This window comes from Sturnira hondurensis, unplaced genomic scaffold (genome assembly GCF_014824575.4).
Source record: "Sturnira hondurensis isolate 20B ecotype Veracruz unplaced genomic scaffold, ASM1482457v3 Scaffold0002039, whole genome shotgun sequence".
NCBI classification, from domain to species: Eukaryota; Metazoa; Chordata; class Mammalia; order Chiroptera; family Phyllostomidae; genus Sturnira; species Sturnira hondurensis.
Genome location: NW_028074670.1, coordinates 3436675 through 3508763, shown reverse-complemented (window position 1 = coordinate 3508763; position 72089 = coordinate 3436675). Strand labels below are relative to the sequence as shown.

The following is a 72089-nucleotide window of genomic DNA, read 5'->3' as shown; positions in this document are numbered from 1 at the left end:
ATTTCTTCCTGAGGTCCTATGGTGGACACACCTTAAGGTGACCCCCAGTGACTAGTATAATCCCCTCCCCTTGAGTGTGGGCAGGGCCTGTGACTTACTTCTAACCAACAGAATGGGACAAAGATGACATCATGTCTGTGATTGGGTTATATTAGATAAAACTCTGGCTTAGCAGACTAGAGAGAAACCTTCTCTGCTGGCCTTGAAGAGGCAGCCAGCCATGCTGTGCAGCGCCTGTGGGAGACCACGTGGAGGGGGACTGCAGGGCAGCCTCCCATCCCCGAGTGCAGCCTCAGCACCATAACCAGGGAGAAGCCGGGCCCTCATTCATACTTCAGGGAAATGAATTCTGCCAACAACCTGAGTGAGCTGGGAAGTGGGGGTTTTCTCAGATGAGTCTCCAGATGAGAATGCAGCCAAATAAATATCTTGACTGTAGTCTGAGCAGGGGACCATCAAGCAGGGCCGATTCCAAACCCACAACACTGTGAGATAATAAATGGGTATTGTTCTAGCAATTAAGCTTGTGTTGACTTGTTAGACAGCAGTAGGAAACACAGTCTTCCTCCGGCTCCTCCACCTCCCCTTTTGTTTTCTATCATCGTGTCTACAAACTCATTCATTAAACTAGTGTGTGTGTGTGTATATATATATACACACATATATATTGTCTATCCAGAAAGCATCCAGGTATGTACTATGAAAAATAGAAACATTTATAGAAGAAAATACAAGACATAAGAAACATTGTACATAGAACAATGATGTCTCAGCAGTCTCCTTCAAAGTTATGACCTTCTTGAGGAAATATGGTTCATTGGTAGTGGTTTGAATCAAGTCATTAGCAACTGCAACATTATGTTCCTTTTGCTCTGGTAGCAGAAGCCACAGAATGAATTTTTCCACAGCACATTTCATGCCAAGATCCTGCATCAAAGTCTCAGACACAGTAGTTTGGGGGATCCCCAGATTAGCTTCTAGTTCTCACATTGTCAGTCACTGATCTTGGTGGATTATAGCCTACACACATTCAACATTCTCATGTGTTCTGCTGTTGCAGGCCTTCCAGAACGTGGATCACTTTCAACAGATCCTCAATCATCTTTGAACTTTTTGTGCCTCACATTTATTTGTGCTGTCTTCATTGTATCATCCCTGAAAGCCTTCTGAATTACCCAAATAGTTTCCGTGGAGAAATGTTCAAGCTTAACACAAAATTTGGTGCATGTGCATGAGTAGAGTTCTCTACTCACTCAGTCATTTTGAATGCAGTGACCACACAGTACCCATGTTCACTCAATGGCATCTACTGCCCCCACTGACTAGTACAGTGAAGTCGTCATTGTTCACACATGGACATTCCAGTCCACTCTCCTTGGCTGCCAGGTTACAGGACATCTGCAAACCATTCTCATTACATTAACAATTGGCTGGACTTTTTCCAGACAGACTATACATATGTATACATATATATTTTTCAAATCTACTCTGTTTAATGCCCCGGATCAGGCTTCAAGGATACAGGAAGGATCTCTTGCCCTCTTGGGGTTTACACTCTGATGAAGGAAGACAGGTAATAAGCATACAAACCACTATTTGTTGATAGTGATAGTTGTAGCTCAAAAAATAAAAATAACAGTAAAACACTATTCAATCCTCTCTTATTTTAGATTCATTTTTAATTTTTATTCTTCCCTTTTCTGTCTTTTTACAACTACATTTTGGGTAAAATAATAATATTCATGCTATCAAGTGGATGATTCAGGGATCATTAATTCACTAACAGAAAGCTGAGCTAATAGATGAGAGATAAATTACTACAAAAATAAAATATTCCAGTGAGGCTGACAAAACAAACATGAGCTGGCACCAGGACTCAATAAAGAGGGAGTTTTTTAATCACATATACTTCATCCAGCCCCCTTTTAGCTTTTTTTCTATGTAAAAACTTATACCTGCACCTTCTGACACATTTAGACACCTTTCACAGTCCCCAGTGAAGCTCCCTAAACCCTCCTCTCTTTCCCTCCTCTCTCTCTCTCTCTCTCTCTCTCTCTCTCCCTCTCTCATGCTTACAGAGAGAGTGTTAGGGAATCTGGGAACCATGCTATAGAGGGAACAGGTAGAAGATTTTGAATTTTTAGCTTAGAACCTTTCTTTTCCAAGTAACTAACAAGAAACCAAGCCAATGCAGTAACAGGAACAAAAATCAATGGACTCTTGCAAATAGATTCCAGAGAAGTATGAAAACAGTTCTGTTGATAATTGGAGTTTGTTCAAAATGGATTGAGCTGCCTAAGAAACTTGTCCCTGGAGGGATTCCAGCAGAGCCCGTATGCCTTCCCCTTATGTCTGGTATGGGCCATTTCCACAGCGGCTGGAAAAGCTGACGATGAATTATGACATCTCTCTGTATCTGGGTTCAGTTGAAGGGACAGAATTCACTCTAGCTACTTTAAGCAGAAAGGACTGTGTTATGCAGTATTCGGTGACTGGCAGAAACACAGGAGAGCAGGATCACGGCGGAGATTCCATGAGCTGCTTGAAGAACCACAGGGCAATACAAACCCTCGGAGGGAGCCTCCGCCACGTCAGAAAGAAAGCTGAGGAATCGGGAAGCCGCCATCAGCTCCGCCGGCTCCGGGGCCCTCTGCCTCCGCAGGGCTCAGCTCTGCTGGAACGGGCGCCTGCCCTCTTCTGTCCATTCTGCCTCCGCAGTGGCACAGGGCTGTGTCTGCTTGGTGAAAGCTAGGACATTCGCAGAGCCATGTAGAAGGAAGGCTGGGAAATGCAGACTTCGGGTGCAAGGGAAGCTCAGTAGTACTAGGAGTTAGGGATTCTCTAAATTGTAAAAACCCTCCCACAGTGGTCATTCCCAATTTTACATTTCCGCTCCTTCCCACAAGTGCGCCAGCATTTGCGTGAGACCTGGTGAGGCTGTGAGCTCCAGCTGTGTCATAACTGAGCAAGCCCCCCCATCGGACTCTGCAGCTGACTTCCAGTATATCAACTCTGAAACAAGAGGAGATAAGAGACTCTTCTAGGGCAGAAGAAACTTACCAGTCATTCCTCTGTCTGTGATTTGAAGTGAAATGTTAAAAATCCAAGCTTTTTCTTTTCAGTTTGCCAATGCTATTACAAGAAGCCAGCACATCTCCATGTCCTTGTATTGCCACCCCAATGCACAGCCACTCAGTCTGAGACCTGTGATTCCGACAGACACTTTACTCCCGTGACCCAGGAGTGTATGGAACCTAAGCCACAGAACTGCCGTGGTCCATCAGCAGCGCCCCCTTACCGGCTCCTCAAGGCCTTCAAAGCCAGCCAAGCCTTGGGACCCATCCACGTTCCCGTCGCTAAATGTCTGCTACTTGCAGTCACTGGGACTCTTTAGGGTTGCCCCTTCCATCGTTTTGCAAGAATAAACTGGTTTCTAGCCTGGGAGCAAAGCGCCTCTGCTCGTTTGTCACAGAAACTTACGCAAGTTCCCAGGGGTCGTCGTCACTGCAGCAAAGACTGTGACCCGCGCCGCGTCCGGGTCTCCGCACAGCGGCTCTTACCCGGTTGCTCCTGAGAAGCGCCTGCGAGCTTTTCTTTCCCCCACTCCAGCTTTATGGAGGTATAATGGACAATCGAAATTGCATATATTTAAGGTATATAATGTGATGATTTAATATACATATATGCTGTAAAACACCTCAATCAAGTTGGTGCATACACCCATCCTGTGCATAGCTACTTTTGGGAGGTGGTGGGGCGGTGAGACCACAAGATTTAATCTCAGCAAACTTCAAGCACACAATACAGGATTATTATCTACAGTCACCATGCTGTACATTAGACCCCCAGAATGTATTCATCTTATAACTGAATAAGCCCATCCCCACAGCCCACCCCAGCCCCTGGCAACCATTCTCTCTGTTTCTACGAGTTCAGCTTTGGCTTATATTCCACATAGAAGTGATACCATGCAATATTTGTCTTTCTCTCTCACCCGGGAGATCTGAAACCTCCCAGTGATGGCTGCCACCTCAGAGAGCCTGCTGTGATCATCCCTCCGTAGGAGGCAGGCGTCCTTCTCCGTCAAAGCCTCCTGGGCAGTCTCCCAGGGCCCCCTGGAGGGTCACTGCCCCAGGGTTTCAGATGCTCTTTAGGGCTGTCAGCAAAGGGAACCTGAGTCCTTGCCTCCTACCTTCAACCCCCATCACCAACAAGGGCCAGGAGGCAGAAAGGAGCACAGAGGCTCGGAGATTCTCCACGGCTCAGCCTCCCCAGCAGAGAACGCCCTACTCACACCCACGGTGGTTCCAGGGGCCCTAGAGCGCACCGAGTGGCTGTGGGTAGGCTGCATGGATCAGAGGGCGGATGAGGATGTGCTAATTGTTGCTGTGTGTTAAGCACTTATCCACATGCCTGACACAAATGATAAAAACACATGGTCTCTATCCTCTAAGGGCAGGAACGTGCACTGGATGAAGTGATGTAAAAACCAGTGAACAGAACCTGCAGGTAAACACGAAGCCAGGAGGCGATGCGATTGTCACGCAGTGTTGCGGGAGCACCTGTTCTTGATTCATTAAACACCCAGTGAGCTCACACTGTGTGCCAGGCACTGAGTCTAAAAGGGTAAGCGTGGGGGAACAAAACAAGTTTCTCTGCTCTCTTCAACCCTACACATATTGTGGGACTGGACGTTACACAGGTGAGCATGCAAATGCTGTGGGATAATTTCAAGGATAGAAACAAGCAGCCTGCTACTCTGACATGGAGTGAACAAGGGCAGGGAGGGGTCAAAATATAGCTTGAAAGACCTGAGAAGATAGACCTAAAGAATGACCAGGAAGGCTAACAGCGTGCATGTGGGCTAGAGAAGGGCGTGGCAGACAGAATAAGATGTGAGGGGTCCCAGAGGGGGCAAGGGGTTGGCACGTTACAAACAGCAAAGAGAGGTGAGTACGAGAGCTGTGAGTGAGGTGGGGTGCAGGTGGGAGAGTGGGGGAAGCCAGAGGGGTCTGGGAAATAGTCACACAAGTGGGGTCCGGGAAATAGTCACACAAGTGGGGTCCTTGGAAACGAGGCTTGACACACATTGATCAAAACAGATCTCACGGACCCTCACTCACTGCCGGTGGGAAAGTAAACTGATGTGGCCACTTGGGGAACAGTGTGGAGGCTCCTCGAACATTAGGGACAGAGTTACCATATGGCTCAGCAATCCCTCTTCTACACCCGAAAATTTTGGAAACACTTATTTGTAAAGGTACATACACCCCTACGTTCACTGCAGCATTATTCGCAATGGCCAAGACATGGAAACAACTGAGGGGTCCTGCGACAGACGACTGGATGAAGAAGATGTGTGCATGCCTACAATGGAGCACTTATGACTCAGCCACAAGAAAAGATGAAATACCACCATTGGTAACCTCGTGGATGAATCCTGAGAATATCATGCTCAGCAAAATAAGTAAGACAGAAAAAGACAAGAACAATATGATTTCACCCATATGTGGGGTATAAACCTGAAAGCAACAATGAACAAACAAGATAACAAACACGGGAGAGAGGGATAGGAGGATGGGGAGGCAGAAAGGGTACAGGGGGCCAAAAAATAAATAAATATAAAATTTAAAAATTAAAAATGAACAGCCTTCCTGGAAATCTAAGAGGGATTGTAATGAGAACCTCCCAGGACAGGTCTGAGTTTCGTGGGGCCAGAAGTTTCTGAAGCTGTAAGGAAAAGAATGCAAGATGGGGGAACACAAAACTGCCGGGGCCACTTTACAGAGCCTCGGAAGGGCAGGGGCGAGTAAGAGGCTGTGTGCCTAAGCTGGGTTGGCTTCATGGTAAGTCCCTTCCAAACCTCTGCCTAGAGTCGGGCAGGAGCCTCTTATGGAACTGCCCAAGTGGAACCCACGCCGCCTTCTAACCACACATTCCCCTTCAGGCCAGCCTCCCAAAGAAAGCAATGATGTGGGCAGTCAAGACCCATTTCATCCTTTAACAAATACACTTGTACTTGTTAGGGAAAGTCTAAAATGTATCATCTTTATTGAAAATAGCTCTTAATAGGCTATGAGCATGACCCAAGGAGACGTGTATTTCACCTCTACTAGGTACCACGTGCTCTACCAGGCTTCAGCGATACAGCTGTGAATTAGGTACACTCGTCGGCCTCATGGATGGAGCATCTTGCATTCGCCTTAGCAATTTTCAAAGAAGAGAAAGTTTCAGGTCTCGTGGGGAAGGCTCGGCCAGTGACCTTGTCACCACAGTGAATGGCACCTGAGCATATAAAGCCCTTAAAAAGCAGGACCACCTCAAAGACTCTCCTAGGAAGACCGCCAAGGAGAGAAATGGGTGAGAGTGATTTGCTGCTTGCTCATCTTTTCAGACTTTATGTCTACATGACAGCCCCTCTGTGTGAGACATGTTGGTACTTACCGACTAATCAGTTTGATTTCGTAGGCAGAGACAGCGCCAGGCGAGGAAGAAAGGTGCGGGATTCGGCGGTGCCTTGAAGGCTGCATTCCCACGGTGTAACCATGAGCAACCAACTGTCCTGAAGTAGCTCAGGTAATAACGACTCTGAAAGAAGAGGAAAAACGTTGTATCAGCCTTCATTTTTAAAAAATGCTTTTAGAGGGTGACACATCCTCAACTATTATCATTATCTACTGTGCAAAAGTAGCAGGTAGGCTGGTTTGAGTTCAGGTGGAAGCTTCAACAGATTGACTTCAAACTTCCCTACAGTGGAGATGGGGTGGAGAGTTTATAAGTTTACATGCCTTCAACACAGAATTTGGGACATTCAAAATCTTCTGCTGTCTTCTTCCTTTCCTCCCTTCCCAGAGTACAGCAGCATCTCAAACCGCGCCTGGATCAGAAGGATGTGCTGTAGTTTCACCAACAGGAGGCCTAACCACCATCGCCCAACTGGCTGCCTTACGTTCAATACGCACAGAATTCCTGTTGCTTCTTCCTTCCAGTGTGAATGAGCTTCATGGTGCATCATTATCTGGTATAAGGTGAAAGCCTTTACTGAAATGTCTGGTGTGTTCTGTTTCTGAGATTACTGGGACAGGTTTGGGTATATGACTCTAGGTGACCAGGGGGCCCTCTACCCTTACATGTCACCTCCTATCTATGAGATACAACAGAAATATAAGGTAATTTGGAGTATATTAAGGGCATAAAGTATATAGGAAACAACACCTTAGAGACATCATCAAAATGAAGAATGCAAAAGGAAGCAATTTTGCTGGGGTTTGCCTTTTTATTTCTGAACTTTGTGCGTAAAACAATTCCTTGGAGCCCCGCAAAACAGAGTCTAAAAGGCACCATTTTTTTCTTGAATATTTATTGAACGCCAACTAGGTGTAGGGTACGACTCCAGGAGTCACACAGACACACAAAATGCAAGCTCTGCCCTTCACAAACATACAGGCAGCTTGGGAGGCATGAGACAGACGTAGAAACAACCAACAACGGGCCATGAGGAGCACAGTCGGTTTGGCGACAGGAAGTCAAACGTCCGACATGGTCCCTCAGACCTTTGGGACAGGTGTTGGATGAAGGAATGTGGATGGGAAAAGAGGGGGCTTCCCCCTCTTTTAGGTTTAAGTTTTGGACAGATTTAGACCTGTAAGAAGGTGAATTTTTGGCAGGCAGGGGGTCAGAATGAAACAAGAAACATACACAGTTTATTTCAGGGTTCAACTATGGCACACAGGCCAAACCCGTTTTTGTAAGTCCTGCCAGCTAACTATGGGCTTTACATTTTTTAATGGTTGAAAAACAATCAAAGAAATATTTTGTGACAGCATAAGAAATTCACATTTCAGAGCTGACCAAGTTCTGCAGGAACATGGCCACTGCCTGTTGATTCAGTACTGTCGCGGCTGCTTTCTCAGAGCAGCAGAGTCAAGTGGTCACCTAAGTGGTCACCACTGTCTGGGTCTCTGTGGGGCGGGGGTGGGGCTGCGGGGGCCGTGTCTACCCCCTGGAGCAGTTGCTTGGATCAAAGAGCAGGGATCCAGGTCACAGTGGGTCAGACTGGCCTATGGAGTTCCAACTTGACTTTCTTAACAAGAGTTTATTAAAGGTTTTTGGAGCCAGAACAGAGTATAAGGAGAGTGGGAAGACAAAGACAGAGGAGAAAGTTGAGGCGGAAAACAATTACGAGTATTTCGTCCAAGCATATGGTTCACTGTCCTCCTGAGAACTATTTCACGGGTTCTCCTTTCTCTTCAACCCTCCAACAACTTTCCTCCCCTTTCCCTCTCAGCTGATGACCTTGTCTGCATTTCACTTAGAAATTTCTAAAAAGAAGAAGGAAGATACTAATAGCAGCTCCTCATCTTCTCACATGAAATCTCCCTCCCACTGTACTGAAGGGCATGCCTGAGCCTATCTCTACAGTGCCCCCTGGAGGCTGTCAGTGTAAAGGACAAGCTCAGACCTCGGGCCCTGCCTTCACTATTCTGAGGTTCCACCGCGCTGAACAAACAGGACTCACGATGCAATCGCAGAGCAACTTTAGGGGGTGTCAGGGGTTGAATGGAACCCCAACCCCCCCAAAAGAGGTCTGCATCCTAATTCTATGAATCTGTGAATGCTACCTTATTTACAAAAGGGGTCTTAACAGACATAATTAAGGTAAGGCTCTTAAAGAAATGATTGTGGATTATCCTGCGGGAGCAGGAGGAGAGGGGTCTACATCTAACAGTAGGTGTCTGCCTAGGGGAGACCTGGGGAGAGGAGACAAGAAGAAGGTGCGGTGAAGACAGAGGCAGACATTAGAGCGACGCAGCTGCAAACCAAGGACCACCAAGGAAGACCAGCAGCCAGCCACCAGAAGCTGGTGACTGTCCCCCTGGAACCTCTGGAGGATGGGCAAACCTGCTGACACCTTGATTTAGGATGCTGCCCCCACAACTGCGAAAGAATAAACTCCTCTTGTTTACTGCCCAGCTTGTGATGGTTCATTGTGTCAGTCCTCGGAAACTAATGGGGCTCTGTGCTCCTGCCTGGTGACATTTTGATTCCCACTTAAAAGGTTCAGGACCCTGATACTAATGTAAATCACAAAATCACTTTGGGATTTAGTATGTCCAATTCCAAGTCATAATAAGTTCCATTCAGAGCTAAGGCTTCTCACCACTTTCACCTTTACCATCCCTACCCAGGGCCTGCCAAAGGCAGGAAGTCAAGGGGAGGCAGAGGTGGGCGCAGAGGCAGCTTCTTTGCCCCCCCACCCCCCACCTCATTCCTTGCCTGCCAGCTGCTGTTTCTCATCCTTCTGGGACTGGAGCAGGAGAGCAGGAAAGTTCTAACTTGACCAACACCACCATAAACTGACTCTGCTGTGTCCAGTCTTGAGTTGTGTTCGAGGATGACTTTCCCCCCACACTTTCCCCAGCACTTTCTTGTGTTCAGCCTCCTCATCTTCACTCCATCACTGGAAACCGATCACCTGCAGGTACCTCGTTGAAGGTGACGTGCTCCTCTCTGGATCACTGCTTCCTCCTTTTCCAGCTGCCGGGCATCACCAGAGACCAACCAGGTCACATTGCAGAGGCCTCCCCACCCCCAGTGTGAAAATTAAAGTTCGTGCACACTGAAACATCGTTAATTCAGCAGTTCAGAGGATGCTTTCCTTTCCATATCAGAATACTAATGAGCTGAAAAGCTATTAAAAGATAGAACTCCTCTATTTGAGTCAAAGCCATGAGTGCTGACCTTCACATCGTCCGCTCAATTTTCCCTTGCACTACAGCAGAACGACCCAGGCCTTTGATCTTGAGCATTCGAATCTTGATTCCAGATCTGACAGCACGGACACCAGACCCCCAGCCTAGAGAACTTGGGTGGAACTTTTGATACAGGGGAGGTGATAGAGAATCATAGTTCCTTTGGCCGAGACCACCTTGGTTCGTCCGTCTCAGTTGTCTGCGGTCAGCCCATTAGTGAGAAGAGTGGAGCTCTGGGCGCTGAAGCCAAACACAAGGCCCTGACCTCTGCCCGGTGCTCCAGCTTCGCTCCATCTCACGGCCACAGACCGTGCTCCACCCCTGTTCCACTCCTAGGACGTGTCAGATGCAAAGAGGACAGCCACGGTCATAATTCGCGCTGCCTGAATGACTGTTTCCAGTGCCTTTAACCTCACTGAAAATGTCTGTCCTAAATCACCTGCCCTAAACTGCTTAGCAGGGAGCTGATCATTTGCCCTCCTCACACCCCTAAGGTGAGGCACCGGTCTGGGGTCCAGGAAAGGTGACCCAGGTTCAATTTTCAGATTTGCTGCCAACCTGGTTGTAATTTTAGGCTTTACCTCTGTGAATCAGCTCTCCCACTTGAAAAATGAGTGTAGGTCAATCTTTCTCAGATCTTCTCCATGACAGCCCCTCTGTGTCACCCAGGAAATGAGTAACAAAGACAAATTGCCTGGAAACCACATAGAGAGAATTGGCTGGTGCTACCTGCCTGTGATCCTCAGGTACAAGTCCTGTCTGGCCTACTGTGCTCTGGGCAAATGCTTGGTGCCCAGAGGCTTCTGGAGAACCACTCTGAAAAGCCAGCTAGAGAGCAGCCTGAGACCCAGGAACCCACACGGCACTGTTGCCACCAGAGCTAGGGCGCACGAGTGCCAGATTCTCCGTGGATGTTGCATTGGCCCAGCCTGCGCCCTTCTTTACCTCCCGGGCCCTGGTCTGCAGCGGCCACCTTCCCCCCCTTGAACGTCCTAAAGCTGTCTTCGCTTGTCTCATGGGACACTCAAGAAACCTAACACATGGCACAGTTGCCTACCCACAAACACCCTTTTATTTTTCATCACCTTAGAGAGCACATTGACCTATTTTCTTTCCCCTGAGGAAAACTGCTTAATACAGAGTATAATGCAAAACTCTATCTACTAAGGATTTTCCTGGAGACATTAACTTTTGTCCATGCTTACCTAACACAGTGCCCAACAGCTAGTTTCTCCCCAACTCCCCCCAAAAAGATCTGCTGCTGCTGCCCAGGCCAGGATATTGTCCAAGTATGAGAGGGAGGGGAGGTGAAGCTGTGGCTCTCCCTCTGGATCCACTCCCACCCTTCTCTGCCCTGTGCCACCCTGCTCTGGGCCCCCTCCAGGCTTCCCCATACACAGAACCAGCTGGGCTTGCCCACCTCCTCTGCCGTCCAGCTGAGTTTGGCCAGCCCCCCCACAGAGGGCATTTATTCCCCTCTCCGCCCCCCATCAGGTCTCAGTCTGGGGAGCGGTTGTGTCCTCTGCACGAGGGGCAGCTCCTGCCAGGGCCCTCTCACACAGCTACTGGTCTCAGCTCGCCCGCACTTACCAACAAGCCTGAAGGTGGTAATGGCTTCTCACTGACCCTGTTCCCAGAGGGCTCCGCCTCTGAGTGTGCCATCTGTCAGACACCTACCAGGGACACCCCAGGTTGCTGGACACCAAAGGGACGTCCAAGCCAAAGGCAAATGAGGAGAACCAAAGTTCAAACACATGAGAGAACGAGTCCTAAAGCCCAGTCGAGGGGGCAAACCTGGAATCGAGGTGGGAGATGCAGAGCCAAAGGGGCAGAGAGAACCAAATGAACCAACCAGATCAGGAACAGGCAGAAGTGTCCCCCAGGGCCGCTCCCCTTTCTGGCCAGTAGGGACAGTTGTTTGAACAGGGTGGGCTGGCTTCAAGATGAGGGACACGATGACTCTTCTCATTCCCAGGGAAGGTTTTAGTCTCTCCTTCTTCAACGGCTTGATGTTAAAATTCAAATGCCTCAGGGAAGAGTTTAAGTCAAAGGCTCTAACCCTGGTGTCGAGGGTATGAGGAGGGATTGTGGGGGAAGAAGAAATTTCCCTCCACCCTTCCAGGTTTTTCTGGGTGGTCTAATAATTAAATCTACACGTGACAGATTAGCTAAAAAAATAACCAAAGTTACTTACATACAAACACATGGGGACCCCACATACATTAGCAGCCCGGAGACAGAAAGGTAAAACAGGATACACAGGACATCCTGGGCTAAGAACTGGGTAAAGCCCCTGGGGCTTCAGAGAGGAGGTGCACAGTGTGTAGGACAATAAGAGCCGATGTTCAGGCAGTTTGCCCTGCTCTGTGAATAATAGGTCATGAAAGGTTATTTCTGGTAATATCTCTTATTATGGGCAAGTCTGAATTTAAATTCTGTACAGAAGAAGCAAAATTTTCTCATGAGCCTTCAGGGTTTCAATTGCCTTGAGCTCAAGAGGATCCACATACAAAAGCGGCCCATCTGGGGAGGCCTCTTCCAACCCACTCAGAACGTACCTGGGCAGAGGCCACAGCATTCATCAGATTTGAAACGGGATCTGGGATCTTAAATGCTTATCATTTCCCGTTAACCTTACAGTCCATTTACCTCTCAGCCATCTCTTTTCTCAGGGAAAAAAATCCTACTCCTTTCCGTTTCAGCAGTACTGGTTACACATGCCCTCCACCGTTTCCCACAAGGCCCTTCCCACCTCCCCACTCCCAGACCTTCTCATTCCAATAGATGTTATTTGAGACCAGTGTCACTTTGACTCCTGGTAACTATTTATAGTTCTGCTTTGGGATACAGAAAACAGTTTGGGTTCCTCTCAACAGCAGTTCAGGACGATAACATCCTCTTTAATGCGTCCTTATGTGTCATACGTGGTATTTGCCATCCATGGGTTGCAAAAGAAAACTGGGCACCAAACTCTCAGTGTTAAACGAGGGAGTGAGTGCACATGCTGGATGGCTACTGCCTTCCTCCCCGTGGGGTGTTCTAGGAGCCAAAGTCCACTTTACCGCCCCAGTGAAGGTTGTGAGTGGTGTGTCACTGTTTTTTCCTCTTGTTTGAAACATTTTTATTGAGGTGTTACTGAGATATATTTTGGGAATTTAAGGTGTACCATATGTTGATTTGATACACTTATCTATTGAAAAATATGTAAGGTCATAAGGTAGTTCTATTTTTAATTTTTCAAGGAACCTCCATACTGTTTTCCATAGTGGTTGCCCCAGTTTTCAATCCCACCAACAGCACAGGGGGTCCCCCTTCTCCACATCCCCGCCAGCACCTTATGTTTGTTGATTTATTGATGATGGCCATTCTGACTGGTGTAGGGTGATATCTCATTGTGATTTTAATCTGCTTTCCTCTGATGATTCATGACCTTAAGCATCTTTTCATCTATGCCTTAAAATAAGGCTCAACATCTGAAAGAACCTTGGGCTGAATGCAAGTGGGTGACTCAGTCTCAGCGAGTCACCAGGGCGGGTGAGTGGTATTCCCCAGGTTAACACGGATTCAGATTTGGTCCTAGTGATCATCCCGAGCCCGATCACAGCAAAAGTCTTAGGCTCCACCAAGGCCAGCTCTCACCAGCCTGGGGCCTGTGCACCTTTGCAGTGGGGCAGGGTCTCAAGGAGTCGTCAGGGTGGAGCTCGTGGAGTTCTTCAGGCTCTGGCAGATTCAGACTTAGCAGTGTGATGGGGAGGTGGGCTCAACACAGAAAAGATAGCACCTCTGTGTTGGCCATTTGGGAGGGCAGCTTAACGCTCAAGAACAGCGGCAGCTGTCCCTCCAGCCCTTGCCCAGAAGTCACACAACTGTTTCTCTGTTTCTCCTTGTACGTGTCTGCCACCCACCAAGCCACTGTCCCTGCACAGGAGCCCAAGGTTAGTGCTTACAAACAAGAGTTCACATGCTGACCCTTTAAGAGGATGTCTGGGTTCCCAAACGCCTTGGGTTTCCAGTCAGAAGTTTGGTGGACTCCGCTTCCTAACACTGGTGCTCTGAGCTGGGGGACCTGCCTTGGGACTAAGACCTCTTGCTCCTAATGAGGGAGCTCTACAGCTGAGATACCTCTCTGGATTCTCCACCCCCACAGAGGTGTGGGTTTCACATCCTAGCCCTCTTTGTTGTGGCTTCTTCTTTGTAGCCTTAGTTTAGGACTTCTATCCAGCTAGTCTTCAGGTGGTTATCCAGGTTTATTGTTCCTTAATTCAGTTATAACCTTGATGTGGCCCTGAAGTAGGTGAGTGCAGTGTCCATGTTCGCCCCCGTTATGACCAGAACCCTCTTTGTGTTTTAATTAGCATTTCCCCAAAGAATAATGATGCTGAGCACTTTTTAATGTTTATTAGTTTTTGGTATTTCTTCCTTTAGGAAGTATCTTTTCAAGTCTTTATTTTTTATTTGGCTTTTTATTGCTTAGTTCTAACACTTCTTTATACATTTAGATATATTTTGAATACTTTCTCATATGTTATGCCTTGCCTACTCATCTTCTTGCTGGGGTCTTTTGGTAAAATTTTAACTTTGATAAAGAGTAATATCCATTTTCTTGTTTGTTTTTTGTTCACTGCTCTCTAAGACATGTTTGTCAACTCCAGCTTCATGGTTTTCCTATTTTCTTGTAAAATCTTTATTAGCTTATACATTTAGTTCTCATATCAACCTTGAATTAGTTTATGAGGGCGGTAGACTGAATTCATTTCCTTATGAATATGTAAGTAGGTCTAGCAATGTTTGTTGAAAATTCCCCTTTTGCCCATTATATTACTTTTGTGTCTATGTATTGATTGGCCATATTGGTACAGGTCTATTTCTAGACTGTTTTCTACTAGGTCTTTTGTAATTTCATACAAATTTTGGAACAAGTTTGCTAATTTCTACAGTATTATGATTAGGATTGAGTTGAAATCAATACAATATTTTGAAAAGAACTGGTTAACAATATTGGTTCTTCCATATTACAATTTTTGTTGCAAAAATATATTGATCTTGCACCTTAAAACCTTGCTAAATGAATTTATTAAATCTAATGGTCTTAAAAATAGACTTCCTAGCATTTTTAATGTAAAAATGTTAAATACGATTCTGGTTTTTTTGACCCTGTCTTTTTCTTCCTTGCTGTACTGCACTTGCTCTACCAGGGCTGAGCAGGCGAGAGCAGATGTCCTTGCCTAGTTTTCAGTCGTGGGGAGATTTCTCCACGTTGCACCATTAGGTATTTTTCAAGGACGTTCATAGATGTCCTTTCTCACATGGGGAAAACTCCCATCTATTCCAAGTCAGCTGAATGATTCTCTTTTGTTCTTTTGTTTTTTAATCATGACTTTTGTAATGAATTCTATCAATTTTTCTGAATCTGTTAGTGACTTTATTATTTTTTCCTCTTCATTTGCTCAAATTAATTGCTTAATTTTAAACGTTGACTTGGGTTCCTAACTAATGAATACCACTTGGTCATAACCTTACCTTGTTATATGCTGCTGGATCAGTTGGCTAATACTTTGTTAAAAAATTTTATGAATATGATGGGGGATACTTCATTTTTAAAAATGAAATGCAGTCAACATTTTAAAAAATCTTCTTGTGATATCTTTGCAAGTTTGGTATCAAATTGGCTTTAACCAGTAATTTAGGATGAGTTCTTTTCCCCTCTATTTTCTTAAGGGGTTAGTGTAAGACTGGTATTATTTCTTAAATTTATTAAAATTCTCCAGAAAAACCATCAGAACTTAAAATTTACTTTATGGCAGATTTTGATTATAAATTCAATTTCTTTGATATGTCTTTCAGATTTTCTGTATGACCTTGTGCCATTCTTGGTTAAGTTTTAGAATTTACTGCATACTGGAGAGGGCCCTCAGGCAAAAAGCTGCACACTCAGAAGATTCACCTCTCACAGATAGTCAGTCCCCTCTGTCATGTCTGATTTTGGTCACTTTCCAGTGCTTTCAAATAGTTTATAAATTAATTATCCAGATTTAATGATTGTTATCCGTGCGAACGAAGGTCAGTCTGTTCGAGGTAGTCCATTATTAGTGGAAGCTAAATTCCTCCCCTGTGTCCTCTCACAGAAATGAAAGGAATCTTTGCACCAGAAGTCCACCTCCAGACATCTCTCTGTGCCCTCAGCAGCCTGAGCACGGTCGTGGGAACTGCCAAACCACCGGTTTCCCCAGTCACCCCAAAACCTCCCCTAGCCCCTCCCAGAGCTAACTGCCCCAAGCACTAGGTGTTGCTTTACTTCTGGAAAGTGAGCTCTGCCCCACCCCTTTGCCTGGCTGCACACCCTTTCTGCATGGTGGGTGCTTGCTCACCCTCAGGTCCCAGCTCGGTTCCCCTACTCACGCAGGCCTTCCCAAACAGCCTTTCTTCGGGGACTTCTCCGTCATATTATTTTTGAAGCTCTTGTTTGTTTCTGTCAGAGAAATGACACCGTTTAAAAACATTCTGGCTCTTCAACTTCAAAATGTATGTGCCTGACAATGGAAGCCCTCTCTGTCCTAGTTAGTAACAATTATCTACAGCACAGGTGGCAAACACAAGGCCCACGGGCCAAATCCAGCCCTCCACCTTGTTTCTACCCAGTGACAGTGCCGAGCTCCTTGCCCTAGTTAAGGACTAGTTATATCTACACAATCCTAAAGTTATTTCAGCCCGCTGAAGGCAGCCACGAGGCTGATGTGGCCCCCAGTGAAAACGAGTTTGACACCCCTGATCTACAGGAATTGCTTCTTGTTAACAAGCTCCCTTAAAAAAAAAAACAGTAGATGGCTAACTGCTTTCCTGCTTTCTTGCAGTGAAATGTCTTAAACCGCAAGCAAAGAAATGTAGGCCCTGGATGGGGAAGGGAAGAGCGCTCTGCAGAACTGCAGAAAGACACAGCATTATTGAAGGCCCTCCACCTCCCAGACAGACGAAAGCTGAAACGCAGACCAGCTTCTGCATCTAATCTGGTGGTGACGAGGACGGTGGTGGTGGTCCCTTACTGCATGCCAGGGACTCTCTGTATTTACTCTAACACTAAACTACTCTGCAAGACGAAGACTATTACGCACACACGAGAAAACTACAGCTCAAAAGAGACCTGAGGCCTCTCTTTTTCTAAGATAATTATACAAATGCCACACTAAAATTTTTAGTCTCGGTCTTTCGAGATTTAGTTAGATGTCCTCCACAGAGCCCATTAACACACACACACTTGCACACCACACACAGGCACACTCACACGCACACATACGCCTTAATTTCTCCTCCTCCCCACTTTCACCCACACAGGCACAATAAAAAGTCCCCCACACCACGTTGAAATAAAGGTAGATTTATTGGCCATCTCTGCCGTCCAGTGAGATGGACACACCCCAGTACAGAACTTTCTAAACCTGCCTGGCCTCCCACTGTGCGGAAGCAGGACGGGCACACAGGCGGACGACCGAGGCTGCAGACGTGCGCCGCTGCCGGGCCACCTCCCCACAGTGGTTCACTCCACAGGCGCAGGGAGGGCTTCTCGTTTTCTTTCACAGCATCTTCCTCTTTTCAAACTCCTTCGAAAACAGAGGATAGGGAGAAGATAAAAGATCCAAACTACACCCATGTGCAATTACAGCAGTAAAATGTGCCGGGATGAGGGACCTCAAACACAAAGCCTTTGAATCAGTCTGTGTCAGCCTGCACTTCACTCAGCTTCAATTTTACATTTCCTAAAAATGGGAGCCAAGAGGCTGAGAATTATATTTATTTTTCCACTGCAGTGTTATTAGTAGGAGTTAACAAACCTGATTGTGCTTATTCAAATCTTTAGTGCAATACATGAACCATAATGGTCTTTTTAATAAGCAATGGAAACAGGTTTGCTTAGTTTCTCAAGGAAAGGAACTAAAGACACAATTAACTAAAATTTGAACAAACTGTCAAGAACCTCAGAAATATATATAAAGGAAACAGTACTTAAAATCACATTTCTCTAGGTTATAGCAATTAGAATACAATGAATGTGTATGTAGATGTCTGCTGCCACTTACTGGAGTTAAATGGTAATGCAGGCCTCCAGTGTGAATCTTTTAAGCACGGCTTTTTTCCTTCTTTACCTCTTTTAAATAAAATCTGTCTTCACATGTTCTCTAACAAACCAGATTTCTTTCAAACACTATGGCACACTGTCATATTCCAAAAGACAGGACCATGCAAAGATTCAATAAAACACAGAGTTTATTTTAGAATCCCCAAAACAGGGGCAAAGATTGTACCATTCCCTCCTGGGAATACAATCTAGGCCTGTTTTCAGGGCACTTTCAAAAGTTTTGGTGTTTGTTTGCTTCTTTTGTGAAGGCTATAATCATCATAAAAATAAAGAGTAAGTCTTAAATGATCACTCAAAGAAACAGGATGAAAATCATTGCAAAGACATTACTGAAGTACCAAATCCTAGAATATTTTAAACCACAATGTCCTATTACAAAGGGAAAAGAACAGCAAATCCCTAAGCAGTCCGCTCTCCACCTGTAACAACTGTGGCATCCCAACCCAGCCAGGGCCAGGAATGGAGGCTGGATCGATCGCCCACCCTCTTCCATAAACCTCCCTCCATCCCGCCTCCTCCCCACCCTGCTGCCACGTCTCATTCCTCAGCGCCTAGAAACAGCGCCTGGGATCGGAGTAGCTGTACCCCAAAGGCCCTCCATGGCATCAAAGGGGGGGACTCCATGAGGAAATTTTCTGCACCACTCCTAAAATGGAATTCATGGCATTTATGGACTCCAAAATGCTTTCTTGTATTTCTTACACCTTGCCCCTTACAAAGGAGCAGATTCCAATTGTTTTTTAAAAAGTTTTTAAATCAGAACCTTATTCCTGGTCACGCCCAACTAGGACAGCAGGACATAAACAGAGTCGCTAGGAACTGTTAAGCTGCACACCAGAAGGAAGGGACAGATCAGACCCAGAAGAGATGGACTTGGTGGCCCCAATTACAGGCCCAGAAACCAGAGCAGTGTTGACAGCTCACCTTGTAGATGGTGGTTCCCAGCTGCGCGGGAGACATGCTGACCACCACTCCTGCACTCTGCAGGGCCGAGATCTTCTCTTTAGCTCCCCCCTTTCCTCCAGCAATGATTGCCCCTGCATGGCCCATTCTCCTGCCGGGAGGAGCCGTCAGACCAGCAATGAAGGACACCACGGGCTTGGCTTTGGGACCCTGAAAAGTGGTATTTTACACACTCAAATGAAGGAGTTGATCAAAACTGAACACGAATTTCACAACTCTGTCAGTAAACAGCTTGAACAGAGTCCCTCACTTATCCTCACTAAGAAAACCAACACAGAGGTTAAGCTGTGTGTGAACCACTGTACTCCCCTCTTTGAGATAACTCCATTTGTCATCCAGACTCAGGAAAACAATCGTAACAACTTTTTTGTCTGCTTAGATATTATACTTCAACTCCACTGGAACAAACTGTTATATAAATACACACAAAAAAGCACACATGAAAATATACGTTATATGATTTTGTGGTAATAATGAATTAAAATACACAGGTTGTTTTATTTCAACCTGATTTTAAGTCTTAATTCATTACTAGTCTGTCTGCTAAATTAAAAAAAGGTGAGGCAGGAAGGTACACTGGGAAGAACTAGGAGTCACCACACTCCACCTCCAGTTGACTAAAGCTGCATGAAGGCGGACGAGGCACGTCACAGGCCTCTGCTTCCTCCCTATGAAATGCAATCAATTGGCCAGACTGAGGGCCAAGGGCCCTTTCCCCTCTGAAACTCTATCATGTCTAAGAAGGAAAATCAGGACTAATTAATTTTATTCAACAAAGATGGATTCTAATGTGCCACCTCTATATGCATAGACATCACTGCATTACATTTTGAGGTAAAAATAAAAACCCTCACACAGAAAATATAAGAATTCCTGTGCTCTAGGCTTAGAGTGTAGTTGAAGAAATAATATAAACCATGTACGTATATACACCGATCAGTTAAGAGATGCCTCACAGCAATACAAAAACATGTGGTTAGATTCCACAGTGAACGAAAAGACCAGGCTCATAACGGGGGTCCAGAGACGACAAGGGACTGGGTGGAACAGAGAGGCGGGCGGAGGGCAGAACGTGAGTGAGCAACGGCAGAACCTAAGTGCCTTCCTTCGGGCACTAACACCTTCCCCTGGACCAGCAGTTCTCAAGTCGTTGGGTCTGGGGCCCCCTTATATCTATAAAAATCACTGAGGATCCCAAAGAACTTCCATCTATGTAGATTACATCTAGTATTTATTGCACTGGAAATTAAAACTAAAAACTTTTATAAATACTTATTAATCATTTAAAAATAACTTTAAAACTATTTTTAAAAAAACACTGAGAAGGGTGGCATTATTTTATACATTTGCAACTCCTGAACATCTAATAAAATGCAAACAAATTTTAACATCTGCTTTTACACTCAATCTATTACAATATGTCTCAAGTGCAAGAGGAAAGTCCAGCCTCACACACATAGGTGGTTGGAAAAGAGAAGCATTTTAACAGTCTGTCAAATAACTGTGGATACTCTCATACTACACGAACTTCTTCAAGCGGTAGTTTCTTAAAGATTAGGTGCAATGGTGGAATCTGACACCACAGCAATGTGCTTTTCGTCCTTTGTTACCTCAAACTCTATTGGTCTGTCTTGCACTTTGAAGGGATCTCTGACCTACCATGATTTTGTAACATGCTTTGTCCAGATGGAAAATACGGGTCGCTGAGTTGTGTAAACTTTCCCAATGCTGACACATTTTGTCATTCAGAATCAACAAATCACACTCATCAGTATTACCACCGATCTCATTAGAAAAGTCTTTAGTGGAGAGAAACTGCAAGTTCACGGCGGCAGACGTAAGTTGTCCAAAATAAACTGTATCACTGGCAACAAATATGAGCTGTTTTCCTTGACATGGCAGGCTGCTTGCCTCATTTTTGAGAAAACGTTTGCTGAATACCTAGGCATTGATCACCAGTTTGCCTGCCAGCCATTCTTCTGGGCCACACCGGTGCCCACAAAACAAGCAGCCAGTCCGGCTCTGCTGGGGACGCACTTTACTTCCTGTTTCATCACACACTGACTCAAGGGTTCAGGTTTGATTAAACTCATGATTTGTGCTGCCTCATCTGGGCATTCTTAAGTAAAACTGGCTTTTTGTCTCTTCTTTTTTTTTTTTTAATTAACTGGAGCACACGGCCATGAATGATGACTGGCGCAGGTTGCCTCCGCCGCCCTGATTCATGCTGAGGGGCCGCGTACCACGTTCTGTGGGCTCCGATGCTCGCTGTTCACTGTCACCTCCCACCCACCGTTCTGCCAGGCTCTCCACCTCCTGGTAACTCCACTGCCCCGCCTCTGCCTCTGCTGAGGGCCTTTCCCATCCTCCTTGGACTCCTGGCAAATTCCTACTTAATATTTAAGACCTCTCAAGATTCCACTTCCTCCCTAAGCCTTTCTGACTCTTCCTTCCACACTCTCCACAAATGTCCTTACAATTGACTGTCTTCTGTCCAGTGGCCCTGCTGTGCCTTTCACACACTTGTACCACTACACTTGGTACACCAGCTGGAACTTATTTCCCAGGTGGCCCCCTCCTAGCTATGGATTCCCTGAACACACAGACTGTGTCCTCACTTAAAAAGAAAAAAAGCCACAAGACATTTATCCAATCACTGGTGGGCTCTGCAGAGGCTGTGAGCATCTCATATTGAGTGGCACTAGCTCCACTTACCCTCTATGTACCTATATTCAAATAGTGGGTGGGAACAGTACACTAGGAAAGGAACAAGATTATGATGAGTCTAAAATACCAAACAAGTTTACACTCCATCCCGTTAACAAAGAAGAGTTACTCGAGATTTTTAAGCAGAGAAAAATACAATTAAAAGACTTCGGAGAGAAATGTAGTCTGAAAATAGGATACAGAAATGACGACAAGAGTGAGAGTTCGAAACCAGAACAACCAGTTAGGAAGCTGTCAGGACAGTCTGAGCACAGACGACTACTGACTCTTGTCCTGACTCCCTGAACTCTGACGCCGAGCCCCCGCGCTGTGATGAGGAGGTCAGGCTGCCCTGGGTACGGATCCCGCTGCCAGGTCACCCGCCACAGGCAAGTCACTAGCCTCCCTGGGCCAGTTCCCTCACTTGTAAGAGGACAAAGGGTCAAGACACAACACTACTTTTGCAAATGATTACCATCATCATAACAATGAGAAAAACAATAGTTGTAGCAGCAGAAAACACCACTGGGGGTCACGCTGTGCCAGGTACTGTGCCGAGTGCTGTACGTGTCAACTCAGCTGTCCACCCACAGTCTTGTACCTAGCAGGTTCTCAATAAAAGTTCACTCCATAAGAACTAACCAGGAATAGAGAGAAACACCTGCCGAATGAAACAAAATGTGTAAGTTTAGTTTTCCCCATCAAACTCTAAACTATTCAAGGGATTCAGAGTTGGGCCTAAATATGTCTTAAACTTAACTTTTACAAGACTTCCGGCCAAGATGGAGGTGTAGGTGGAAACACTGTGCCTCCTTGCACAACCAAGTTTAAAAACAACAAAGTTTTAGTAACAAAAACGCAACCAAACACAGAAAATTAAACTGTACAGAAGTCCGACAACAACGAACCGTTCAGCCAGATTGATAAACCAGGTAAAGGAGTGAGCAGTGAGACACACCAGGCAGCAGCAGAGGGGACCACCATTGCCCGTCTCTGACCCCGCCCCCACATACAGCATCACAACCCAGTGACAGGGTTGCCTGGCCCTGGTGAACACCTAGGGCTCCGCCCCTCATACATAACAGGCGCAAACAGACCAAAATACTATGGCTCAAGAAGAACTCAAAGCCCCAGAGTCTATAACTCTCAGCGACCAAGAAATAGCGAACCTCTCAGATGCACAGTTCAAAATACTGGTGATCAGGATGCTCACTGAACTGGTCAATTTTAGTCACAAATTAGAGGGACAAATGAAGGCTAAACTAATTGAAATGAAGGGAAATGCACAGGAAACCAGTAGTGATGGAAAGGAAACTGGGACTCAAATCAATGGAATGGACCAGAAGGAAGAACAAAACATCCAACCAGAAAAGAATAAAGAAACAAGAATTCAAAAAACCGAGGAGAGGCTTAGGAACCTCCAGGACATCTTGAAACGTTCCAACATCCGAATTATAGGGGTACCAGAAGGGGAAGAGGAAGAGCGACAAGTAGAAAACTTATTTGAACAAATAATAAAGGAGAACTCCCCCAGTCTGGCAAAGGAAATAGACTTCCAGGAAGTCCAGGAAGCTCAGAGAGTTCCAAAGAAGTTGGACCCAAGAAGGAACACACCAAGGCACATCATAATTACATTAGCCAAAATTAAAATGAAGGAGAGAATCCTAGAAGCAGCAAGAGATAAGGGGACAGTCCACCTACCAAGGAGTTCCCATCAAACTGTCAGCGGATTTCTCAAAAGAGACCTTACAGGCAAGAAGGGGCTGGAAAGAAGTATTCCAAGTCATGAAATCCAAAGACCTACATCCAAGATTGCTCTATCCAGCAAAGCTTTCATTTAGAATGGAAGGGCAGATAAAGTGCTTCTCAGATAAGGTCAAGTTCAAGGAGTTCATCATCACCAAGCCCTTATTATATGAAATGTTAAAGGAACTTATCTAAGAAAAAGAAGATGAAAAATATGAACAGTGAAAGGACAGCAAACTCACAGTTATTAACAACCATACCTAAAACAAAAGCAAACTAAGACGACAGCTAGATCAGGAGTGGAACCACAGAAATGAAGAACACATGGAGGGTTAGAAACAGGGGGTGGGAGGGGGAGAAGGGGGAAGGTACAGAAAATAAGTAGCATAGACGGTAGGCAGAAAATAGATAGGAGGGGGGAGGGCAAGAATAGCATGGGAAATATAGAATCTAAAGAACTTGAGACACGTGGACATAAACTAAAGAGGGGAATGGTGGGGAAGGGTGTGCATGGTGGAGGGGAATAAAGGGGGGAGAATAGGACAACTGTAATGGCATAGTCAATAAAATGTATATTTTTAAAAAGCAATAAAACAAAGAAAAAAGAGAAAAGCATGTTAAAAAATTAACTTTTACAAAGCGTAATGTCCTATTAACCTAAATGTTTTTTTCTAAAAAGAAGTCAATTTCTATCTAAATTTCAAACTTTACACTTTTCTAAATTCAAGAGACTCTAATAACATCTTACTCCACTCTCCTAACAACCAATTTATTCTTTTGCTTACACTTACTGGTGACTACTGCACCAAGGACTGAGCTGGGCACCAAGGGCACCAGTTCCCTGCTGCCCATACAGTCCAGAGTGACAGTCAGGTATCATGCACGGCTCGCTGAAGGTATAAGCCAAGGCAAGTGTGAATAACAAAACAACTGGCATGTCAAACAGGGCAGGGTTCCCAAAAGAGGTTAGAGCGCAGTGTGAGGGACTGGATACCAGACTCGGTCTGACCTTTGTCCCACACGTAATGAGAAACTGTGATGGTTTAAAGCCAGGAGGGAGAAGGCTCCGACATCTGTGTTTCAGAAGGGCAGATAATTTGGGTGACCATAAGCATGATGGTCACCCATATTATCTCTGGGTGGTGGGAGGGAAAAAAGAGACACATCAGGGGTAAGTTATCAACATGGCCCAGGTCAGATAAGACGAGGGACTGAATCAGATCAGGACTAACTGTAGATGATGCTCTGAATCTCAACATACTACTGAGATCTCAGAGACAGATGTCAGTAACTGAGTGGAAATGAGAGATGAGGGAGAGATATAAAATGGTTCTGAGGTTTCTGCCTTGAAAATTACACAAAGGATGATGTTGGTGGTGTGCAATAACCATTCACACTTAAGGAACAGGCATAGCAAGTAATCCAGGGAACAGAAAGAAGAGAAGAACCTGGAGGAAAACCAAGAGGATGGAGAGGATGAAGAATGAATTGAAGCCACTAGTGACCTCTGCCAAAACGTCAGGAGAGTAAAATTCAGCAGCAGCAGCAGCAGCAGCAACTCAACGAGGGCGCTTACTACGTGCCTGGTGACTCTGTATGTACAGGTAAGACATTTAAACTCCACACTCCTTACCACAATACTAGGGGTAGGCACTACTGTAACCCTAGTTTGCAAAGAGAAAACTAGGCACAGTGAAGTTAAGTAACATGCCCAAGGTCACAGATTCTAAGTAGCAGACAAATGCCAGAATGCTCAGGATCAGGTAGTAAATAAAAAGGAAACAGATCCAGAAAGTGAGGGGAAAGTTGAGTTACTTCTTATACAGAGATCAGAGTTAAAATCACCACAGGAGAGAATCAAGTATACTCAAAACAGCCCTTGAATATTCCTTAAATCACAAATAAATGTGCATTGCTTTGTGCATACTAGCCCATAGGTGATACCATTGGGTCTTTTAACTCTCCGGTACTCATTATTTTTCTGTGGCATTTAATCCATTCACTTCTCATTTCTTTCCCAAACACAGAAAATTATCTCCTCCCGCTTGCCTGTCCTCCTGAAGGTGCTTCCTCATTTACCAGTGTCAGGGAAATCCTGGCAACCGCTTGCTAGTATCCCCCAGGCCTTTGCACAGTGGCCAGAACACACATTCACTGAGTGGGGGGCCGGCCGGCACCAAGCTGCTTCAGTCGCAACTGCGCCTTCTCTTCACCCCAGAAATAGAGCTTAATCTTAACCCTTAGGCTAAAAAAATTATGATACAATTCCACATGACTTTTTACATTCAATTCTGAGGGGGAGGCAACAAGGAAAGCCTTGACAGAGCACAGATAATAAAGCTTTTCCGCTTGACCTCTGAAGAGTACTACCCTGCAAAGAAAGACTAAAGCTAGGGGGAGGTGAGATCCTGGAAAGGGTATAAAAGACAGAATCTTTGACAGGTCCGCCTTTAAAAAGAGACAGAACACACATTCCCTAAGATCAAGAGAAACAAAAAGTGCATCGGCAGGCCAAGTGAGGGCTTCCAGGCCCACGACCTGTGAGGCCAGGTCAGCATCGACCTGCTGCCTCCCCGCCACAAAGGTGGGAAGTGGTGCCTGGGAGGAGGATTCGGAGGAGGATTCGGAGGAGGATTCGGAGGAGGATTCGGAAGAGGATTCGGAGGAGGGAACAGGCATCGTGGGAAAGGAGACTCAACCCAGAAGGAGTTTTCTAAGTGGCCAGCTCAGAAAGGTTTGATTTTTTCATGTTAAGTATTCTTACTGCAATAAATAAAGTTGTAACTAAAATGATTTTTTAAAGGAAATGTTTGATTCTGTCTTTCACATCTTCCTGAAAAAGTAATCATTAAGAAAATAAAAATAACTTCCAAAACAAGCCAGTGGTATTGTTCAAGGGCAAAGAGGAGTATCTTCCCAAAATCAAACTTACAGAATTATGTTTCTTCAAAAATTCTGCAGCACTTTCTTCTGCATTACCACCGATTTCACCGATCAAGATGATGCCTTCTGTGGCTGGATCGTTCAGAAAGACCTCTAGGCAGTCAATAAAATCGGTCCCATTAAAAGGATCGCCTCCAATGCCTGAAAAAGTCAAAGAATATCAACAGCATGAAATTAGGCCAAGAAAGTTGTTTCAACTGGTTTCTTATTTTCCTACTATTCTCACCAATACTTTAAAATATATCATTAGCACTAAACATTTTTAAATCACACAAAATGGTAGTTATTTATTTGTAATATTACATGAATCCTAAATGATGGTTGGAGTCTCATACTAACAAAGAAAAACCTTTTCATTTTAGCTCCTTTATCAACCCTCCCACAAAATTATTCCTAGATGACTGTTTAAAACTGAGCATTTTAGCCTGCGAACCACATGATCGCAGTTTTGTTATAACAATTCCCAGTCAGGGCACATGCCTGGGTTGCAGGCCAGTTCCCAGCAGGGGACTCATGAGAGGCAACCATACATTGATATTTCTCTCCTTCCCTTCCTCTCTAAAGATAAATAAATAACATCTTAAAAAATAAAACTGATCATTTTAAGACCTGGCCATTGTGGCTCAGTTGAATGAGCACAGACCAGACTGTGAAGCAAAGCGTCGCTGGTTTAATTCCCAGTCAGTGCACCTGCCTGGGTTGTGGGCCGGGTCCCCAGTAGGGGGTGCTTGAGAGGCAACCACACACGGATGTTTCTCTCCCTTTCTTTTTCCCTCCCTTCCCCTCTCTCTAAAAATAAATAAATAATATCTGTTAAAAAATGAGCATTTTAAGAAAATGTGTATGTTTGTGTTGCAAGCAAGAATGTCTTCTCCAATTAAACAGTTAACAACTTTCTTTGCACAAAGTAAATATCAGATGAGGCACATTTCAGAGGAACAGCTCACAGTGTGAAGACAGAAGTCCCAGTGAGGGGCAGGGTGGAGGCTGCCCCAGCCCCTCCTCCCCTTAGACCCCGCAGGTGACGGCGGAGACTGCACACAGGGGCTCCGCTCCAAGTATGTGACATTTAAGAACAAGCACTTGGATAGAATTACAGTAAATGTACCCAGCAGACTGGATGCCACTTTTTATTTAAGTCATAAACTTACCAGAGGCAGGACTGATCCCCTATTTAATACCCCTCTGAAGAATGAAGCTCGGGAAGGAAAGCAGCGTGTGCTGAGGGACAACCGTGTGTCAGTGCTGTGCCTTAGCCTGTGTTCGACCCGCCATCTCCTAATTCTCCCAACCCCTCTGTGAGCCAGGCATTATTAGTCTCGATTCATATATTAAAAACAGAAGCTGGAGAAGATGAAATTGGCAACTCCTTTTAAAAATCTTTCTGATACTCCATCACACAAAGTTCCCTAGAGTCTAAGATCGTGCTTTACACACAGAAAAGTCTGACTTTATGGATTTGAGCCTTAATAAAAATAGTCCCTGCTATGTTTTGCAAGCTTTTGTTATAACAAGCTGTATTTGAAGGCTTTTTAAAAGATATTCTAAAAATCTGAAGAAATATTTATGTTCATCAATGAGACATTTGCCTGACTTTTGGCCACAAATACCACAATTATTTTAAAAGGTGAAAGCCATTTTACCTTTAAAAGTAGGAGGCAGTATGATACAGCAAAAAAGAGTAATTCTGGGAGCTCAACCTTCCTTGACCTAGATTTTCGCACTAACTTTTCAGCTCACGGACACCTCAGAGGGTTACCTTAAGGTTCAGATAACAAATGGCAAAGAATTCGGTTAACTGTGAAGCACTGAATTATACAGCTCGTAATGATAGCAAATGATAATCACAGAAACAGAAGTCCTAATATGAAGGATGCTTGTTCACAACAAACAAAACGAGTGACATTTTCAGGCACCGAGGCTCCCTAAAGCCACGTGTCTAAGGGTGTTTATTCAACACGGAATCTTGGACTACGAACCTTGAAAAATACAGGAGAGCTTCATACTTACTCAAATTAAATTCAAGATCCTAACATCTTTTTAATAAAATGGTATCAAAACCTCTTGCAAATAATCAAAACAACCACTACTGTACTCATTCAATGAAAATACTGCATCCCAATAAGATTTCTTCAGCAAAACGCCCTCACCAATGCACAGAGACTGCCCCAACCCAACTCGTGTTGTTTGGTGAACCGCTTCGTAAGTCAGGGTGCCAGACCTGGACACAATACCTTAAAGAAAGAGAATTCAGAAAGGTTAGATTATGTTCCTATGATAAGACTATCACAGGATAAACTAAATTACAAATATGAATACACATAAAATCCATTCCATGATCTGTCATCCAAATCAACAGTATCATCAAATGATGAAGTAAGAAAAAAAGGCTCACCCGTATTTTGTCATGTACAATGCGCACCCACGTTTTCATGCACGTTGTACACGGATTACACCCACTGTTGGGCCCACAGTATGTAATCATCATAACCGTGTATAATGTGCATCCTTATTTCTCCCTCAAAAATCTGGGCAAAAAAACTGTGCATTATACACAGCAAAATATAGTAAATTAAAGCAGGGAGCTTTTAAAACTTAGATATAAAAGAAAGTACATTATTAGTTAGGGTTATTTTATGACCTATAAAAGCAGTGTAAGAAAGACCTAAATCACCTCTACTAAGAACCTGTAGGGAAGGGACAATAATATCCACATGAACTTGGTAGGTACAATCCTGCTTAGGGAGGCAGAACACACAGATCAGATTTATACATACCCAAACTATGAAACCACCCAAACCTTCAGCCTGTAAAACCATTATTAGTCACATTTAATGAAGCTATCTATCTTTCCCACACCTGTTTTTCGAGTAATTTTTAAACAGTATATATAGGCTTTAAAGAAAACTAGGAAACAAGGCCATGAGGCCCCTGGGTTCAAGTTTACCACCTGATTTCCTCTACATATGGGCCTATGTGAAAGGACATAATTTTACATCTGGACAAGGTGTGTTTGTGTAGGGGTGGGGCGGGGCAGAAAGGTAATTTATTTCATGCCACAATCTACACACAGTGAGTGGATCCCTAGTTTTAATAGGTTAGAATATATAAATGAGTAACTTCAGTTGTAAAAACATATTACATAACAATACATTTTTAAGAGATTTTATTTATTTTTAGAGATATAAGAAGAGAGGGAAAAGGGGGGGGAACAGTGATGTGCGCAAGAAATACCAATCAGCTGCCTTTCACACGCCCCCAAGTGGGGACCTGGTCTGCAACCCAGGTATGTGCCCTGACCAGGAATCCAACAGGTGACCTTTCAGTTCACAGGCAGGTTTTCAATCCCTTGAGCCACAACAGCAAAGATGTTCCATAACAATACTTTAAAAAAAGAAAACCTTTATATGAACTAAATCAGTGCATGAATTCTGAGGTGGTGAATAATTCCAGTGTGTCCATGGTTTGCTTTCATTAAACTTCTGCCTTGGTGTACTTTTTAAGAACTTAGAAAATTCTCTTCTAACAATAATGATACCCTATCAGGGCAAGTACAATAGAATGCTTGTCAGACTAAGACAAAAACCATAACCATAAGCTACCTTGATTTTGCTATAGCATATTTACCTTCTTCAGGTTTTATGTTACTGTTGATGCATACTCATGGGCTGTGTATAAATACCCATCTTCTCACAATAAATCTCAGTGCACGTAACTTCAGATTCTCAGCACCAATCAGTCAAACTGAAAGGCATGAGCATACACATCTTCCTCAGTGCTCGATGGTGCCTTACAGACCACTGTCGGGTTACTTTTCTGGTTGCTTTTATTGGTTCCACCACACGGCAAGAACTAGGTCACCCCCTGACAGCTACTCACTTCATATGGAACTCTGTACCAACTCCCCAGCCTAACACCAACCTTCCTCTCCAGATTTGTTTCCCATTCTCCCTTACTCGAATGAAACCGATTTATTCCTCAATTATTCACATTTGCTCTTTGAAGTCATTCCTGTTCTCCTACTACCTAGTTCAGTAAGAGGTCACCCATGATGCTCGAGATTCTGTGGTTGACTGGCTTTCTTGCTAGAATGTCACCTTCAGGGGATCAGTAAACTAAATTACAAATACAAGTGCACATAAAATCCATTCCAGCCCTGGCTGGTGTGGCTCTGTGGCTTGAGCCCCAGCCTGAGAACCAAAGGTCCTTGGTTCAATTCCCAGTCAGGGCACCTGCCTGTGTCACAGGGCAGCCCATCAACGTTTCTTTCGCACACTGATGTTGGTGGTTCTCCCCCTCTCTTCCTCTCTTCCTCCCTTCCCATCTCTAAAAATAAATAAATCTTTTTAAAAAAACAGATGATCTTAATAGATATTTCCAGAACTTTCCACCCCAAAACAAGTCTCAATAAATTTAACAAGACAAAAAATAAAATAAAATATCCATTCCGTGATTTGTCATCCACTATTTTCCCACTCCTGTGTTCTCTGCATCAGGCATAGTTCGAGCACAGGAACTATTTACTGAATGGGTCAAAACTAAAACCCCTTCAATGGAGTCTGGCCTTCCCCTTCAGCGAAATCTAAATCCAATAGTTTTAAGACTATTCACTAACTGGATACTAATTCACAACAAATGAGAACCACCACCACCATTCCTCCTCTGTCTCTTACCACATTCTCCCCATTCTCAGAGCTTTCTGTCCACCTAGATCCTCTCTCCACACCACAGTCTCTCCCCTGTGCAACCTTCCACGAATGAGGTGAGGGAGGTAATGCCTACGGACCTATCGATTGGTGCCTTTAGCTTTTAAACAAAGTAACCGGTAATCTTTTAGTCATACATACTGTGTGCAATTACCTAGCCTCCTTTCCACTCTACTCCTACCAGATTCTTGCAATACAATGGCATTCTGGTTGTCCACTTAACATCCTGGATCAGCGATTTTCAACCGCTGTGCAGCAAAAGGCACACTGGTGTGTGCCGCAAGGATCTTTAAAACATGCAACATTTGACTATTTAGTCAGGGGCACTGACCTCTTTTCCCTTAGACTGTTAAATAAAAAAATGACTGCAGCCAACATACCGATAGCCATCTGGTGTGAATGAATCAAAATGATACCTAATTTTTGGTCAGATTGGCAAAAATACATATTTTTGGTGTGCCACATAATTTTAGTAATTGGTTTAGGAGAGGTTAAAATTCACTACCTTAGATTATTGGGAAGAACAACTATTTTATTCTACTCTCTTAAGGGATCGTTGTAACAATCAGTGAAAAGCAACACCAGGATGTTATCACTCTTTTAAGGGGCTTTCATAAAAATGGTATGTAAATTATATAAATGCAAGCCACACACACACACTGAAGATGATGACAATGACGGTTTCAGGGTAGATTACTCTGCCACCCTTAAAGCGTATACAGTAAAAGAGACTAACACTCTTTCATTCGGATAGTCCTGCTTCTGAAAAGTAGAGGTACTTTCCTCTGTTCGTCCTGCTAAGTGAAACTAAAAAGCTCAGGGAATACACAGCATGGGCCAAAAGAAGGGGTTACAGGTGTGAGTACAGGAAACAGAGTTTATCCTTGCATTATTTGTTAGTTATTGCATTATTTTCCATACAAACAACTGTGAACCTACTTCTGCCCCATCCTGTATATTAAACAAACATAAGAAATCTCTGGAATATGGAGAGGAGGCAGAGTGGGTAGGTGCCTTGAGACTCATGAAATGATACAGTAGTGAGTTCCCTGGGTTTTCTTGTCTCATGTATCCCAAACATGAAGCTAAACAAAGGCCAGTATCCCAGAAATATAAGTTTTTAAAACAGCCTCCCCCAAAAGCCTGCTCTCTCTAGCTGAGGAACCAAAAGGACAGCCTAGTAAAACAGAAAAACTTTTAGACAATAACCACTCCATGTCAATCGAAGATGAGAATAAATGTGTTCCCCTCCGCCGCCCCACCACAGGAGCAAAGGCCAAACGGGAATGCTACACTTCCACACTTACCAGGCTGTAATGGAGCATCCCACACGCCTGCCAAGGAGGTGAAAGGCCCCACAGGCAGTCGGGACTTCATTTATGGAAGCTGGTAATGAGCCCTGCTCCACCGCCACAACTCCAGTGGAAACCATGTGAGGATCCTGTACGTCCATCCTCATTGGGAGAAGGGAGGTACTTCTCCATCTCTGTGGCAGAGTGATATCAGAGGAGGCCTAGTGGAAAGCCAGGGCTTGCACCATCGCCCAGAAATAACAAGGCCACGCCCACTGAAGTGTCAGTGGAGGCCTAGTGAGAACTATCACCCTTGGAAAGAAGGAGCCCATGCACTCTGTATCAACAGAGGCAATTAAGGAACCTGGACTTGTACTTCCCCCTACACTCCCTGCTGAAGCACTGTCAATACAGTCAGCTAAAACAAAAGGTTTAAACAAGTCCCACAGTCTCATAACATAATACTCAAACTATCCGGGATTCAACAGAAAATCATTCGGCACATCAAGAACCAAGAATATATCAAACTGAAAGACAATCAATAGATGCTAATGCCAAGACAAAGGAGATGTGAGAATTATCTGACAAAGATTTTAAAGAAGCAATGATAAAAATATTTTAAGTATTAGGAACATGCTTGAAACAAATGAGAGAAAAGCTTTATCATGGAAATATGAAGTCTGAGGAAAAAAACCCTATAAAAAGAAACCAAATAGAAATTTTAGAACTGAAAGATACAATAACCAAAGCTAAAATCTCAGTGGATGATCTCAACAGCATAACAGAAAGAGGAAGGAATCAGTGAAATGAGAAACAGAACAATGTAAATTACCCAGTCTGAATAGCAGAAAAAAACGAACTGGGGAAAAAAAATGAACAGAGTCTCAGGGACATATGAGACTATATGTCTCATATAGTCTAGAACAAAAGATCTAAAATTATAAGAGTCCTGGAAGTAAAGGAAAAAAGAACACAGGGCTGAAAAAGTACTTAAAGAAATGTCTTTAAAAATCTAAAAGTCTAGAACGAGACTTACTATATTCAAGAAAGTGAGCAAACCCCAATCAGGATAAACCCAATTAAATTCACACTTAACTCTTCATAAATAAGCTTCAAGAAACCAAAACCAAACAAACAAAAACCGTGAGAGCAGCAACACCTTACCTACACAGAAAAAACAATTCAAATGACATCAGTTTCTTATCAGAAACCACTCAGGCAAGAAGTGAGACAAGATTTAAGTACTAAAAGGAAAAAAAAAAACAAATCCTACACCCACTGAAACTACTCTTTAGGGAATAAAAGGGAAATAAATATATTCTCAGATGAGGGAAAAGTAGAGAATTTGTGGCCAACAGATTTACCATAAAAAATTGCCAATGCAAGTTCTCTAAACGGAAAGGAAATTATAAAAAGAGAAGCCAAGAATGAAGACCAGGAAGGAAGAACACAGTAATCAGAACTGTACATAAATAAAATATACTTTACTCTTGAGTTTTCTAAGAGGAAGAAATAAAACAGTCCCTATTTGCAGATGGCATAATTGGCTACATAGAAAATGCACAGGAATCTACCAAGAAACTCCCATGGAATTCAGCAACAAAAATCACTTGTGTTTCTACAGATTAGCAATGAATACATAGACGCCAAAATTAAAATACAATGAAATTTAAAATTGCTTTTAAAAGAAAAGAAATATTAAGGTATAATTCTAACAAAACAGGTACAGTACTTGAATTCTAAAAAGTACATAATGTTGATGAAAGAAATCAAAGGCAATCTAAATAAATGGAAAAAAATATTGTGTCCATAGATTCGAAGACAGAACAGTAAAGATGTCTATTCTCCCCAAACTGTCATGTAGATTTAACACAATTTCTATCAAAATCCCAACAAGAGTTTTTATAGATATAGACAAGATCATTCTCAAAATGACATGGAAAAGTGAAGAAACTAGAACAGCTAAAATAATTTGAAAAAAATAAAGTGCAAAGAATCAGTCTATCCAATTCCAAGACATTATTATACCTACAGTAAAACCAAGACTGGTGGTACTGGTGTCAATGGGCACGAGTCACTGAACAGAAGAGAGAACATGGAAACAGACTGACACAAATATGTCAACAAATTCTTGACATAAATGCAAAACCAATTCAATGGAAGAAATCATTTTTTTCAACAAATGATGCCGGAGCAATTGGACACCTATAGGCATTAAAGAGAAATTTTAAGTCTCACATCTCACAGAAAAATTAAATGAATCATGAATTTAAATGTACAACTATAAAACTTTTAGGAAAAAGACAAAGATCTTGCTAGGCAAAGCATTCTTAGACTTGACATCAAAAGCACACTTCAGCCCTGGCTGGTGTGGCTCAGCGGATTGAGTGCTGGCCTACGAACCAAAGGCTCACTGGTTCGATTCCCAGTCAGGGCACATATCTGGATTGCAGGCCAGGTCCCCAGTGTGGACCAAGCAAGAGGCAACCACACATTGCTGTTTCTCTTCCTCTTTCTCCCTCCCTTCCCCTCTCTTAGAAATAAATAAATAAAATATTCTTTAAAAAAAGCACACTTCACAAAAGAGAAAAATTATTAGATTTCATCAAAATTAAAAATGTATGCCTTCTGAAAGATGATGGAATGATAAAAATATAAGCGACAGAGTTGGAGAAAGTATTTGCAAACCACACGTCCAAATGTATCAGTATATAGAACAAAGAACTCTCAAAACTTAACAGTAAAAGAGCAAATAATTCAATCAGAACATGGACCAAAAAATAAAAAAACCACATCACACAATAAACACATGAAGTATAAATTAAAACTACAATCAGATATCACTGAACTTATCAGATGGCTAATATAAAAAATAAAAAATAGCAACACCACAAATTGTTTTTTGTTTTTTAAAAACAAACACGTAACTATCACACTATCATACAAACCAGTAATTGCATTCCTGAGCATCCCAAAGAAATGAAAACTTATGTACATACAAAAACCAGTATACAAATGTTTATATGTTTATAGAAGCTTTATTTATAAAACTGGAAACCCAGATATCTTTCAAAAGGCAAATGGTTAAACAAATTATGGTAAATTATACAATGGAATACTACTCAGCAATAAAAAGGAATGAACTATTGATATATTCAACAACCTGGATGAATCTCCAGAGAATTATATTGTGTAAACAGCCAATCCCCAAAAAACTACATAGCGTAGGATTCCTGAAATGTCAAAATTACATAAATGGCAAACACATTTCAGTTGCCAAAAATCAAGAAAGAGGTGGGAGTAGGAAGGGGTTGGTGCAGCTATACAAAGGCAACATGAGGGATCCCTGTGGTGATGGAAACATCCTTTACCTTGACTGTATCAATGTCAACATCCAGGGTGTGACCTGCTATTACAGCTTTTGCAAGATGTTACCATTGCAGGAAGCTGCAGAAAGGGCTCACTGAAACCTACCTGTATTATTTCTTACAACTATATGTGAATTTATAAGTCTCTAAATATAAAAAGTTTAATTAAAATAAAATTTTCAAAAAGGATGGAGGGGTCAAGTGTGTCATGTGGTTGTCAGTAAAAATATTATCTATCATAACAGGAAAAAAATGGTATAGTGAACTATCAAGTTAGAATCCAATCACTTCAATGATATTCAATTAGCTGCCATATAGGGAACCGGTCTGTTTGGCAGTGGTTAATGTAGCTCAGCCCTGGTCCAGAAAACCAACAGGCGTGAGGCAACACACTGGAGCCACGCCCACAGATCACTTTTCCCATGGAGAACCAGGCCTGCATTGTACCTAGACTGCTTTGAGACTTGCTTTTTCTAAAACTTCCTCACCCTGAATTGAGGCAGCAAATGTTCACTGCATATCTTTAAAGTAACTTCCTAACGTCTGTGCTAAACCTCCCAAGGATGGAGTGTAACCAGTTCAACCACTTTTCCTTTGCATTTACAACATTCTTTTCTTTGTTATCTGTAAGAAGTAATCAGCAACATCCTTTTCCTTGTTATCTGTAAAAAGTAATCTCCTAAAGCAAACCTGTGCATAGTGAATGAGGACCTTCCCTGAGGTAAGGCTCCCAGAAAAGCAATAAAAGACTGTCCAGGCAAGGGTCAGGGTGCCCTGTCACTCAGAGAATGGCCATGCCATCCCTTTCTCTCCACAGGACTTCTGCAGTACATGTGAATTTGTTCATGGCAACCACAACCCATGGACCCTGGTGGTCAGAGTCCACATCACACATACACTTTTATTTACTCATTACCACAAACTGGAAAGTCACCATAATATTGCACTGCTATCGTAGTACATTAGGTACTTGTATGTCAAAAGAAATACCTAGGGGACCAAAAATTCCTTCTTTTCCCTAAACTCCTAGCTTAAGGAGCTGAAGACGACAAGGCTTCAGAAAACATTAGCACTGGTATCAAAACAGAAATTGTCAGTGCATGTAATCACATTTTCTCTCCACACCTTCTCAGAAATCTTGTAGTATCACATACTTTCTTTTAGGTGAATTTGTTTTAAAGTCCTTTTTCAAAAGAATTAAAAGAAGTGTCCCAGAGGACTGCCTCATCAACGTGTTACAGCCATTCAGAGAACCAAGGTCTTAAGGGTTTATTCCCCTTAACTTCTCAGTTCTTTGTTTTTTAGGTTTATGGTCATGTAAGAAAGCAAGGTAGTGATCACACAGGCAGCTGGGCACAGGGCACTCCTTCCACATTCACCTCAGTCCTACAGCCAAGCACTCAAGGCAGACCCAAGAGCGTGAAAAGACTCAAGTACGACGAGAGCAGTAAATGGGTCAGGCACCCACTAGAACACAGGTGGTTGATGGAATTCCCTTGGCAAGTCTCCTACTGACATCAGCCCTGCCAGCAAGAGACATTCATAATAAAGAAAATGACTTTCAACCTAGTCCTGTAAACTACACAGCCAACACTCACTTACATACTACATTTAGTATTATTAATAGTCATGGCCTATAGAGAAATAACTATAACCATCTACCATTGGGCAGAAACAGTATAGCTTAGTGGGAGGTGTGAAGAGTAGAACAGGAATAATGGACTTTGAAATGTTAATTTAGTTATTACCTGGAGAACTAAATAAATAGCAATACAATTTTCCCAAAAAGTCTGTGATGTCCAAGAGGGCAAAGTAATTATAGGACAGGACACAGAAAAACTTACAATAAAAATACTCACATATATCCAACAAAGAACTTATATCCAGAATTTTTATAGAGCCCCCAGTAATCAACAACAAAAATGCAATCCAATAAAAGAATGTAAAAAACTTGAATGGGTAATTCACAAAAGACATAAATCGCCGATAACCACAGGAAAATATGCTCTACATCATTATCACCAGGGAAATCAAAACCATAATGAGACACCATTTCACTCCCAGTAGAATGGCTAAAATCAAAGACTGACAATACCAAATAATTGTGAAGATGTGGGAAAAGTATAATGCTCAAACACTGACAGTGGGAAGGTAAAAATGAAGAGCCACTTTGAAGAATTATTGTGCAATTTCTTAAAAAGTTTAACATACTTCAACTTTATTACTTAGCAACTGCACTCCTAGGTATCTCACCCAAGAGAAATGAAAATGTGTCCACAAAAAGACCTGTACATTCATTGTAGCCTTACTTATAATGGCTCAAACCTGAAAATAATGCAAATGTTCATCAACGAGAGAATGAACAAATTGTGACATAATGACATAACAGAATATCACTGACAGACCTAGGCAGGCCTGGGAGGAAAGGAAAATCACCAGGCAGGAAACTGTCCCGTGGGAAAGTATAGCCTGGGAAAACGCCTGCCTGGAAAATGCCTGCCGACCCTACCCAGGACAGACAGATGCCTGGTTGAGATTGGAGTCTGGGGTCGGCCTATTCGGCATAAAAAATTCAGCTTTAACTTGAGCCTGACAAGATGCATCAAGAACAATGGTCAGCAGAAAAGGCATCCAGCAGCCAGCTCTAGCCAATCAGACTCTGCCACCCCAACCAGTTACCCTTCGTGGGTTTTTGTGCTTAAAAACCCTGCCCTAAAAACAACTGAGCAAGTCTTAACCTCCCTAGGTTGGCTATACTTTCTCTACATCCTCCCCACCCCCCGCCAGGTCCCAACCTCCCTAGCTTGGCTCCTCTTTCCCTCTTATTCCCCATAATAAACCCTACTACTTAGCTCACTGCATCCGTCTGGTTTCTTGAGCGACTCTGACCTAACAATTACTTAGCAATAAAATGAAATTAACTATTGATACATGCAAACACATGGAAGAATCCATGGCATCTGAGCAGGAAAAGAATCTTTTCCCCCCAAATATTTCCACGGACTCTACAGAATCATTATGGCTTCTCAAATTCATTTGCTTTAGCCTATCAAACTGATTCACTACAAAACTTCCTTGGCAATTGGAATGAATTTGACTTACAGTCACAAAAATCTGTTTTTAAGTTCTGAGGTTAGGGCAAAGAATTTTTTTTAACCTATGAAAACATACTCACCAATTCTTCCTTTTTTGTGAATGTGGCCAGGCATGATACCAATTTTACATTCTCCAGGCTGAAGGAAAGTAAATCACAGTTTCAGAAAAGTGAAAAAAAATTCTTTCATAGGACATACACACAAGTACACTGAACTGACCCAAAGGTAATTAGCCTCAGGAGAGGCTAAGGCCAGGCTTTGGATACATGTTTTCACACTCACATTGATGACTCCAGGGCAGTTTGGCCCAATCAGCCTCGTCTTTCCCTGGCGCAGCAGTTTGTGCTTGACCCGTACCATGTCCTGCTGTGGGATACCCTCCGTTATGCACACGACCAAGGGCACTTCTGCCTCCACAGCTTCACTAATGGCAGCAGCAGCAAAAGGAGGAGGGACATAAATGACAGAAGCTGTTGCTCCTGTCTGTTCTTTGGCCTGAAACATTAACCACGAAGCACTTTGTTATTGGCTAAGTCATAAACACTGAAAAATGAATCCAACCCCACAATACCGCCAGGAAACGTGGGATGTCTTCCTGGCCTCCTCTCCACCCCCCCTGGAATGCCACTGAATTCACAGGTTCTGTGACATCCCTCAGGCAACAGTGTATCAGTGAACCTGAAAGCACAGCCTGATTTGCATTGGTGTCCCTTCATTCCCGTGGTCTTGTTAACTTTTGTAATTTACAAAACACTCTATCACCTCTTCACTCCCAAAGATGCTATACCTCCTCAGGAGAAAAAGGACTATTGAGTCTCTAAGCCTTGGAACTACACTCTCAGACATGTGTTTAAAAATATATTATACTTGATAAATATAAGAGACAGCAAAAATGAAATGCTTTTAGCTGACAATTTTTACTCTAAATATATGTTTATTAAAAATGAACTAAAAAGCATAAGTGGCCACAGAATAAGAATGGGTGAAATAAGCATTAGGGTATACACTACATCACCCCTCATAATGCAAAACACTTAAAGACCATCCATTTGACCACCCTTTTTCTCTCTGGACACAAGCCTGTGTTTGGTCCTTTATACCCTCTACATGTATATCAACACAGATGTAGCCTTCTTGCCACTTCCATATGTGGCCATGTCCCTTCTACTGTAACGGAAGCTCTGCAGATTATCAGTGATCTCTGACTCTCCACAAGAGCAGCACCTATTCTGCAGAAGGCTCTACCCAGGTCTTCGTTAAGGCTTCCCCACAGTCCTGCACGCCTAGATGCCAAGGCCAAGAGATATTAAGTGATTTGCATGGGGAAGATATCTTATTAAGATATTAAGTGATTTGTACCCAGGAAGTCGCAGAACCAAGATTCAAACCTATGTCTATCTGATTTCAAATGTCTATTCTTTTCAGTTACAGCAGGCTACCTCCCTGCAAGTCTTCAAATGTAACTTAATCATGCTATAAACCAAAAACTTTTAGAAGGCTGTGCAGTGGGATTTCACAATAGTTAACACAAATACAAAGGCACATAACAGACAGGTACAACTAGAAGGGGGCAGAAGTAAAACACAGTGATCCTCCACATCCCCAGAAACTGAGCAGCTTTCTCTACCGCATCCCTAATAAAGAGAGACATCTCGATGATGACAGAATGAGGTCAAAGGATGCTGACAGACCATCCACTAATGATGCCAGGGGTTAAAACCAATTTTTAAAAGATTTTATTTATTTATTTTTAGAAAGGAGAAAAGCGGGAATAGAAGGAAAGAGAAACATCACTGTGTGGTTGCCTCTCATATGCCCCCTACTGGCGGCCTGGCCTGCAACCCAGGCATGTGTCCTGACTGGGAATGAAACCAGCAACCCTTTGGTCCACGGGCTCAAACCCACTGAGCCACACCAGCCAAGGCTAAAAATAATTTCTTTTAAAAAACTCTGTTCAAGGTGGTAAAAGAGAAAGGGGAACATAAGAAATAAAAAGTAGGCTGGAACCAAACGTCAGATCATAGGCATGTAGGTATTTTATGAAAATACATCTCACAGTTCTCTACCTCTTCAGGCTACAAATATTGTCAGAAGCTGGACTGTAATAATGGATAACAGATATCCATCCCACTCATTCAGAAAGCTCATTGTAAGAACTGAAAAGGTAAGAAATAAACAGTATCAATCAAAGAACTTATAGAATATTCCAAATAGCATGTCTGTTTGTATCATGTTGAATCATAAATGAATTGCTTAGTAACAAAAACACTGTTTATAAGAAAGCAGGAAAAGCTAATGACAAAATCAAATCTACCTGAAGGAACTATGAAAGCAGCTCCTCTCTATATTTTTTGATCAGAAAAGCAGCCATTACATAATTTAAGGGGAGGAAAAACAAAACAATTAAAGCAAAAAGACTTTAAATGATTCCTTTATAGACCACATGATTTTTAACTTTAACTCTTTAAAATATAACACTTAAAGCACACACCATATAGCACACCCTATTTTCAAATTTAAAGAAAAATAAAAAATTATAATTTGAATATTAGTATTTTCCTACATCTTAGGATTCAAAGTACAAATTAACTTCAATCTGAATTTAGCATTCTGAAAAGAGATCATCTATAACTCTATACTTTAAAAAAAAAATGCAAAACTGCTGTGGCTAATGGGGCTCAGTGGACTGAGTGCGGGTCTACAAATCACAGGGTCACCAGTTCAATTCCCAGTCAGGACACATGCCTAGGTTGCAGGCCAGATCCCCAGTAGGGGGTATGTGAGAAGCAACCATGCATTGATGTTTCTCTCCTTCTCTTTCTCCTTACCTTCCTTCTCTCTAAAAATAAAATCTTTTAAAAAATAAAATAAACTGACTTAAAAATTTAAAATGTAATACTTTAAAACATGCCCTAAAAGAAAGGGGACAACAGTATACATGCTTTTTATCATTAGTATATCACTCCAAAGTACTGTCTACTTCCTAGATATTTTTAATTAGTCAAGAATTTGTACTACTATTTATACCTTTAAAATATTTTTTGTATACATTCATGTTAAGTGTAGAAAGAAATCACACAGGGCTTAAATTAGCTCTCTACAGAGGCAAAAATGAGATGTGGGAAACATAAAATTTAACTTTGCATACCTTTATATCATCTGAATTTGTATTTTATATGCATTTTATAACAAAGAATTAAAATTAAGTTTAAAAATTATTTTTAATATATTAAGATACCAACAATTTGGGGAAAAGGAGCTCTGTGATCTGCCAGTCTGACTCAGCAGCTTGGCTTTTTCACACAGGAACACACTACTCACCCCGAGCCCCGCTAAGCCTGCCCCTTATCAGTCAGACCCTTAATCTCTCTGCACCAGTGAGACCCCTGTCTTTAAAATGGAGGCGGTAACAGTACCAGCCTCAGAGGGCTGTGGTGAGGCCCGAATGAGGCAATGTATATGAAGTGCCCAGCTCAGTGCCCTGGAAAAAGCCCAGGCTCAGTGTTAGCTGGTGAATGCTGACACGTGCACTACTAACATCTGGGAAGAAGACAGGGGAGAAAGGGTGACAAGCCACAGCTCTTCTTCCCCGAGGAGCTTACGCATGCCTACAAACAAAAGTGACTCAGGCCACGGAGAAAACAGCCTCAGTGTAGGTGACTAAAGTGACCCCACCGCTTTTCCTGGTGAATTAAACTTCTCTAGGTTACTGGATTTTAAAATGGCAAATGACTCTCTCAAAAGCGGCACAATTAAGATCCTTATCCAAAGTACGCTGACTGTCCCCCGCTTTTCTTTTCCTACCACACACAGAAACACTACTTACCTCCTTTACAGTATTAAAGACTGGTAAGCCCAGGTGCTTCTGGCCTCCTTTCCCTGGAGTGGTTCCTCCAACGAGTCTGGTGCCATATTCCAAGGCCTGCTGGCTATGAAAGGTGCCCTGAGGGAAAAAAGCATAAGACTCAAGAGAAAAGACAAGCTGGGAAACCTAAAGGCAATCTTCAGCAAGTTGGACAAGCAAAACAAACAAATGAACTACTTTTCAGAGTACAACAGTAACATATATCCAGCATTCTCATCAACTTACTGAACAAAGCTTTAAACCATGAAGCCAAACAGGCCCCTGCAAGGCCAAAACAAGCTGTGATTGAGGATTAGACACACCCTCGTATTGACTTAATGCCGCTTTTTCACTGTTGTTCAGCTCCTGGTGTCTCACATTCCTCTTTCCTCAACTTAAAATCCATGCTCAATCATTATACTCACACAGCAATCTTGGCTCTCTGTCTCACTCAACTTATACATCTGGCAAAGTCACAACCTTAATTAAATCCAGTTCTCTACCTACTCTAAGATGGCACATTTGCAGCCAAACAGTAGCTGAAGAGAAAAAAAAAACAAAATTGTCCTAACTGATCTCACTTTAAATTAATGGTCACTAACCTTAAGTGAGCCTCGTAAGCTGCACAAACAATGTCCTACACATGCCTCTCCCTTCTCCACCTCGGCACTACTGACGTTTTAGACACATTCACTCCGTTGTGGAAGATTGTCCTCTGCTTTGTATAAGGTTTAGCAGCACCTCTGGCTTCTCAGTAGACACCAGCACCGCACCCTTTTCCCTCCAGTTGTAACAACCGAAAATGTCTCCAGGGACTGAATGACTCTTTTTCACTAGGCCTCTGAGGCTCCACCTCCCTTCTCTTTCTCTCTCTCCTTAGATATCTTTTTCATCTAAATGTGTGCCCTCCTGATCTCATCCCTTATCATGGCAATAAATACCCCTATGGAGATCCCCCATACACACACACAGCTAGCCCAGACCTTCGCCTTCAATCCCATACTCACATGTCCACTGCCTGTACAGTATCTCCATTGGGGAACTAGTAGGCATCTTAAAGTGCCCAACACCGAGTTCCTGATCACTCCCCTTGACAGGCTACGCATGTGAATTAGTAACAACTCCACTCACAACAGGTGTTCAAACCAAAAACACTTAAGTCATCCTTGATTTTTCTCTTTCCCTTACTTACATCTCACCTCAGATACACCAGTAAATCATACTGCCCTGCCTTCTAAATAAAACTGACATCTCCCCCTTCTATGGCTTCTGCCTTGGCCTAAGTCACCATCTACTCTTGACAGATCATTGCCCTTGCTCCCTTCCAATCTATTCTCAGCAGGGCAGCCAGTGTTCCATTAAAACATAAGAAAGATCACGTCACTCCTCTACTCAAACCTTCTGGTGGCTTCCCTCTGCCTCACAGTAAAAGCCAAACTCCTTAGACTGGCCTGCAAGTCAGCAACCAACCAGCCTCCCCATCTCTGAACCCCTTACCTGCGTGACCTCATTTACTGCTCTCCCATTTCACACCAGTCCCAGTGGCCTTGACCTCCCCTCAGGGTACCGTGCCCTCCTCCCCACCAATAACACACTGCTCCTAAGTACCCACATGGTTCACTCCCACATCTCATTTAGCTCTCGACTGAGAGATCAGGCTTCCCCTGACCACAGGAGGTGAAGTCCTCCCTTCCCCATCCCAACCACCACCAGGACTCCACAGACTTACACACAGCCCTCCTTTCTCGGGTTTATTTTTCCCATAGCATTTCTACCTTCTAACGTATCACTCTAACGTATCACGTAACTTCTTCACTGACTTTGTTGACATGTTTTTCTCCTTGGCAACTAAAATGTAACATCCATGAAGGCAGTGATTTCTGTCCACTTTGCTCACTGTGAGATGGTGCCTAAATCAACACATTATATATCAACACATTATATACAGTAGGCTCTCAACAAGTACTTAACGAAAATTTTATGGATCTATGCTGACCCAACTACTTAAATTCTACTAAAGCACAAGAAATAGGCCTTTAGAGGGACTCAAAAATTTACTAATTCAACTTCTCCACTTTTCAAACTAGGAAACTGACTTGTCTAAGGTCATTGGGAAAAGTAACGCAATTTTGGAAAGAAAAACAGCCCTCCTTTTCAAGCAGTGATATTCAAAGCATATACACTCGCTGATCTACAGTGACATAAACACACACACACACAAAAGAAAAGGTAAAGAAAATACAAGATGGGAAAGGTCACTGTGGTGCTAACTAGTCTAACTCAGATCCCAGGAGCCTCTCAGGGCGGGAGCACTTCCCCACCCTGAAGGCAGATCCGCGTTCAACTGTGTATTTTTGTTTGTTTGGTTTTTGTACAAGGCCTAAACACAAGCCATGTGCTTTACCTAGTGCTTAATTAAGAAAATCGTGATCTGTTCTGATGCTGGAGGAAAACCAGTGGTGTTACACCTGCTGAAGAAGAATACGTAGGTTTACAACATAATGAAAGCCTCAGGAGGAATTTTCAAGGTAAGTTTAAAAACAATTTTCATTTTACAGGCCGGGTATAGTAACTGACTTGCTCCTAAGACACAACCCCACTGCGATACCGCATGACTTTTCTGCCACCATCATGTATTATAATTCTTGTTATACTAAAAAAATAGAAAATCATTAAAACATTTTTTGCAACTCTAGTATACATTATTTTTAAAAATCATGAAACACATACCTGCTTACCAGTGAAACCCTGGCAGATAACCTTCGTATTTTTATCAACATAGAGGTGTTTCCGAGAAGCTATATAGGAACAATGCCGAATTCCATTCTGTTGCACTGAAAAGCAAAGCAATATGACACATTACAATTTTTCCAAACTTCTGGCCCATCCACTGAACTCGATGACAAAAAAAAACAACCTTCTAAAGAAGGAGCTATCTTGCAATCATGGAACTATAAATGTCACTTTTTAAATGAGACACATTGACTACCTAAATGGATTTGAGAGAGAAAAAAACTGTTCTATTTTCCGGAATCCCATTTACTGAGAACAACAATCTTAAAGCTTATTCTGAGCTGACAGAGAAAGTTTATAATCTTCTCAAAGTCTATAATCTCAAGTTTATAATCTTCATTCCTCAAAAGGAAAGCTGGGACTGAAAAACAAATGGCTCAAACTAAATCCAAGGACTGAAAACCAGGTATCTCTCCTACTACTACTGTTTCCTGAACAGCCACATGCTTTTCCCAGGGGGCCCAAACTCTTTAAGGTCTATAAACAACAAGTGAAAGAGAAAAAGGTCATCAGAACCAGTAAGAACTCTACAAATCATTCCCCAACAATAATACTAACATTAACTGTTGACATTAAGTATTAACATTAAATGTTAAGTTTCAAAATACATTTATCTAAAATATAACCAAGGTTAAGTCATAGAATATAATTTACCTAAAGTAATCCAAAATTAATTTGATCTCTTCTGATATAAGACTTAAGACTTTATACATAAAAGAAGTAGGGAAAATAAAATAAATAGGAAAAGCAAATGTGGGAGAAACATTCAAAAAAAGTTTTTTTCATCAACCTAACTCAACATAAACTGAGAAATCTAAATAGTTACTAAAGCCAGCTCCCCATATATAAAAAGCAGTAGAAAACAGAGAAAGGATGAATTGAAACCGTGGGCTACTTCTAACTACCTTCGTTTAGAGCCCCACACCACTGTCTCTGCAGCCCATGCCTGGTCCCTTCAAAGTGCCAGACTGTCCACTTACAACTGAGGTAGCCCAGAAAAGCCAGCCCCGGAAAAGAACATCTTATCACATGTTTGTCCATGCTCCACTCCACACTTTTCACCTTGACTCACTGCCTCATGCTCTCGTAAGTCCTTGGGCCTTAGGTTTTATAAACGATCTGCATCTGGCCCTTTGAGCACCCCTGGAGTCATGTCCAACTCACACACCGAGCACAGCTTCTAATAAACAACTTTGAAGGTTGTAGTCCCCTCTACCTGCAGAAAAGAGGCCCGCATCTCACCCTTATGAAGGAGACTTACCAGGAGAGGAGTCTTCTGTGTACACAAGAACTGCTGGATGACAAACAACTGCATTTTTCAACTAGACTGTGCTGAACAAAGGGCCATACGAGAGCACTGAGGGTCAAGTCCTGGCACACTGGGCACAGCGAAGCATCTGAACCTGGGCCAGTGGACACTCCAACAGGAACGTGTGCTAAGAGCCCGCCCTATCCAGTGCTGTCACTCAAGGCCTATTCTTGTCCTTGGCTGTCAGTTTACCAGCTGGATACCCACAACACTACTTATGGAAGAGCTATACCCTTTTCTCCCCAGCTGCTATTCCCTGTAGAATCTGCTCCACCAGCCCCATCCTCCTTTCCTGGGATCTCTAATTAATACTCTATCTATGGGGAGTTTTCAGACAGGAAAGTAGATTTCCTTCTACTGTGAGGGGAGAGAGGGATAAAGAAGGTGGGGTTAAAAATGGCTCCCTCATTGGGGCTACCTCCAAACTGAGCCCTGGGCTACCAGCAATTCACTCCTAAAACCTGACGCCTGACCTCCCAACTCCTAAAAAAACGGTTTGCGTTCCTGGCCATGGGTAGTCTCTCAGGAACCAAAAACTCCCTTCACCTCTGCCCTGGTCCTGGCCCACACAACCAAGCTTGGCCCCATACCATCCAAACACACACCTACACCCCGCACTGTAGAGAGAAACCAGTCACAGGTCCTAGATAAGGAATCACTGACCATCACATCCCTCCTTTTTTGGAATACTGCTCTAGAACCTGTAGGTCGACTGAAAGAAATGCTGACCATCAAAATGGCCTCTGGACCCCAGAGAAAAACCCTGCGGTGCCCCCAGCTAGCCATGATGGTATTCTATAAGCACCACAATGCTCTTTTAATCCCTGACACTGCTCACCCCACACCAGAGGATGAACCTGCCCTGGTCCTTTACACCAAGCACACTCTCCCAGCTGCCAGGGCTTGAAGAGGACCTGGAGGCCAGCTATGCATTATAACCCCTCACAATACTTTTTGCCTTCTCTTACAGCTTCAAGTAACACATCCTCCAGCTGGGACCACCTCTCAGGCTCCCATCGCTCCACGCCACCATGACACATGCAACAACTGGTGGGTATATATAAGGTAATGCTGCTACTAAGTCAGTGATAAGTCTTAGCACTGTTTGTTTACATTATAGAATTAAGGAAATTCTTTCTCTTTTACAATTTGTTTGTATTCGGATTAAAACAATGCAAAACATGCTTGCATTCCAAATAAAACTCATCAAATTTTAAGTCACCTATGTCATTCTTCCCCACCTGATGCAATCTGAGGCCCAGAACCACAGGCTGGAGGCCTCCCACGAGAGCGGTCTCTCCCCATGGCCACCTTCACACCTCTTCACCTTCCCTCCCGCCTCTCCACCACCCTCTTTAGCCTGGACTGGCACAGCGTGCAAACTGCTAGTTGCTATAAACATTGAATGTGTCAGACTGGCTCTCTGCATTTTCTTTGCAAAATCAATCCCTACTTGATTTCTTTTCAACCCAAATGATCTATCAATATCTTAAGTTATGAAAAAAAACTTATTCTACTTCTGCTGAAGAATTCAAAGAGGTTTACTGTAGAAATCTTCAACTGTCTGTCCAATTCTTAAAGAGGTTCAATCATAGTTTGGTTTTAAACACAAACCTGAGCTCTATGACAAAACCAGGAAATAACTAGAGTAAAGCTATTGCCTGAAGTTAAATCCAGAACACAGGGCATACGTTAGTGGCCAAACCACATTGCAAATAGCTCCCACCTTTCAACTAGAGAGAGTCAATGCACTCAATTTGCTGAGAATTTCACTTGTATTAATTAATATACATTCATTTAAATAAGACACTGCACAGGGAGGAATCCTTAATCTACACATGACATTCATGACTTACAAATACAAGGGGTGTGAGGGGGTTGGAGGGGACCTGGGACTAGGAAGTATGGCACCGGCAAACATTTCCTTGTGGCACATAATACTTATGCCACACAGTGTATGTTGGGCACAAATATTTTGTTACCTTCTTTACTGCATTACTTCTAAGTAAAATTAAAGTTATTTCTAGATTATTTCAAGTATCACCCGAGTATTTTCAGAAGTTCTAACTGTAAATCCCTGAGTGTAAAGACGTGTTATGTGCCACAGTGCCACCCACAGGCCATGGCACGGAGCCTTGCAGAGCAGGTACTCCGAAAATGAGTGTTTCAGGACCAGCGGCAAGGTCTATAAAAGAAACACTTCTATCAAGCAAAACGTTCTAAGTTCCACCTCTTTTTGTATGATTTGAGAAATCTCAGTCTCACACTCCCAATGTCAGTCTCACACTCCCACTCATCATGAAAGGAAGGGAGATACATCTATTTTCGTACATGCAAAGATCCCAGGTCTTCCTAAAATCTGTAAATTGCATGTCCAGTCCTAAACGCTACTAGCTAGATCCAGTACAAATTCCATGCTAACTTTTTTTTAAAAAACAAATGAAATCCAGAAGCAGTAATGTAATACAAGTAGACTATTTCACTACTGGAGAACAGAAAGAGCTTGGAGCAAAACATACCACAGGCACAGCTATGGCAGCGACAGACCATAAACAAGAGACAACTGATGACAGAAAAAATGGTAAACCAAATATGAGGAGGCACCTGCCTTTACTAAGAAAATGAGCATTTTAAACTAAGCATCACGGCAGCAGGAAGGCCTGTGGCTGGGCAGCAGGAAAAACCTCCCAGTGGTGAAGGCTCTAGCTGCCAGCCACACCTTGGCCCATCTAAAGGCTGTGCGGCAGAGGAGCATTCTCTGCAGGTTCTTAAGATACTGGCCACCCTAACCTCAGGACTGAGTCCCAGGAGTAGTTGAGAACACAGTCCCAGGAATCAGACATGCCTGGGCCTAAGTATAAGCTCAGCTGTTCACCAGCCACGTGACCCGGGGGAAGGTCTTCGGATCTCCCTTAGCCTCAGTCTTCCTATCTGTAAATGGAGTAACGGCTGCCCACAAGGTTACTGTCATGTTGATACAAGATGATACCTCTAAATTGGGTAGGAAAATGCCTGGTATATGCTCCCAATATTGGGTTCACATCCTACGTGAGCACAAAGGTAAATCACCTCCTAAAAAGATGGCACATATAATTCACATTTTCAAATAAGTCCAACCTGAATGTTTTAATGTATGTCTTCGTGTATACCCTATATGTATTTATGTATAAATATACTAATCCATGACTATATATAATATGTATAGGCACAGGTACATGTAAATTTTTAACATATGAAACATTTGAAAGGGGCGGTCGCACTGTAAAAATAGAGATAATACTATGTGGGCAATTTGAGAATTAAATGAGTTTGTAATACATAGAGCATATAAAATAACACCTAGGCTAGAACAAGTGCTATTTCACTATTAGCTACTTATTATCATTATTATTACTGATGCAGAAGACCAGACTGCCTGAGATGTTCATTTCTCTAAGCGATCTGCCTGGTACTAGGAACTCAGGGCAGAACAAGATGAACTCAGGCCCTAAGCTAAGAATCAAAAGTGCAAAATGTAACACAGGTTATGAAGGAAAGGGACTGGGAAATCTAAGAAAGATGTATCTGCAGCAACAGTGATAAATTGGTATCAGTCAGCCACATGCTGAGTCCTCTTCCACCTAGAGAGCAACACCATCTATAAAGGATTAATGAAGCTACAGCCAAAGAGCACAAATACAACTCAAAACACAGTAGCATGTTCCTGACCAACATTCTGAGACTCTGTCCCTGAACACACTCCTCCTCAAACTCCCCTCTCAAACGGCATCCTTGTCACTCATTTATTCAAGCATCTACTCGTGAACCTAACGAATGTACTTCTATTAATGTATTATGCATACATTAATACACTGAGCATATTAATAATATATTATACACAAGTAATATTAACACACAAATATATACGTATTAAGATTATGTATATGTAGTATACATAATGCCTATTATGTCCCCTACCTATTGAACCTTAAAACACAGCGTAGCTCAACAGCCACTTACTCCCAAACCCAACCCCAGACAATCCACTACTTAAATGTAAAAGTATTTCTTAGTTCAATATCTGCTTACAAATCAAGCTTGGCTGTAAGTACCTTATCTCATCAAATCTAAAACACTAATTTTAACAAGAACTATTAAGTACTAGGAAGAAAGAAAAATGCTGCCAATTTATTGTAAGATATATCCTAATTTTAGAAATGTTATGTTAAAAAAAAGTGAGTCTATTGCAACAAAATGCCTGTCCTTTAGTGAGACGAACTTGTTCCCTATACTCAGAAATTCTTTTGAACATCCCCAACTATGCTTCTATGGAGGAACAACTTTGATGTGAGAAAATCAACTCACTTTTTCCTCCCTACATTGGTACATTTAGACCAAGGCCATCTTGTAGTTCTGAAATATTAAGACTTGGTTCTTAGATGTAATGGCAACAAATACTAGTATAAGAAACATCACTGTTGAGGGTCCCCTTTTCCCAGTCACACCTCCAAATGTTTTCCCAATTTCAAAACAGGCCCACACAATTTGGCAAACACATGGAAAAGGCAGGTGGAACCTTTGAGCAGGGTAATCAGTCACCTTCTGGAGAAACCACTGGGACTGCCAAAAAAAAAAAAACCATCAGAGCTTCAAAAAAGGAGGTGTATAGCATCACACAGCATGTATTAGAGGAAAGGACACTGTGGAGTCGGACAACCTGCACTCTAGTACCTACCTATTCTGACACTGGCTAGGAAGCTTACTGGGTTTATTTCCTCACTTACCAAACAAAGGTATGGAACCGTAACGTTCACTCTTTGTCCCGATTTCTTCTAGAAGACCCAACTTACAGGACCTCCTGGACTTATGTTTAAAATGACACTGATTGCTTTATGCTTCTTGAAAAACTTTACTCAACTTTAAAGGTGCCTATAAAAACAAGCTTTCTCCTGAAAAGCCTCTTTTTCATTTTACTTTCTCTCCCACTTCAACTGAATTATCTCCCATTTTTCAAAAGCTATAAAACTGGGTTTTTTCACTCCGAAATTTCTAAACATTCCAGGCTGCCTCCAACAGAGTTCTGTAAGGGATACATACAAGTGTTTGGGATTTATTCCCTAACTCAAATCAATATTGCAACACTTATGACCTGCAACACAAAATGTACCATCAAATAAATCTTAAGAGAATGGAAGGAATAACCCACCCCACCCCCCAGCATTTCTGGCTTTATTAGTAACTTCAGAGCCTAATTTGTAAATACCTTTCTAAAAAGTTTGTAAGGTAGTATTGTTGTGGGTGCTGTTTTTCAGGTGGGAGGAAAAATGGGCTTAGAAATGTGGCATGAGAGAGATCTGGAGGATTTAGGGCTTTTCCTACATCAAAAACTGTAGTCTGTAACCGCTTTAACAAAGGAGAAATTTGGTCTCCATTTGGGACCTCTCAGACCCTTAATTAACAGGTTGATCACATGACCAGGATAACTGAAAACTGCTCCAGCAACGGAAAGTTCAAGTAGATAATCTCTTAAGACCTCATCATCCCCAGAGTCTAAGAAAAAAGAACTTTCAGTTCTGTGAAAGGACTATTCATTGCTAAGAGTGGATTAAGGACCCTGACCTCTCAGACATTCTTCCTTTCTTCTCTAGACTCTCTTCCAACTAAGACAGCAAGCTAAGATTTTTTTCAGAAACTCAAAGGAGCAAAGACTCCAGGAGAAAGACATGGGTATCACTAATGCCTTTCTTCCTTCTGCCCACAACACCTTCAAACGTCCTTTAAATTTTATAGTAAGAATCTCCAGAAAACTTTGCCACAGAAATCCAATTTCTTCCTCCTTACCAACAGTATGCCAGACCTTGACCTCAAGTAATTCGATAACTACATGTAGCTATTGGGCACACATTCATTTGGACTATAACCTCGAAATACGAATTATCTCATCAAATATCCAGTTTTAGCAGAAGTAAGAGCAATGCAGAAGGAAGAGAACTAATGTTAGTGTCTATGTCATCTCAGGTACTTAATTGTTTCATTCGTTCAGCACAATGAATGCAGATCATCTTATTATGTCATCATTGCTAGAATGCACATTTTTTTCACTTTTAACATGTCTTAAATCAGGATGCACTTGACAACCAATAGTGTGTCACAATTTTAATTAGCAATCATTTCCCACTGTTAGTGGTAGACAAAACAATGGTGTGCCTTACAAATGATGATGCCTCGAATTCATTAAAATATGGTATTATTTTCATGGGATCTGAAACAGAAACTGAGAAGTAGAAGCACCCAGGGTTATTACACAGACTGTAAGAGACTGGCCAGACTTCAAACCCTGATGTCTGTCTGATTCCAAACTCTCTTCCTACACAACCTACCTAAAAACTGAGGCTTTGAACATGGCAAGAATCTTCAACAGTCAGCGTTATTCAATGACTAAAAACCTTGGGTATTAAGTTTTCAGGAACCTCATGAGGGTTCACATCGCCTGGCGCGGGCATTGCAAATAAGCTGGTTAGGTCCCGGCCAATCCTAAGCTTCTAGAAGTCTTCTAGGCTATGCTGACTCTAGTTACAGAACCTAGTTCTCTTTGCTAGTCCTACAACGTACATTAAAGATAGCTGGAAATGTACGACCCTTCTACACATGGCGACAATCTTACATAAGATTACCGCCCCCCATTAATAGTAATACGGGAGGTAAGTACTAAGACCTACCTCCCATACCTCTAACTCCAGACGCTCACCCTCCCACTTGACCTCATTCTGGACCACCTCACGTCTCACTCCTAAGTAGGCCAGTCTGGTAGTGGCCCCCATCCCGCCACTCACCACTGCTGACACGGCAAGAGCAAGCCACCAGGTCTGCCTGGCTCTCAATTCTGAAACCTGCCTCAGCCACCCTACTGCCCCATCTGCCAGCAGCCTAAGTCACGCCTCCGCCCCACACATCCAGCCAAGTTCCCCGGACCCCAGAGGGTCCCCGATTCGGGGCTGGACTCTCGCAGCTCCCGGCCCCGCCGAGGTTCCGCCCCGGGCGGGCCAGCTGCGGCCTGCACGAGGACAGGGGGGCCGGTGAGGCCAGGAGCTAGCGGAGTCTGGAGCAGAGCGTCCCGGCCGGACTCACAGAGGAAGGAGCGCGACAGGAGGCGGGCGACAGTGAGGCCACTGCTACCAGAGGCCATGGCTACGGTAGCAGCAGCAGCGGCAAGGGCTGCGGTCATCCACCAATGACACTCCCAGGCCCCCGGGGACCTGTCAGTGGTCAAAGCCTGAGGAGGAAGCGGGTGGCCAAAGCAGTCGCCTGAATGAATTTCCACGCGCTGAGGCCTCTTCAGCCGAACACTGGGAGTCACAGGTGAAGAAGAAAAAAGGCATCTTAACACAAAAGGGGACAATAACTTGGCTCTCCGCTGGAAATGTGGGTTTGAACCAATATTAATTACAACGGCAGCTTAGGAAAACCCCTGCGCGAGGCTGGTCACCGCAAGGCACTGTGGGAAATGTAGTCTTTTGAGGGCTGCGACTCAGTAGTTTAAGTGGGGCGGGGAGGGGGGAGGGGGAGGGGAGGGGGCCGGGGCGGGGGCGGGGGCGGGGGGCAGGCAGAAAAGGAAGTCAAACACCGGAGATGAGGTGGCGAAAGGAGTGAGGTAGGGTGCGAAGAGCAGTACAGAACTTCACGTGGCCCTTGTCCAAGCTGCACCTCATTTTCTTCCTGGCATATGGAAAGCGTAACACTCCTCATTGCCTTGTAAGGATTACTATCCTTAATCCTTCCAACATCAGTAGGGGGTCTTAACTCAAGCTAGTGTCCAGGGAGGGTAAATACAAGACCGAAAGATACCTTATTGACACAGAATTTCTTGGAATATGAATCTTTTGGTAAAACAAGCTATCATAGATACAGCCTTTGACTAGCACTAAGTGAAGGAGCACCTCTTCCCTGGGGCTCCTGGAGGATTGAAGTTATAGGTCAAGTGTGCCTTCTCCGGCTTTGCACAAACCTTTCCATCATTACTCTTCTGTAAGAGCTTTAGAAGAAACCTCAAAGAGTCCTAGAGTCAAAGACTAAGCAAGAGATAATCCACCTCCCTTCCTCCAGCTGTGCCCCTGAGATTCCTCATCGCTATCACCAATGAAATTCTAGTGATGATTCACATAAGCAGTCTTTATCATTTACACTGAGCTCTGTGGTGTACGAGTGTAATTACCGAAGCAGATTGTCTACTGTGACCTCTGTGGCCCAGGTGTTGTCAGTCCCAGGTGGGGCTTGACTGCAAACAAAATCCCTCCCTCATCCAAAGGATCCTGTCCATGGTTTCCAGAAAGGGAAGTTTTCCCACAGCCTTTACATGATAATAGTTATGTTTTTAGTTTCATTTAATTGATAAAATGCACAATGACAAAAATATAATTTGTTATGATTTTCTGAGTTATTTCCACAAGGAAAGGAATTTGGTTTCTTTTGTACACTGATGTCTCCCCGACATCCAGAACACTGCTGGCCACAAAGAGAGAACTTATTATTTGTTGAATTGAACTGAACTGATATATAAGGGAAATAGCATATACGTTTGTTTATTGAATCCACACACAATGTTGGATGATACTTCAATCCCTCATAATTATGACACTTCCACCCCAGTTCCATAGATCATTGGTGACAGACTATTGCACTAGACTCTACCTGTACCACCCATGTTTACATGCAGATAGATTTTGGAGTTAGACAAACCTGGATTCAGATTTCAAATCTGTCACTAGCTATACAACACGTGAGCCTCAGGTTTTCTCCCTGAAATGGGGATAAAAATTCCTGATTCATAATAGTGTTGTGAGCAGTTAATGCATTAAGATGTAAAGTTCTTAGTACCTTGTAAACATTCAATAAATGGTAGTTATTATCATTAAAGATAACTTTCTGCTTTGCATGGTAGGATGATGATGTTTGGAAGTTTTTACTAATGTAAACAGATATGAGATAGGACATTTTTATTTGTTTCAAAATCCTGGCTAAAGCCCAACACTGAGGGCAATAGGCCATAATATCTGCATATTCTGAGGAGGGCAGTCTAGGAGCTACCTCTCTTCATCTTTTGATAAGAGGTGGCCAAGCTTGTCTCCAGATTCTCACCCTCCCATTCCAGCAGCTCAAATAAGCAAAAGACTAGAATTCACTGAATAAGGGACTTTCCCTGAGTCATGAGTTTTCAGTTTAATGTTCTCCTTTCTTCCTACTCCCAGGTGAGTAGGTGAGAGAGGGCTTACGAAAAGACTGGCATTGAATCTCAGACTAAATGCCTGCAGAAATTCACTAGCCCACCTCAGCACCCTAGAGTAGAATTGGTCAAAGAATGCTCAGGAACACTTGCGTTTGGATGGCAGACCTGACATAGAGACTAGTATTTGCTTCCTGCCTGGAGAATTCAAAGCTACCTGGAGCAGCCCTCATTTGAGGCAGGTCAGTATTTCTGGTGGCAAGATGTGTAATATTCCCGTGGGTGAAATGGATGCCAGGAAAGAAAGCTGAGCTTCCTTCTGAGAGGGTAGTCTGCTTGGAAAGGAACTCTAGCATAAAGGACTGTGGAAGACCCCTCAGGTGCAGAAGTGGGAGGAGGGAATTAGGGGATGTCAGCCAAACAGCATCTGACAGCAAGATACTACGCAAATGGAGTTCAGGGCAGGGGAGGATGAGGGGAGCTACTGAAAATTCCACAGAGAGCCAAAAATCCAGAATGTATGGACCATCAGATGAGAAGCACAAATAATGCCATCTAAGAGGTTTTATCCAAACCTCATCCCACCCCTGCAGGAGTTGAGAGCAAGGGAGTGAAGGGGAGGAGGAGTGAAAGAAGGAGCAAAAAAATAGAGCTTGACTCCTTCTGAGCTTCGGGCTGGGAAACCACACATCATGCCAGGCCTGGGAGGGGAGGAGCAAGCTCCAAATCAGGTATAAAATTTAAGCCTTAAATTGGATTGAATAGGATATAAGTCCCATTTAAATTATTAATTTTTTAAGATTTTATTTATTTATTTAGTAAAGAGAAGGGAAGGGAGGGAGAAAAAGAGGAACACGACCAGCCAGAGCTAAATTATTAATTTTTAAAATAGTGTATGTATTCCCATGGATCAAAATTCTAAATGTCAAAAAATTTTATATTGTGAGATACCTTCCCTCCACTTATCTTCCTACCTACCACCCAGTTCTTCCCAAGAGAAATTATCCAATTTCTTGTGTATCCTTCCCGACCTACTTTGTGCATAGGCAAATATCCATACACAAATATCCATTCCCCCTCCCCTTCTACATCGCCCTTCTATGTTGCTGCTAATGTGGGAGGGATCAGAAACAGCTAGGGTTTGTGATCCCCGCAGGTCAGGGGTCAGGAGACTAACAGTGAGGGTGACTAGTGCCCATGTGGCAGCCCCAGGGCAGTGTCTTTTTCTGTTTAAGTTAACCTGAAGTTAATTTCATTAACGTACGTTAACCTCCACTTTTTACAACCAAGAATCCTGGTGGGTATGACTTAAGTAATAAGGTTCAATTTATTGGAGCAAAGTCTCTCTTTATTAAAAAATATACTTTATTAATTATGCTATTACAGCTGTCCCATTTTCCACACTTCATTCCCCTTCACCCTGCACACCCTCTCCCACCCACATTCCCCCCCTTTAGTTCATGTCCATGTGTCCTAAGTTCTTTAGCTTTTCCATTTCCCATACTATTCTTGCCTTCCCACTGTCTATTTTCTACCTACTATCTCTGCTACTTATTCTCTGTACCTTCTCCCCTTTCTCCTCTTCCTCCCCCTCCCCTATTGCTAACCCTCCATGTGATCTCCATTTCTGTGGTTCTGTTCCTGTTCTAGTTGTTTGTTTAGTTTGTTTTTGTTTTTGTTTTAAGTGTGGTTGTTAATAATTGTGATTTTACTGTCATTTTACTATACATGTTTTTATCTTCTTTTTCTTAGATAAGTCCCTTTAACATTTCATAGAATAAGGGCTTGGTGATGATGAACTCCTTGAACTTGACCTTATCTGAGAAGCACTTTATCTGCCCTTCCATTCTAAATGAGAGCTTTGCTGGATAGAGCAATCTTGGATGTAGGCCTTTGGATTTCATGACTTGGAATACTTCTTTCCAGCCCCATCTTGCCTGTAAGGTCTCTTTTGAGAAATCAGCTGACACTCTGATGGGAACTCCTTTGTAATTTACGGTCTCCTTATCTCTTGCTGCTTCTAGAATTCTCTCCTTCATTTTTATCTTCAATAATGTAATTATGATGTACCTTGATGTGTTCATCCTTGGGTCTACCGTCTTTGGGACTTAGACCAAAGTCTAAGGTCTTGGAAGCTCTCTAAGCTCCCTAGACTACCTGGAACTCTATTTTTTTGGGGCAGATTGGGGAAGTTCTCCTTTATTATTTGTTCAAATAACTTTTCCACTTGTTGCTCTTTATCTTCCCCTTCTGGTACCCCTATAATTCAGATGTTGGAACATTTGAATTTCTCTTTAAAGATGTCCTGAAGATTCCTAGGCCTCTCCTCATTTTTTGAATTCTTGTTTCTTCATTCTTTTCTGTTTGGTTGTTTCTTTCTTCCTTCTGGTTCACTCCCTTGATTTGAGTCCCAGTTTTCTTCCCATCACTATTGGTTTCCTGTGCATTTTCCTTCATTTCATTTAGCATAACCTTCATTTTTTCATCTAATTTGTGACCAAATTCAACTAGTTCTGTGAGCATCCTGATCACCAGTGCTTTGAACTGTGCATCTGATACGTTGGCTATCTCTTGGTCACTTAGTTGTATTTGCTCTGGAGCTTTGACCTGTTCTTCCGTCTGGGCCATTTTTTTGTCTTGTTGCACCTGTTACATAGTGAGGGGGCAGAGCCTTAGGTGTTCACCCGGGTGGGGCAACCCAGTTGCTGGGTTGTGATGCTGTATGTGGGGGTGAGGTCATAAAGGGAACAATGGTGCTTGCTCCACTTTCTGTCATATTTCAGTCCCTTCCACCACTTCCCCAAGCAAACTGGGCCCTTCTGATGCTGATTCCTGTGGGGGTGGTCTTGTGTATGTTCTAGGACCCTGTGGGTCTCTCTAACGAACTCTCCTGTGAGGCTGGGAGTTTTTCCCCCGCACCTCAACCCCCACAGGTATTTTCAATCGGTGTTTTGAGGCTTTATTTCCCAGTGCTGGAACCCTGGGTTGCTCAGTCTGTCTCGCTCCCCAGTTTCGCCTGGTTTATCCGCACACAAATGTGGAACCTCCTGGTCAGCCAGCTGCCTTGCGTGCCATGCCTGGCATCACAATTGCCACCTCACTGGGTCTGCCCATTGCCACTTTGTGCCTAGAGTCTGCTCACTTCCTACTTGTGCACCAGGTGCCACCACTTCTTTTTGCCACAACCCCTCTCTGTCCGGCTGCCAGACTCCACCCCTCCTACCTGTCTGGATGAATGTGTCTAGTTTAACTCCTTGGTTGTCAGACTTTCATACAGTTCAATTTTCTGTCAGTTCTGGTTGTTTTTTTGTTTCTAAATTGTTGTTGTCCTTATTTTGGTTGTATGAGGAGGTATAGTGTGTCTATGTACACCTCCATCTTGGCTGGAAGTCCTCTTTTTGTTTTGTTTTTTTTTAAGGAAATAAATAATTCAACTATAGTCACTGATGTGTGTAAGCCAATCAGATCAGAAAGGAGAATGACCAAGACTTTGGTGGAGTTTCTGCCATCTTCTTTCACCAGAGTTTTATCCAAATTCCTGGAGTAATACTGGGGTAAAATGAGGAAGGTGGAGTGTCTGGCCTTCCAACGGTGCTGGCATCCCCAATATGTGCATCCTTCCGTGAAGCGCTCACCTGTGGGCCCAGGCCTCTCTTGCGTCATCCCTTACTAGGTCCCTTTTACTCTGGCTCTGTCAGCTCTCTGGGCCCTTCTCAGGTACATAAGAAATACTCAGCCCTGTAGTGCTATGTGGGGCCACAGGAAACATCCTTGCTTACGTAGGCATATTCAGCTGGACTGTGCCATTGTTTGGCTCACTCCTTTCTTCCCATTCCATCCCCCACCCTGCCAGGCAAAGCGAGAAGCCAGACCCTCTGTCTGCAAGCCAGGAAGAGAGTTCTCACCAGGAACCAAACTGGCTGGCGCCTGGACAATAGATTTCCCAGACTCCAGAACTATGAGAAAATAAATGTCTCTTGTTTAAGGCACTCGGTCTGTTATGGCAGCCTTGTGATGACCGATCAAGTAGACGAATACAGGCAGCAAAGTATCTGGGACCAACTGTGACCATCTACAACATTGGTCAGCACCATGAATGGACACCAAAGGCAAAGAGTCACAATTATTACAGGGAATATTAGGGGTACAGTGCAGCGCTAATCTTTATGTTTACTGAGAAACTTCCCAGTACCTCTGTTTCAGTTCTCTATTGCTGCATGTGTACCCACCAAAAGCTTACCCTGCTACATGTATTCCTCAAATCTTTCCAGTGATTCCTCTGACTACTCACCTCCCACCACCTACAAGCTGGGGGAGTGGGAGAATGACACTGAAACTTCCCTGGCTTCCCCTCTTCTTCCTGAGCCTGGGGGTCCTTTTCTGGTGTTGGAGACATTGGCTCGCGTTTTTGTCCTAAATCTAAGTTATTTCCATTGTTATCAGGGGCTTTGAGGTGGGTACACATTTCTTTGCTGGAGCAGTAGACTGAGAATGCCAAACAGAACTTAGTAAAGGGAAGAGGTAGAAACAGTGGTGAGTAAAAGGTCAAAGAGTAGAAGGAATGTAGGAAGGAAAAGCATCAATTAATATTACTGCTACTATATATTTCTGCTACTATCTGCATGTGCTGAAGCTTTATGTGTATTGCCTGGGCAGCCTGACTCTGACATGTGGAAATGGAATTTTAAAAACCTTCTCTAGTGCCTTAATTGGCTTGGGCTGCTATAACAAGTATCAGAGACTGCTGGGTGGCTTGTAAACAATAGGAGTTTATTTCTCATGGTTTGGAAGCTGGAAGTGGAAGACAGGGTGTCAGCACGGCCAGGTCCTGCCCTCTTCTGAGTTGCAGACTGCTTGCTGTCTTCTTACATCCTCAAATGGCAGAAAGAGGGCTCTCTGGAGTCCCCTCTATGAGACCACACGTCCCATTCATAAGGATATCACCTCTTGACCTGTTTACCTCCCAAAGGCTCCACCTCCTAATATCATCACATTGGGGTTCAAGATTCTAACATATGAACTTGGGGGAGGCACAATCATTCAGTCCATCGCATGTAGATTGGTTCTGCTAACTTCTTTTTACAAAAAAAAACTGCACTGTAAAAGCAAAAACAACTGCTTCATCCCCAGTGATACATGGACCCTTGAAGAGAAATGTATTGCATCTAAGACAGGCCAGGGCCTCTGGGGCTCACAAGTCAGCCCAAGCCCTCAGGCTGCACTGCAGGAATCACTAATCCCTTCAGAGAACAGACCTGGAGCACAGGGAGCTTGTTACCTTGGCCTTGTTATGGAAGATGGCACAACACAAATCAGAAACACTTAACCTCAGACAAAGCCTCAGCTTTCAGAAAACGAGATGAGTCAGAATGGGGATTATTTTGAAGTGCAGCTTCAAAGACAGATGAAATAACACAGCACAATTCTGAGAAGGAACCGGCTAACACTGTAACAAGGTGCAGCCAAGAGGGGGGCCCCAGAAAAGGATTTGTGTTGGGGTCCAGAGCTCAGGGTGTCCAGGAAATATTAAGATGTCCTCACCCCCCCTACCAGGTGTCAGTTGAAGGAAGGGACAAATGGAGCAGGGCCATTGAGAGTTGTTTTGCATAGCAACAGCTTTGCAGCTAACCTCTGGAATGGTCATTTAACGTATCTATAACCTTTAACTGGTTTTATAGATATGTTAAATAGCTGTGGCCATGCTTTGAGCCAGGGAGAAGGAAGTGACTTCTACCCAGGATGTAACTGGGGGCTGGTCCCCACTCCCCAAGTTACAGCGCCTACATGAGAGCTTGGAGTTGATTGGCTGCATGCCATGAGGCCACACCTGCCCAGACTCACTATGGCAGCCCAGTAAAGCTGGGAGAATATGGAAGTCCTGGCAGGTGTAACTGATTGTAGGAGGAGTCAGAAATGGGGCTGCAAAGGAGGACTGGCATGGGGAATTAAACACAGACGCAGCAGCCACTGAAGAGAGAGCCACGTGGTTTTGCCAGAGTGGGGACCCCTGCAGCCATGTGAAGGAGTACCACTCAGCTTTGTCAGAAATGGGGACCACTACAGCCAGGTGAAGAAGAAGGCCATGAGCTTTTGGCAGAGTGTGGACCCCTGCAGCTTTGGTAGAAGAGGCCCACATGGCTTTGGGATGCTCCCTTTGGCCGAGTGGCCTGGGAAGCAGGAGAGACTTTGCCTGGAAGAAGGGCAAAAGAACTCTTGCCAGTAGGCCATGAGAAGGTGCCACATGGCTTTGGATTAATTGGAGATCCTGCCTGGACAGCGACACAGCTGATGGTGCCAGTGGCCTGGAAACATGGACGTGTGCTTCTTTTCCTGAGATACGGTACCCCGAATTAGGGCAGGGGGAAGGAAGCGCTGTGGGCGTCTGTGGTTATCCCAAAGGACTTTGATATATTAATGGGGACATTGGGTCACTGCTTTAAGTCTGTATAGCTTTGAATAAACCTTTCCTTTCCTTTTCATAAATCTCGCATTGAGAGACGTCTTTCCTCTGGCGGCGGACAGACAAGCCCAGTAGGTATTAGGATATGGTCCTTGGGAGGAGCCCCTGGTTTCTGTAACAGTTTTTGGCATCCCTGGGTGGGCCAGATATTGCCCCCCGCCCTGGACCTCTGTTGTGTAACAACAGCACTGGCCGATGTGAGCGGACGTGGGCTCTTTTCCTTGCAGGGCCTGACGCTGCTAGGCCGGCTGCCTTCCCTAGAGAGTAAGCAGACCTGTGTTACAGAACAGACCTGGGGTGGGGGGTGATACACTACTACAGAATGGAACCTCACCGTGTGCTCCGAGGGCCCCCGCCCCATACTAGGATCGCCTTGCCCACCGCCAGGGACAGACACCTCTCAATGCCAGAGACTGGCAAAAAGGAGTTATTTAAAAAGTTGTACACACTTAGACTAATGACCTAATGTCTTCATTAAAAATACTAAAGTCCTTTGGAATACCCACAATGCACACAGTCCTTCCTTCTCCCTCTGCCCAGTCTGGGGTACCACATCTCAGGAAAAGAAGTAGAAGTTCTGGCTCAGGAAGCCCCTCAGTTCCTGGGACCATCAGCTGTGTTGCTGCCGTGATCTCCAGTCAATCCAAAGCCAACTATGGGCGCCTATATGACGCCCTATATGACACCTTCTCATGGCCCACCAGCAAGAGTCCTTTCACCCCTTTCCTTTCCAGCAAGGTCTCTCCTGCTTCCTAAGCCATGTGGAAAATGGAGTGCCCCAAAGCCACGTGGTCCCCACCAATCCAGCATGGCTGGCTGTGCCTGGGTGTAAAACCTAGTGCCAATCTTCCCCTGTAGCCCCATTTCCAACTCCTCCCATGATCAGTTATACCTGCCAGCATTCCTGTACTTTTCAAGCCTTTCTTGGCTGCTATAGTAAGTCTGGGCAGTCATGGCCCCATGGCGTGGAGTCAACCCTCTCCAAGCTCTCACACAGTCACTGTAACCAGGCGGAGCTGCCTCCCAGTTACATCTTGGATGGCAGTCACTCCCATCCCCCTGGCTCAAAGCATGGTCCCAGCAATTTAACATATCCATGAAACCAGTTAAAACTTACAGATATGTTAGATGACCATGCCTGAGGTTATTTGCAAAACAGCTCTCAGTGGCCCTGCTCCATGTGTCCCTTCCCCCAGCTCAGACCTGTGGGGGTGAGGACATCTCATATTTTTTAAATATTTCTTAGACACCTTAAGTTACAAACTTAAGATGGACTCTATTACAAACCCCTGTTTGGGGTCCCCCTGTTTGCACCCTGTTGCATGAGGACAAAGAACTTTCTGCAGTACACTTACAGGGCCCTCCCCAAAGTGCACTGTAGTTCTTTGAGTGAGTGATCCACTCAGTGCCTCTGAAGGGAAGGTTTCATCGCATTGTACCCTTACAGGAATGTCAAGAGTTTTAACCTCTCCTTTAGAAGAATTAATTCCCAAATACAGTTTCTTTTCTGCATCATCCAGTCCTGTTACAGATTTGGTCCATTAGGAAGGAGACTCTGAATGCCTGTGCAAGAGTAACTCCTGTTGACGGGAGGGGAACAGAGCAAGATTGGCAAAGAGGAAGAGTTTGAGCTGCAATGCATGCCTGGTGAGAGTCTTGGCCAATGCCCTTCAGAACAGCCCTGAATTGGACGAGATGGTCCAGCCTCTATATCCCTGCATGAATTCTCACTAGGTGTGACCAGCCCTGAGAGGCCCATGATGGAGGATCCAGGAAATTCCTAAAGGAGGAGAAGCAGGGGGAACAGTTGGAGGAAGCATGTTCTGGTTGGTGCATCACAGTTTCTACGAGATGTCCCGTCCAGGAGAAAAATCTGATGACAAAGCAAGGGTCCTCAGCAAAACCATAAAGAAGACAGCTTGGTTTGGGTGTCCCTCCTTCCCCACTCTGTGGCCCTGTGACCCTCTCCTTCTGGAAGCTGACTCCTTTTTCCCTACGTAGCCAGTTCTCTCCAGCTGCCCAGCACTGAGTCCAGCCATTCTCTCACCACCGCTGAGAACTTCTGCAGACTTTTGTCTTGTTTCTCAGGGCAGTGCTGTCTCCTAGGGAATAGATACACTAGGACTTTGGCCTAGTTTAAGAGGTAGCCTCTCTGAAATTCCATGATTACATTTGGCATTTTAACAGAAATTGCCATGATCTTCATATAAGTTAAGTTATTTATGGGCTCTTTCTGTAAGTATCAGGGACTCCCTCAGAAAAGAGATAGTGACCAGCCCTGGCTGGCATAGCTCAGTGGATTGAGTGCAGGCCTGCAAACCAGAGTATCGCGGTTCAATTCCCAGTCAGGGCACATGCCTGGGTTGCGGGCCAGTTCCCAGCAGGGGACTCACAAGAGGCAACCATACATTGATACTTCTCTCCTTCTCTCCTTCCCTTCCCCTCTAAAGATAAATAAATAAAAAATATTTAAAAAAAAAAAAAGAGAGATAGTGACCAGAGGTAGGCAATTAACCAAAGTTGCTTTATGGGCTCTCTCTTTGGGCACCAGGGACCCTCTCCCACATTCAGGCCCTGGGATGAGAGCACAGTTTCAAGGCTTCCTTTCCCAGGTAGTGGAAACGCTGCATAGAATTTCAAGGACTTCCCCTCTCTCTTGCTAATGTTGTGTTTCTTGTGATGTTGGAACACCTGGCAATATTATCAGACCAGGCTCAGGACTGATGAGTTAGCATGTGAGACCTGTTTTCTTCCTCCTCCCTGCCTCGGTTTCCTATTTATTCTACCTAATTGGTAAAAGGCGTTTCCTGAAAACCAGGGTGCTAGATGCTGGCCAGTAGCAGTACTGCAGTCTCAAGAGTTCTTCCAATTCTGTCTCCTGCCTCATCAGGACCCGTATTTTTCAAAAGCTCCTCAGCTGGTGATCCTGAGGATGATCCCCCTGGCATTTGGCACCCCTACTTTTGACCAGTAGTCCTGAGGAGTTCATACCTGAAGCCTTGAGTGACCTCGTTATGCCTGTTGTACATGGCAGACAGGCCAGCCAGTGTTGAGGATAACAGAACATTGCAAAGAGACACAGTGTTTTAAACAATCTACCAATTGGGAAACGACTAGAATATTAGCTCAGTCATGTTGTGTTGGTCTCTCTTTGTCTCCGCCCACCCCTTGCCCTCCCCACAGGATAGTCAGTCCCCAGGGGTAACCATGAAAGGACGAGAAAGAAGAGAGACATGTTTTTAGTTTTTTAGAAAAGTAACTTATTTTGAAAGAATTAAAAATTCAAAAGAAGTGCAATGAGAGTTCAGGAGGCAGAGGGTGCCTTGTAACCACTGAACAGCGGTGAAACTTGGCCAAGTCTGACACCACTCAGGAAGGGTTGGGAAAGCAACCCTTGCTCCTGCTGGGGATGGAGGGGGGAAGTCGAGCACCCCACACGGCCTCCACTGACGCCCTCGGGGGAGGGCTTCGTTACCACTGAGTAGGGATGAACAGTGCCAGCTTTCCTTGAGGTCTCAGGAGGCAGGGCACCTTGAACGAGGACGGAAGTTTAGGGCACCCACTTGGCCTTTGCTGACAGGGGAGGGGATGGGCCATGTTTTTTCCATGGTCTTTGGCTAGGGTCAAGTGTGTGGGCATCTGTAAAGAGTAACAAAGACTTGGTGTCTTACAAACAGAAGAAATTTACCTCTCAAGTTCTGGAAGCTGCGAAGTCCAAGATCAAGGCATGGGCAAATTAGAGTTTGATAAGGACCTGCTTCCTGCCTTCACGTTCAGAAATTTTTACTTACCAAGCCCTGGCTGGTGTAGCTCAGTGGATTGAGCGCAGACTGTGAACCAAAGGGTCACTGGTTCGATTCCCAGTCAGGGCACATGCCTGGGTTGCAGGCCAGGTTCCCAGTGGGGGCCACATAAGAGGCAACCACACATTGATGTTTCTCTAACTCTTTTTCTTCTTCCCTTTCCATCCCTCTAAAAATAAATAAATAAAATATTTTTTAAAAAAAGAAAAATTTTCATTTACCATAGAATAAATGCTTGTGAAATATTAAGCTTTTTCATTATTATTTGTTCTATTTTATTTTCTTTCATTGCCATTTATGTCTCCTATACCCTCTTCTACCTCCATTCCCCTCCCCTCCAATCACCACACGAGATACAAAGTTTTTAAAACGAGGTGAAAGCTGTGACCTGACACAATGATACCAACTTTCTGAGATACCAGCAGAAAACGTTTTCTCTCAGCCACTCACACTGTCCCTGAATTCTGCAGCCTGGCCCCAGACTCCTTTGTGCCTCACTTCCCATCACAGACACCAGCTCACCCCACACTCATCTTTCCACCATTCAATCTTTCTCAAACGTATCTTACAACTTCACAACTCTGTACCTTTGCTTTCATTATAAAATGTAAGGACACAAAGCTTTAGGAGACCACCAATGGGAAATAAACCTTAAATGGTGCCAAAAGTACATTTGAAGTCTCAGGAAAATGTAAGAAGCCACCAAAGTCTCCCCTGACCCCTGTCGCCAGTTTCTGAGGCTGCCCCTTCCAGGCCTCACTGCCCCTGCCCTCAGCCTGCAGACCGCCTGCCTGTCTGGGACTTCCTCCCCCTCAGTCTAGGTGCCCGTGGTTGGTGTTACCCAGTGCCACATGGACACAGTAGGGGACCGAGGCAGGGCAAATGCACATTGCGACTGCCCAAGGCCTTCCCCTGCCTTACCACTTTGGGCTAGAAAAAGTCAGGACAAGGCTGCTAGAGGGGGGTGGCCAGAGGTGCATAAGCAGCCAAATTATCTCGCCTGCTGGTTAGTAACTAACCGGCTTGCCTCCTTTATTGCCCATACAGACTTGGCCATCTTGCAGGTGGGCATGGCTGTTTGCCTTTCCCATGGCAAGAAAGGCGTTTCCTTTCACTGCAGATGCAGAAGAACGAAACATGCAGTGGACAAGAGACAAAGAAGCTGAAGGAAACCTGTTCTACGAAACTATCTGCAGTATTCCCTGGACTCAGTGATTGAGAAAGAATTTAATGATTAGAGCCAATCAATCACTTGTTCATTTAACAAATACTTGCTCGGCAATGCCGAGTGTCGGGACCAGCACAAAGTGGCGGGTGACAGTGGTGAGCAAGAAGGCTTCCTGAAACCTGAAGAGGCGTAGACTCTAGCTGGGGGCAACAAGGGGCCCCTAACACTCAGTCAGGCCATGAGTAGGACATTCTCTGTGGCTTTATGCAGGTTTTTATTTCTCTGTATTACTCATCCACCATGGACAGGAGATATGGTCTGGCTGTCAGGGAACCTGGGATTTTGGTCCTGGTACTGACCTCTAAAGATACAATTCTTTCTGCATTAACTTTCTCCAGTTGCCTCATGGCAGCATGCATTGCTGCCCCTGCCTAGAGACCAGAACTCTTTTGAAGAGCAGATGAGGACGATAATAGAAGGTGCTGTGTAAATGTAGGATATTATCGTGTTATCTGAATGTCCCACATTCAGTCACACTGGCTATAGGTGACACTGTTTGGGCTTGAAAATGAATAAATGAGAAAACCCAACTTACCCCTGACAGATTGAGGACCTACAATGTCATCCGTGCCTCAGGGCCTCAGACATGTCCTGGGCCTCTAGATGACAAAAAGGAATTCCTTCAGAGGTAACGAACCAATACCTCTGATCAGTGCATGAAGGAGATACAACCCAAATTTATTTCCTGCACTAAAGCCATAGATGACATAGCAAAGATCTGTCGCTAAATCCCAAGCACAGTGGTCACTCACCAAGTGATGCTAATGCCGTTGGCTATGTATGAATTAGGGGCCTGAGTCTGCTCTCGGCAAAATCCTGCTAGACTTCACAAACATGATTTGGGACCCCCAAAAGAACCATCAGAAAACAAGGCCAGGCCTTTTCCCAGGTCTGCAGGAGGGCTGAGGTCAGCACCAATAGCCTGTTGCCTGGTGCCTGACAGCACTCTTTGGACTTGGTACCAAGTGCCTGTCCATGAGGGAGCTGCCAAGAGAGGAAAGCACATCTCCAAGGATAAACACCCCCCTCAGAGACGTCAGACCCCTTGGATATGTGGGCAGGACAAAGCTATATTTTTAAAGGGGGTTCTGTCCCTTCTTCATCAATCCGCATACTCTAAAGAATCCAGCTCACTTTTGTACTCAGTTTCGGAAATATACATTGGGTACTTTTTTCTTAGACATGAAAAGAAAATAGTTATTTAGATACTTCTTCCAAGCTTAGCCTGCCTTCCCTAGCTAGTCAGAGCACAGGGGCTACATTCCATGTTTAGAGTTCTTGGGATGCCTGCCCTTCTCAGCCCCCAGCCTTCGCTCCTGCTCCCGTGATGCACACATGTCAGACAGTAAATGCTGCTGACGACTAACTCTTCCACTCAAAATCTAGCCCGGGGATGTATACAGACAGTATTTTTTACAGCAAAAAATGTGGTATATTTGTGCAATGGAGTATTATTCACTAATTTTAAAAAATGAAGTACTGATACATGCTACTGCATGGACAAGCCATGAAAACATTAGGCTAAGAAAAAGAAGCCGGTCACAAAAGATCACACACTTTTATATGAATGTCCAGAACAGGCCTATCCATTGAGACAGAAAGTAGATTGGTTGCCCTGGGCCAGAGGAAATGGGAAGAAATAGAATGACAGATAAGGGATGCAGGGTTTTTCTCTGAAGTGATGAAAATATTCTAGAATTGGTTGTGGTGATGGTCATGTGACTCTGTGAATATGGTAAAATCCACTGAATTATACAATTTATACAAGAGAATTGTATGGCATGTGAACTATAGATCAGCAAAGGTATTGTTGATGAAGAAGAAAGAGGAGAAGGAGGAAGAGAAAACTTAGTCATTTTTATAAAAATGTGCAGAAGAAAATGATAACTGGACCAGATGCCCAAAGATAGGAATGCTAGGAAGGTATGTTAGGTCCCTACTGTGACAGTAACAATTTACCACAAACCTAGTGGCCTGAAACAGCATGAGTGCACCCTCTTACTGTCTAAAGTAAAGAGGGTGGATTTTAGACTACTGTCAGCAGTCCAAAATCCAAGTGTTGGTAGGGCTGCCACTTTCCCGGAGGCCCTAGAGGAGCATCCTCTTCTTTTCCAAGTTCTAGTGGCCGCCCACATACTTGGGCTCACAGCCCTATCTTCATCTTCTAAGTGCCTCCCTCCACCCTCTGCTTCCTCTGTCACTTCTTTCTAACTCTGGTCCTTCTGCTCCCCCTTTAAAGGACATGTGACTACATGGGGCCCACCTGGGCAGTGCAAGATAAGTTCCCCTAACTCTAGATCCTTAATCACATCTGCAAAACTCATTGAGCCATGTAGAAAGCTGCCAAAGTGGTTTTCGAAGTGACCATAGCTTTTTGGAGTCCCACCAGCAACGCGTGAGAATTCCAGTTTTGGCCATTTTTCTAACATTTTAACCTGCTTACTTTGGTTCTTGTGGCAGATATACTTCCCCACACGTTTTGCCCAGGCTTCCTTATCAGGAGAACCTTAGTTTTTTATGGGGGGAGCAATGTGTCTAGCCCTAGGTAATGGACCCTGATGTTGCTGAGTCATGTATGACAATTCTGCTCCCTGTCTTCTCAGCCTCCCTTTCAGCTGGCAAGGACTCAGTGCTGGCCAGTGAGCCATAAAAAAAAAAATTAACCTCATGTAGAGGCTTCTGGGAAAGCTTTGGTTTTTCTGCTATAAAGAGGTAAATTTATCCTTTGACCTCACTCCCTTCTTTCTCTCTTGAATGGAGACATGATGGTTGGGCCAGCAGCAACCATATCGTCACCATATTGAAAATGCCAAGAAAATCATAGAAACACCTGACCTCAGTGACCCCCCAAACCCTGATTAATTAAGCAGCTGTTAGTGGGTGTCCTGTCCCTGCTACTGAGCACTGTGCTGACTGACACAGCCTCTGTCCTTCACTGCTATGAGAAAGGCTAACACTGCGCGTTAGTGCACAGGACTTTCCTTGGTCTTTGCGTTTGTGGCCCAGATATTTGTCTTTCAGACATTTTCTGCTAGAATTTAGTTTGGGGAGGACCCCATAGGGAGAGATCATGAAAAGTTCATGTGTTCTGGGTCTGCTGACAGCACATGTTAAATGAGATCTCATCAATTTTTACCTCCTTGGGTTGTGTGACCCATAGTTTAAACAGGGGAAAACAGCCAACTTGGAAGCCTTCTGGACATAGATTATAGATGAAAAAGCAGACATGGAGAAGAGGCAATGCCACTCATGAGCCAGGACAAGTGGGTTGCAAATGACAGAAAATCTGTTAAACCGCATGCCTTTTTCCAAAACTGTTGGGATGTATTGACTCATACAACCAAATGCTGGAAAAAGCAAAGACAGCCTTGGAAATAATGGATGTTGGCATGAGAAGCCACCAAAACTGTAGACTGAGTCCATTTCCCGTTAATGCATCTCTCTGTGGCCACCTGTGGCCTATCCTTCCCAGAGGGGAATAGGGCTTCCAGGAGCTCCTAGCTCATGTTCTAACAGCATTGTGGCTGGAGAGGAAGAGAGGATTCTTCCGACCCATTTTTTGAAATCCAAGAGAAAGACTCATCCTTCCAAAGGCTCTGAATCATAGGCTTACCTCTCAAGTTGTTTTTTTGTTTGAATGTTTTGATTTCTATCTATTGTGTGACAGAGACCTTCCTTGAATTGCCTAATAATACTCCCTAGTTGTCTGTTTATTTTTGAGAGGGAGGGCCTAAAAATGTGATTGAAACCTCCATATACCAGATGGAGCTGGTCTGCTGTCAGTTGCACTGTGAGGTTGGTCTGGCTGGGCCATTAGTGGTGGGACCTCGTACATTCAGGTCACGGGCTGCTCAGATGCCCCAGAGGAGATGCTCCTGGGCCCCACCTCAAACGGTCCGAATGCGAATGTCCGAGGCTGGGTGACTAACTCATCCTGGTTTGCTCAGAATTTTCTTCATTTTAAAACTAAGTCCCATTGAAGTCCTAGAAGAGAACATAGGCAGGAAAATCTCAGATATTTCATGCAGAAATATTTTCACTGACATGTCCCCTAGAGCAAGGTACATACAGAAAAGAATAAACAAATTGGATCTCATCAAAATTAAAAGCTTCTGGATGGCTAAAGAAAACAGTATTAAAATAAAAAGAGAACTAACTGTATGGGAAAACATATTTGCCTCAGACAAGGGTTTAATCTCCAAAATATATAAAGAACTTACATGACTCCACTCTAAGAAGACAAGAAACCCAATTAAAAAGTGGGCAAAGGACTTGAACAGACACTTCTTCAAGGAGGACATACAGAGGATCCAGAGACACATGAAAAGATGCTCAATATCACTTGCTATCAGAGAGATGCAAATTAAAACCACAATGAGATACCACTTCACACTGGTCAGAATGGCCATCATAAACAAAGCAACAAACAACAAGTGTTGGGAGGTTGTGGAGAAGAGGGGACCCTAATCCATTGTTGGTGGAATTGCAGACTGGTACAACCACGATGGAAAACAGTATGGAATTTTCGCAGAAAACTAAAAATGGATCTTCCTTTTGACCCAGCAATTCTACTGCTAGGATTATATCCTAAGAACCATGAAACATCAATCCAAAAGAACCTATGCACCCCAATGTTCATTGCATCATAGTTTATGATAGCCAAGAATTGGAAGCAAACTAGGTGCCCATCAGTAAATGAATGGATCCAAAAACTATGGTACATTTACACAATGGAATTCTATGCAGCAGAA

At 43.7% G+C, this 72089-nt stretch overlaps 1 protein-coding gene across 1 annotated transcript; it reads right to left on the bottom strand.

Annotated features, from left to right (window-relative positions):
* Positions 1–17111: 17111 nt before the first annotated feature.
* Positions 17112–53880, bottom strand: SUCLG1 (succinate-CoA ligase GDP/ADP-forming subunit alpha). Its single transcript, XM_037039605.1, has 9 exons — positions 53756–53880; positions 45277–45380; positions 42529–42645; positions 38985–39197; positions 38783–38840; positions 28392–28475; positions 26231–26382; positions 18808–18996; positions 17112–17347 (listed from the first exon to the last, which is right to left on the bottom strand). Exons 1-9 carry the CDS (start codon positions 53850–53852, stop codon positions 17321–17323), a joined length of 1041 nt encoding a protein of 346 aa, XP_036895500.1. The 5' UTR covers positions 53853–53880; the 3' UTR covers positions 17112–17320.
* Positions 53881–72089: the final 18209 nt, after the last annotated feature.

Excerpts from the sequence above, each read along its gene's own strand:
- SUCLG1 (XM_037039605.1), bottom strand. The coding sequence starts at position 53,852 with ATGACCGCAGCCCTTGCCGCTGCTGCTGCTACCGTAGCCATGGCCTCT. Across the intron at positions 42,646-45,276 it reads AGGGTTTCACTGGTAAGCAG|GGCACCTTTCATAGCCAGCA; the intron begins GTATGTGTTTCA and ends TTTTTCCCTCAG. Across the intron at positions 26,383-28,391 it reads GGGGCAGTCTCTGTGCATTG|GCATTGGAGGCGATCCTTTT; the intron begins GTGAGGGCGTTT and ends TGACTTTTTCAG.